Below are 61,117 nucleotides of genomic sequence, written 5' to 3'. Positions count from 1 at the left end.
TTCCATGGTATCATTTTTTTCCACTTGATTTCAGCATGGTGTCTTCATAGCCTTTCCTCAGTAGTGGGTAGTGCTAGAGAGGCTAAATCACCATTTTCTTAGCTCCTTTTCCCTTTGTTTCTCTTAAGTAGGAGTAGACAGTAGGTGCCAGTAATGGGGGCTAATCCTTTTCCTTAGTCTTGAGGGTTTGACGGTGTGTGCTATTCTTTTGCTTATCACAGTAGTGGAATTGGCAAGCACTAAATGTGATGTGGTGGCCAGATTAGTAAATATGTTTGTATCTCCACAGGAAGTCTTAATGTTGGAGGACATGTCGCTGATCCATATTGCAAGAACAGAGACTGCAGATTTTTAGGAAGCTAAAAGGGGAAAAAAAGCAAAACACATATTGTCACTATTCATCCAAATGATCTTGCTGCCGTTCTGTGTGACCAGAAGAGCTGAAATAGCAATAGTGGAATAAGAAATAAGGAAGCTCTGGTTTTTAACATTACAGCCACAACAGGCTACTCTTCCCACTCCATTTTGTATTCCCTACGGAAGTTCTTGATGAAGTAAATGGAGTTTGCAGTTGACATTCAGCACACCAGGTTAACAGCAGCACACCTTGCATGGTGTGCACACATCCTCACACATCAGTGCAGTAAATTTTATACTAGAAAATTATTAAAAACCTTTACAATTGATTCTAAGCCTGTATTTTAGGTTTGCATTTTCTAGGATATGTCTTTCATGAAATGTTAGCTTGAAATGCTTTGAACATGCTTTGCAAAATACAGTGCTCCTGGTTTGTACTGTGTTCAAAGATGCTTTTGTGATAAAAATTTCTCCTTGTATCTGGTGCAGTGAATGCTGGCAGAGAGGTTTCACAGCTGAAAGCTGGGAAAGGGAGCCGAGGGAATTACAGTGCCTGGTTGTAGCAGAATGTATTGCTTTCCCACTGACAACAACGGTGTTTCTGACTGGGCAGCTAGCATTCAGGGTGGAGGAACACAGAGTGGTGTGATCCAAATGTACATTATATAGGGCATTTATCATAGGAGGTAACGCCAGTTTCTTAAAATGCAAGTGGATCAAGAGTGAATCAAGAGATACGGGTGCTTTTACTGCTTAAAGGCTGTTAGACTGACCGCTGACTGCAGGATTTTTAGGCTTATCAGAACAGCTCTGTTTCAATGTATTTTAAGCATCAGGCCAGCCTCTTGTATTTTACAGCGCTCCTGTCTTACCCAGTTTGTCAGGGATCCTGGAATCCCGATGCTGTTAGGAACATACCATGTTGTAATTTATCACCATTCAATGGTGGTGCTTAGTAAACAGCCTGAGTCAATTTCCCAAACAATACAGCTAACAGAAGTTATGTGGCTTGTTTTGGGTTTTTTTCTTAACTTCCTCATAGGAAATTCTCGGATTCAGCCTTTTGATTTGTCACTGCAGCTGTAGTGCTGCTTCCCCTACTTTCAGCTGTGAAAAAATGTCTTTATTGTGCTGTTTCCTTGCGAGCGCTTTCTTAATACTCATCTCTCCCTAGAGAGCAAGGTTGTCCGAGCACTGCACCAAAGAGACACACAATGTGTGTTGCTGCAGCATGGTGTCGTAATGCTTCCTTGTCAGTGACTCAGTATGTAATTGCAAAGGACTGATCCTGCCATCAGAAGTTCAGAGTGAGAGAGGTCAAGCGAGTAGAATGCCAGGCAGTGCGGAGTGGTTGCCACAGGACCCCTAAAATACTACCCTCTCCAAATCCACCCACGGGAATACGTGTAGACGTTAAGGCAGCAGAACTTAATGCAAGCTAGAACATGATGGTTGAGCAAAGAAATCCCTTACGAGGGTCACAGTGGTTTTGCTTGGCTTGGCTCTCACGGGGGAGGATGGAGAGCAGAGGGTATACAGTGGAACAGCGGCTGTCCTTATGTCTGTGCTCAGCAGCTAGTATGATGGGTGTTGAATTTTAGATGCGGTCTCAAGACAAATAATTTATTTAAGAGTTACAGTGATTGTTTTGCTGTGCTCTATTTTCAAGCTTGTCTGTCCTCCCTTCCCTGCTCAAACAGTGCCTTCCCTCTGTCTGATTAGTCAGAACTTGTACTCACATACCCTGTGAACAGGAGCAGGTAGAGAAATAAAGAAGGTATTTTGAACTATCCACAGAATGTTTTCTGTGCTTTGGGAAAATAAACTTCATTGTCATTACATACATGCTTACAAGTATTCACAACAAAAAGGTTTCTAAGATCTGGAAAAAAATTAAAAAATTATTGAAAGGGAGCCATCTTCAGCCAGCAGGCTATCACGAGCAATGCATAAACCACATCCTCAGAAGCTGCAAACACCCTAAACTGGTGTTTTGTTTCTGTTATCGTAGCAACGGCAAGTACGAACAGCAGGATATGTGCTCATGATATGTGCTCGTTATTTCTCATGGTGACTCTGTAGCAAGCTGTTTGTTATATATAACCTTTCACCTCTTTCAAAATCTGATTGTTCTGATGAAACAAAAAAAAGCCAAGTACTCAAAAAAAAAGTAGATGCGTGTACAGATACGCACTTCACAGAACAGTTTCTTTTAATTATTTGCAGTCTTCATTATCATAATTTCAGTGTTTCCATAGCATTTAAAAATAGAAATTAAAACAAGTCTCCCTTGTCTCTTGCGTCCCTTCCCAGCCCATAGGATAAATAGCCTGAGTCATCTATAGGGTGTGTGCATGGCTGGGGGAGTGGCGCCTTTGTGAGAAAAGAAATTGCTGAGAACAAGAAGATGGAAAAACTGAGCAGGCAGCTGCCTGCGATAATTCAGAGTTGACTTTGCAGCTCACGTTCCTCTCAGGTACAACACGTACCAGCCCTTGGTGCAACAGCAGCAACTTCTGCATCTTCACAGCAAATCCTTACTGATATTCGCTCCATAAAACAGCAGAACGTAGTAACAGCTGAAAAGGTTTACGTTTCTTCCCCCTTTTAAAAAAAAATTAAAAATAAATGCAGAATTCCCCCTCTTCTAGGAAAAGGAACCCTTTTCCCTAGCTCTGCCATCTTTTGTTGAAGGTCTACACATCTTCTGCAGCCTCATTTCCTGCTTTGCTTCTCTTCGTGCTTGCAGGGGCTGTAGCTGAGACACATTGGCCCAGCTAAGGCTGCCTGCGCTCCGATTCTACAGCCTTGCATGTTTGCTGGAGGAAGAAAAATAGAAGCAATGTACATTAAATCCTGGGAGACAAACTGTCCGATCTCATAGAGAAGGATAGAAGGCTGAATGGAGAGGGAGCATTAGGAAGCTCGCACAGTGCAAAGTGGATGCTTTTTCACATACACCATTGTGGACACAGACCTGCAAGCCTTTGAAAGAAGTCCTGACTCGCCCATGCAAGTAACATCAATGGAGCAGGAGCTGTTACCTGCAGCAAAGATGGCATAGGTTTGTCTTAATCTTCTCAAATCTCTGGAGACAGACACATGAGCAGAGAAGGGAGAGAGAGCTGGAAGATTTACCAGTAGTTTAGGAAACATTTTAATCAGAACTATTCTGATTCATGAACATTTTTATTTTTCATTTTAAAAGGATTCTGGCACCTCCAGAAATAACTTGGATTTTTGGAACGAGCTGGAGCCAGGTCTTTGGTGTGTAAAGACTGCTGTGGAAAAAGAAGAGGGGTGGAGGAGACACAGGGCAGGGTTCCTCACCGGCAGAGCACAGGGAGAAGGCACAAGACACCATGTGGAAGGAGAAAGCGATAGACAGTTATTGGTACATCACAAGCCTGGCGATGGGAAACGTGAACTTAAAGCAGTGGAAGGGGGGGGCGCCTCAGGAGGATCAAAAGGCAGCAAGGGAGTATTATGATCATATTGGCTGCTGAAAAAGTGCCTTGGCAGAGACGCGTTTGTCTTTGCGGATTAGTAGGAACTGGAAAGGAGAAACAGCATGAGGAGCAACGTGGTGCCGGTTCTGAATCCTAACAATGGGGGGAGGAGGAGGAATCTTAGGGGGGATTACAAGGCTGAGATGATCTATATTAGCGTTTTTAAAAATGTGAATCTTCCAATTTCTTTTTCTTTGTATTTTGCTGCATTTAATGGGGGGAGTTGTGCACTCCTCAGTGGTTTGTTTTTTTTTCCTTTTTTTTTTTTTTTTGTTTATGATGCTGATTAGTAAGAGCAGCATTATTTCAGCTGAGTGAAATATCATGTACCTTTAAGAAGCAGTGAACTTGAGTGCACTTACAGGGACATGTGTAGTAATTAATCAAGGAATGACACAGTTGGTCAGATTTTTTTTTTTTTTTTTTTTTAAATATGGGAGTACGCTTCCAGGTCTCTACACTTTAGAAAGAAGTAATATGTAGAAAACGTATTTAATAATAAAAAAAATAATTATCTGTGAAGCTTTTCTGTGAAACTTCATCATGATCTGTAAATATTCTATGTAATGATTTAGAAGAGTTAAAGTTTTCCGGTATTAAAACACCCCTAAATTTCAAAATGATAGCAGGTTTTTTGGAATGGTTTTAGATAAGAAGAGAGGCTTCTTAACCTAGATGAAAATCTGCCAAACGTAAAAGGACACATAGTATTACTAAAAATTGAAGCTTAATTGTTATTGCCAGCTACCCGTCCATAAGCATTCATGTGGCTGAAAACCAGCATTCCTTAGAAAGAAAGTAGGTGCAAGCCACTTGCAGGAGCCAGCAAAACCAGGAAGATCCACAGAATGACAATGCACTATTTTCCACCTCTAATTGCATCACATATTTCTGTGCATAGATCAGCAGTAAAATGAAATTTGGTATCAAGGTCTGCCCAGGGTGCTTACACTTCTCGTTACGAGCCCCAGTATGTGATAAAACAAAGCTACCAGCGGCAAGGTATTTGTGAAGTTGGACACCAACAAGTAGGGATTAACAACCACATCGGAAATAATGAACCTTGACAGATCTAGGGTTAAATACTTTAAAATTAGATCCTGCTGAAAGCTGAATCTTGTCGCTTAGCAACAGCTGCATGGGATGCTGCTGTCACTCAGTGGATGCTACTCCGGGGAGTTAACGTTATTATGCTCACAGAAAATGGGTTATGATTGGGTCAAGGTGACATCATGCAGCATGGCAGCATCCATTTTTTAAGGTAGCATCCAACACGATCGCACTCCAGTTAATACCCAGATTTAAGGAAAAATCTTTTCTTTTGAAATGGCTCAGCTCTGCCTACACCTTACCTGCCCTGTGGATGGGCTCACGGAGTCTGCGCGGAACAGCAGGTCATTTCAGCCAGCACCCCGTCATCAAGCTCAACAGGTGGATTTTTAATCTTTTCCAATTACTCGGAGCCAAAAGAAAAGCAAAATGCTTGTAATTTGTGGTGGTCTGACTGTGTATTCAGAGCATGGAAACCTCCGCCGGCAGTTCGGAAAACATGCACAAAGCTTGTGAGAGAGAATAAAATGTACCTTTATGAAAATTTAGTTTGCTGAGCTAATTTTAGCATTTAAAACAACTGGGAACATGCTGGATCTTAGCAAGAAACCAAGATACCTACTTAATTAAATAAATAAAAAAAAAGCCTTTGAGGCACAAAATCTATTCTTAAAAGTGATGCTGTGTCAAGGTTGATGTAGGCACCTACAGAGATTTTTTCGAACACCTGCCTGCCACCTGCAAAGCCCATAAGCACATCAGCACTTCTGAGGCTGGCCTGATAGGGGTCAACCTGCATTTCCAGGCATGAAAATACCTCGAGTGCTTAACTGCTGCCACCAGCGCCTTTGAAATGGATACAGAAATTAGATACTCAGCCCAATCTCATATGCTGCCTCAAGTCAAGATGCTATGGAAACAAGAGATTATAGCAACCAGCATAAAAGCCACACTCGGATAGGCGTACCTGGTTTTGAGAGCTGGATGTCCTTCTCTCAACACTGAAAGAGCACAGGCAAGTACTTGGTTGAAGGCAGTCATTCCCATGACTCAAATGAAGCGTGACAGTGGCAAATGTAGCATCTCTTATTAAGGCATGAGGCAAAGACACCTTTGGTCTATCCCCACTGTTTTAAGACAACAACAAAAATCCCCAACCCTGTAGATAACTGCAAAATGAGCTGAACAGCTGATAAATCTTGTTCTTCTTCCTTTATTTGGACAGGCTGTGCCAAAAAGGAGTTCCTGGTGAGCAGGAAGGTTACCAGGAGAGATCACAAAGAGTCGGGATCAGGACAGATCTCATTAAATCAAGTTCCAGCTCACGAACTACCAACTTTTTCCACCAACTGGGGCCTCACTGCTTGGCAGTGATGGAGGACAACAAAGGCAGGGACACATCAGCTGACAGCGGGATTAGCCGACTGTATGTGACCGGGTGAAGGTCATGACAAGCCTAGGACATGCCAGGCAAGAGTGGTGCTGCAAAGTCAGGGAAATATTAAGGCCAGGTTACAAAAGGCACCAGCACCCTAGAAGAGTGTCTATAGCTCTTTTCTCATGAATTCAAAAGTGGAGAGAAGTGGTTAAGAGGAATGAAGATCATGTCCTCCCAACAGAAACTAAATAATCTTGGTTTGTTTAACAAGTCAAGAGCCTAAGGAGGGAAGTGATTGCTTTTGTACTGATGCAATAGGAAAATAAACACTCTGATGTTTAACGAAGAGCTGTTTAAACTAACACTGGCAGAGGGTAGTTAATAATCTTATGTTAGCTGTAAGAAGTTTATAACTGTAAGAGCAGGTAGCTTTCAGGAGAGCCTTCCGGAAGAAAAGGGAGCACAAGAAACCCTATTACAGCACTCTCCAGACTATCAAGCTGAAACAAGGTCTTCTGCCATCTCATACCAGCACACTCTTCATACAGTCCAAACTAACAATGCTTACAGGTAACTGGAAACTCAAGAGCTGTGAAAGTATAACCACATTCTGTGATAAATTTAGACAGCCATTTTTTCCAAATACATCTAATCTATTAGGTATTTCCTCAACAAATGTCCTTAAAATACAGCTGGTATAAGTGGGTAATTGCTTCAGTTAATGCTTTATTTCTAGAGTTGTGGCTCCGTACAGAGGGTAATTTCCAGCAAAGTCGTAACAGAGGAAAACACTCTTGGGAAATTTAACAATGAACTTAAGGCTCTCTTAGCATAATATAGTGAATAACAATTAGAAAGATATCATTAACATATGATACATAGCTGTGATTTTGTCCAAACTAATTAGAGCAGTTGTTCTCTTATCAGTATATTAAGACGAACACTAAATCAAAGATGTTAATAGCGCACATATATTCTGTAATTTGTGATTTAAATTTTATTTCACACGGTGACGGAGACAAGTCTTTGTTAAAAGTCTTCCACATCACTTCACTGCAAAAGGAAATTGCATTTCCATCGGATCCTACAGAGGAAGCTTCACTCAGTGATACTAGTAGGTTAAAAAAAAAAAAATCAAAATAGAATGTCTGCTTTTAAGAGAGATAAGCATCATGTCACATCTTGTTTCCTCCTCTAGTACTTCTGCCTCTTAGGCATCGGGAGTGCGCATGTGTGTGCGTGCACGGGAGGGGAAAGCTGGCCTGGGAGCCACAAGCCAAGGCAAGTGGAAAGTGGGATGGGGACTGTTTCATTCCTGCTAGTGAAGTTCCCACCTGTGTGCTTTCCGTAAGGCCCAACAGACACCATAAATCATATCTGAAGAAAGTAAACACTGAAACAACCACCAAACAAGACCCGTGCAGCTTTATCCAGGGACACATTTTTGTAAATTACCTGTCCCGTATCACGCCGTTGATCTTCGAGTATCATACAAGCAACTTGGCCGCCACAATATGGATACAGAACTGTAAATAATTACAGTTAATGAAATAATTTCATCAGAAAAAGATTAATTTCTGTTTAAACAAATGCTTTTGCACAGGAGGGCAAAAGGTACACAGTAGTACTTCAGCAATTTCCAAGATGTCAAAACATTCCCTGAGTTCCAGGTTAAAGGGTGAAATCTTGCCTTTGTTAGATGCCCTTCCAACATTATGGGCCAGCTATGGGTGAACCTGACTGCAAGCAAATCCTGCTGTGGGTTGGCAGGGTATTTTACACGACCTCCACATGCATGCAGCCACCTTACCCAGCCTACGGTGAATTACACATTTGGCTTTTTACCCTAGTCCAGTCTCATGGGAGAGCTTTAAATGGGAAGGTGGAGCACTCAGAGCATCACCTGAGACCAGAACCAGGGTCTGTAGATAAAGAGAGAACACAGCGCTTTCTGTTTGCAATGCTGTTTATTTTAGAAAAGCCCCTTTGATCATCTGAATGAAAAATGTGGGCAGAAAAGTCACAAATGTTATAAAACAAAGTTTATTCTGCAATATTTTGTCATAATGAATTGCATCTCTTTGGTAAAAATAAAATTTATAAACATTTTAATTAACAGAGATTAGCATACAAAAAACTAAACTTCTGTAAATAGTCTTTAAAACAGGTAAAGGACTAAACCGGAGGAAAACGGGTTAGAATTGGTCACCTACTGGCAAAATTATTCTAAACAAACCCAAGGACATTGCTTATGCTACATTAGAAACAAGCTAATGGGAACGGTTTTAAAACAACTCTGGTTCATTTGATCAGAAAGCATTCTTACAATTCATTTTTAAATAAATAATAGTTACAATGAATTGGCAATTATAAAATGTTTTATATCACTATATGGCAGTAACATAATACTTTTAATTATGCACTTTTTAGTTTGAAGAAATGTACACTTATAAAACAGACTTGATAATGGCACTGGCAGTTAGGTGTGAAGAATGTGCTTTAAGATATAATGGCAGGTGCAACATTTAAAATAGTCTACCTTTTCTTTTCAATAAATATTTTGACTACACCATTATTAACATGTACGAGTGTACTTTGCTTTAACCAAAGCTTGTACTTACTTTTCAGGCTGATGAAAATTTGCAAACCGTATAACTTCCACTTTACAGTCGGATTTTAAAACGTTTGATGTGACTTTCACAAAAGCAGTAATTTAGTATTGGAATCTGAAAGGCCAATACAGGTTTGTAGAGTGTTCACACCAGATTTATCCTGAACAGAGCAGCCTCCCTTATACACGACTCTCATACACTTCTTCACTGTATTTAAAGACTTGAATGTGGTTCATTAATACTTTTCTTGCCAAAATATATCCGAGTCAATCATTGGCATGAACATTTTACATATGTCACTAAAAAAACAAAACAAAACAAAAAAAAAACCCAACCAAACCAAAAAAACCCCAAACCCAACAATCAAAATAACTTTTAATTATACTCCATTTATACTATATACACCAGGGTCTCTAACTGAGGTGGCAAACCCAAACCCGATGCTAGATATGTAAGCGAAAGGAAGGGCAGCTCTTCTCCCACTACCAAGAGGGGTGCTCTGCAACTGAGATGAAGCCTTTGCCTGCCCAAACGTACGGGCAGAGGCATGGGACGACGTGCTAGAACAGGTCCAGGAGCACTGCTCGTCTGCCTTCTCCTTTGGAAGGAGAGAGAGAAGACGGCAAAGCATGAAGGTGCTCTGCGTCCTGGGGAAAGGCTGCCATTACTTCCCCCCTTCCACAATTCCAGTTCTCCCAGGCTAAAAGCTGTAAGGATGGATGCAGCTTTCACCACTAACTTCAGATTAGTATGGTTTTATTGCTTGTTGCATATGGTAATTAAATGCAGTGTTAGCATCCCAACCCCATCCCTTCCGAAATTCTGAAGTAGTCATCACCAACTTCAGGGTTAACAGCAGCACAGCCACACTCCTAGTAAGTATTAACCTTCTCAAATGTCATCTGAGGCAAAAAAATAATTCAGAACCAAACCAAACCAAACCATGGAGCACTTTCCAGACTACTTGGACCTCGATCCAGCTTTCACTGGAAGCTACAGAGAAGCTGCAGCCACCTTCAGCGGGAGCCCAATAGCACCCCTCTTCAACAGCATGCAAATGAAATCATGGCACCAAGCAAAATCCCAGGCTGCTAACACTATTTCTGTGTAGCCGAATCCTCGTTTTCACATTGACACAAACTCCACTCTTGGCAGTTTTCCATCAAGGTACAAAAGCAAACCCGTGAGCAAAAAGCAGTTCCACCAAGCATTCGTACCTCCACACTCCAAAATCCTAAGAACCACTGCGCTGGTACTTCATTTTCTTTGAAATCGCGAGTTTTACCCCTGCTATCCATCAGTAACACATCCGATAACAGTTTTAATTGGCTAATGCACCACTTGTGACATCCAGAAGACATACACGTCTGCACACATGCTGCCCTGTTATGGGTGTAGGCTAATGGGTGCTCACACAAAGCAGGGATGCAGCAGAGTATTCTTCTTCCCTTTCAAGAAATAAATAATTTTTTAAACTGAAGTAACTGGGGGAAAAAACCAACAACCAAGCAAAAAACCCCAACACAACACTTTTTCTCCTAGTGTTTGTGCTTTAAAAAAACCCCATAAGGTTGGCTTTAAATTCCCAAACACAAACCACCTCAAAATATTTCAGGCTTGATCCAACAGCCATCGAGCCAGCGGGAGCACCACCGTTGTCTTCAAGAGGCACTGGAAGAGGCCCTCAGAGCAACAGACCTTCGGCAGCACGGCTGTGTTGGTATTTGAAACAGACAGTTTATGGAAGTATTCATGAAGAGACTGACAAAGAAGAAAAAAAAACCAAGGAAAAAAAAAACCACAAGAAAAAAAAAACCCAACTCAAACCCCCACATTGATCTAAGAAAGGCCTCCACATAGCCAGAAAAATACCCTGTTAGGGAAAGGTGAACTTTTGGCTGGATCCAGCACTGTTTTCAATAACCAAAACAGTGGACATTGGTTTCCTAGGTGGCTCTGCTCCTAATTTTCGACCAGCTTGCCCGACGCCTGCTGGAAGCAATAGCTTCACGTGGTAGTGAGAACATTTATGGCACATCATGCTGCCTTTCAGAAACAGGAAAGATGACCTTTGATAGTTGTATCAATTCTGCAACATACTTAAGGCATCCTTATAACATACAGTACTGTTAAAACCCACTCCAACAGAACTGCTTACCCATTTTTGAACAGAAACTAAAAAAAGTGGCATCATCTACAGGAACATGTAAGCAATAACCACTGATTTTAAAAGGAAAAAAAAAATGGAGGAAAAAAGTTTCACCATACCACTAAAACATTTTTGGCTGAAGGATGTCTGGGAACTATAAAGAGGTTCTTTTATTGCAAAAATGAATTGTGAAGGAGTTTCTTCCCCGAACAGAGAGGTCCTCCCGAGCTACGCTGTACACTCAAAGGCTACGCGAGGTACCCCGCAGGCGGCAGGAGGCTGGCAGGGGTCACACGCACAAGGCACAGTCATCTGGGAAACAAAAGGTGTGGACAGCCCATGTGACAAAACCAGTGAGCACTGGGGGGAAGGGGCAAAAACCCCCAAAGCAATTCAGGGTTCACCGATCCAAAAGGAAGCTATTCTATTTGGGGATTCGGGGTAAGATGTGCCCTTTTCAGCAGCTTTTCACCACCTGAAGCCTCCACCTCCTCCAGGTGGTCACCACCATCAACTGTTGGGTTCTTTTTCCCCCTCCCCGCATCGGGATAGGGGGGCAGAAGGGTGGATGTGGCAGGATTACGCATTTAACAGTGGTGGTAACGTGAGGACAACATCAAACTTGGTGAGTGGCAGCTTTCACTGCCAGCTACACCCAAGGCATGCGTATGCATGCGGGCACCTGCACGGGAAGGACACACACATGCGCTCCCCCAAGAAAAAAGCCCCCAGAGAAGGATAAAAAAAACCCCACCTGTTTTCCTTCAGGAATCTGACCACACAACAGATTTGGGGGAAGGAGCAAAAAAAAAGAAACCTGCAGATGGTACCCACCTGAGCCACCCTTTGTCCCCACTCTTCCAGGGGGCACTGAGCATCTGGCTGGAAGCAGCTCCTGAGGCGCTACAGGTTTTCAGCTGCTGTGTCACACGGGCTGAAAACTGCAGCCACCTGGAGTTGCTTCACAAGCGTTTCCACTGGGACCTGTCTCAGAAGAGCCAACAGAGGACAAGCAGGAGAAGCCAACTGAGGCCAGGGCCTTTTTTTCCCCCTTTCTTTCTTTTTTCTCCTCCTTTTCAGTCTTTTACATGGAAGTCAGAGCCCTTAGACAGGGCAAGGTTCACCTCTACAGATGGAGCCAGCAGAGATGTAAATATGATCCACAATGTGCATCTGAACAGACATATCTCTGGGAGGAAAAAATAAAATTGACTATTAAAAAGAAAAAAAAATTAAAAGTGATCATTAAGAAGTATGCTTTCAGGTTTTCACAAGTCATGCATCTCTTCTAATTTGAGAAGATTAAATATTTTTTTTTCTTTTTAGGCAGTGATTTAAAAATAAATGGCTAAATTATAGTTAGCGCCAAAAATAAAAAAGCAATGAGTCCTCTTATGGCTTTGATCTCCCTTGTGAAGGGTAAAAGTAGAAGAGTATTGCCACAATTAAAAAAAATATATGTATATATTCAACACTGACAAACACACTATTTTTTCCTTTGCTTGTGACAGTGGGACTTTGCAGTACTTATTAAGGAACTCAAGCATGTTTGGATGCCAGCAAGGTGGAGCAGAGACCCTGCCGCTTCCTTCAGCTCCTCATCGATCTCTTGACATAACTCCTTGAGTGCTTTGTTGTTAGGCTGACTTTCCTCAGAGGTATCTCCGCAAGGTTGCGAGGCATAGCCACTGTCTCCAAGAGGATCATCTTCGTAGTCAACGTCTGTATCCACTTCGCTGTGAAACCCTTCGCTGCCATCGCTGCCGTCATGGCTGCTCTTGGAGATGAAGTCGTACACCTCGTCAAGGGAGGACAAGGAAGACACGCTGGACCGGGACGCACAGCGCTGGGAGCCCATGCTGCTGGCACTGTAGTTGTGATCCTCCTTCGGATCGATATTGGTGGCCGCGGAATCGTTTTCCTGCAGGTTCATGGAACTGGGAGGATTGAACGCACTGCCGTAACTCCTCTTCTTCGGTGTCTTCAGAGGCTGAGGTTTCTCACCTATTAAAAACAAGGATCGTCAGCAAATATTCCGAGAAGGTCCCCTGCAGAACGAGCGCACGGTGGCTGGCTGGCTGCAAATTTGGGAGCTGCAATACCGTGTGCACATTTACTGTCACCCACAGTGACAACGGTCTTCAGCTAATCAAAACTAGAGCTGGAGAAACAGAGAAGCAGCTAGGAAACTCTTCTTCCCATCCAGCACAAAGAGGGCAGGAGAAGAACTTTGCAGAAAAAACATAAACTTGGGGGGGCGGGGTGTGGGCGCACAGGGAGAAGGTGGTTCTGTCAAACTCTGTAATGTTTGCAGAAAGAATAATCGAATCAGAATCGCTTCTTGACTGCTCTTCTTGACTAGACCATACCCGTTTCTCGAAACTTTATAGGGAAAACATTTAGCTACTGGGCAGAGAAGAAAAAAAAAAAAAAGGCTCATGCTTACAGTCCAGCATCCCTTGTTGAATGGAAGTATTTAACAGCATCATTGCAGTAGCAGCATCAATATCGCATTCTGTGAAGCAGAAAGAGCAAAATGTTAGATCTCAGGTAAGCCTGAACAAAATGAGGTCCTAAGCACATATGAAGAACATATATCTGCATATACTGGCCTACAAAAAGAACAGGGTGGGGAAAAAAATAGCACGAATTCAGACAGAGTGTGACTCTGACACAGCGCGGTTATAGGGCAGTCTCATGACTTAACTATGACACTCAGATGCTGAATACTCACGCTGCACTTACCAAAGCTGAAGCCAAGAATCAGCGACATTAATTAGACATTCATACAATGATGCTGTTGCTACACTTATCAACAAGTGGCTTTGTTTGTACTGGTTGGGAGAGAAGGATTACGCATACGGCACGGCAAAGCATCTCAGCGGCTTTGTGCCCCGCTTATGCGAATGTGCAAGGCTGAGAGCGACCGTGCCCGTTCACACAGCACTGATTCAGCACACCTCTCTCCTCCAGCAATATTATTCATACTAACAGCAAGTCAAAAGGAAAAAATCGAGGAGATGAGGGGGGAAAGGGCACTGAACTGCTCGATCTAGAAAGCACAGGGATCTAAATAATAAATAGGCACTTAAGAAGATTTAGCTGAACCCAGGCGCTTCCAGCTACGGTGACAAGCGCTGCTATAGAACGGCATCTTCTGCCGCCCGGAGTGGTTTGCTTGCATCTCAGAAAGGGCACCCCGAGGATATCATGGCAGAGAGTGGCATTTGTAACCAGAATGAGGGGAAAAGCAAAAAAATACTAGCACACCCTTCCCACTCATTTCTGGACACGCACATGCATTTTAAAACAAGAGGAAATCCAAGGTCTTCCTTCGCTCACTTCAGAGATGGATGATGAATACTCCGTATACAGGACAGAAATATGTAAGAAAATATGTAAGAAAAATATAACGAGGCAAAAGAGGTGCAAAGAGAAGGTGAGCTCACACAAGAGCTTTGGTGCCTCAGAGCAAAAGCCCACACCCACAGCGTCCATATGTATGTCCGTATGTACATATGAGCAGTGAGTGGAGAAGCAGGGCTGGACAACAACGTACTGGTGGGTACCAGCACCGAGCTGAATGGGCCCCCGTCCTGTGGAACTGGTGCCGGCTGGGAACTGCTGATGTGAGACATCAGCAACATCATTTTTGATGGCGTTTGTTTCCTCCCCCCTCCCCCCCCCGCCGTTATATGCATTAACTGTATTACTGAATCTGAGAGGAGGGTTAGTTTTGGCAAGGGATCTGCCAAATTGTCAGTTTGGCTTCTTTACCTTACATGACTGTCCCTAACTCCTGGCCAAGGAGGAATTTGAAGAGTGTGACAACTTGGGAATGTTGTACCAACGTGAAAAGGGGACTGAGCTGCTGTTCCCAATGCAGGTCTATCCCATTGCACTCATGGATTATTTTTTTAATTCTGTTTCGTCTTTCTTTGGCAGCAATAGAGCCCCTGAATTTGCAAGTCACATGTATCCAGCTGACAAAAATAAATTAAAAATAAGCATGAAGAGTTCCTTTCCTCCACCACTGTAATCAGAAAGTGAAATATTCCCACTCTTGACTTACTATGACAGACATTTTATTTTAATATCTGATGTTGTATATGAGCACCACCTTGTAACAATGACAAGCAATTGGAGGCATTAATGCAACATAGAATTACTATCTGCAAGGAACATTTCTGTGTCTTAGTACCCCCAAAGCAAAAGGAGAGACGCTTCTGCAGTGACATCTTATCAGTACTCTGCATCACCACTGATGTGCTTTGGCTTCGTTTGTGATTGCTCTCCACGCTAGAGCAGCATTTCCCAAATTTGTGCTTCCCCAGCAGAATGGCTGAGGAAGCACATTATTACAAGGAATTCTTGCATCTGCACAACAGCCGCCCTGTGCGACCCCGGGAACATTCATGGCTTGCCTCTGATGCCAGGGAGATGCTGAACAGGTTCACTGAGATGCAGAAATTAAACGGCAGCAGACATATGTCATTATTTCGGCACCTCCGGTGTAGCAAACTGGAATAGCTACCATTGGACTGGCAATCTCCAAACCTGTCATAGGACACACCAGCGAAATCACTAAGAGGAGGGGGATTTCTTGTATTCTCTACCAAGCCCTGAGAATCCCAGATCTATCCAGCCAAGGATGCTTCCTTGCCACCTGGGTACCACCACAAAACCTCCACCTGGATGCGTGGTGATTATCACCTGTGGACCAGGCAGCTGTCTGGTCTCTAAAATACCTTGGCTGCCTAATCGATGTTTCTGCCTTATGGCTGAAAACTAAAAGCAACTTTCCCACCCCAAAGCCTACTGCGCCAGCAAAACCAGAGCACCGCGCTGCTCACCTCCTGCTTCGCTGGTGGCCCTTTTGAAAGAGTTTTAACACTCCTCTGCAACAAATCAACACATACTCACTTTTTCATGGAATTAGCCCTTTAAAAGTTGAGCACCATTTTTACCACTTAAAAAAAAAAAATTACTACTATTTTGTGACAAGGACAAGCCTTCAACGTATTAAGCTTTAGCAGTGAGGTGGAAGATGTGCTCAACAGGCTTCTGCAAAGGAAACGCTGTGACACCCAGCATGCTGCTTCACGCCCTCCTGGTGCCAAGGCCCACTAAAATGTTTTAAAATGAAGAAAACTTTTTAAAGAGTACATATGGGCAAATCAAGTAACCATCTTCTGTTCAACAGCTGTTGCTACTTCTATTTGCATTTGGACTGTCAACGAAAACCAGATTTCCATCTTAATTTTTTTTTTTTTTTTTTTAAATCTGAATCTGGCTGGGTTGTTTTCCTCATGGAAAGCAAAAGTAGAAATCCCTAGGACAGAACTGTGGCTAAGTCCTTGTTACTCTAACACTCATTAAAACCTGTAAGAGTAGGTAGATCCCAGCGGGCTAAGGAAGGGGACACCAGAAAGACAAGCAATGCTGCCCTTCAGCCGGGATTCCCAGAAAATAAAACAGCAAAAAACCAGCCCCCCAACCGAGTTCTTTCTCAGCAGCAGTACCGCCTCGGGTTTGCCTGTGCCACAAAAGCACCGGCGTAGCTATGCTGACGTCCCAGCTCTGTCCGCATGCTGCTGCCGGTGCCCAGCCCCCGCCCCGGGCAGGTGCCCTAACGCTGGTGCCAGCCACCGCAGGGACCACGGGAGGGACAGGCACCTTCTGAAACGTCACCAACGGGCAGCTGTTTCGCTTGCTCGACAGGGAAACGTGTCGTGCCGCTGAGCGCCTGCCATGGCAAGAAGAGTTCGGTCATCCACAGCAATACCCTGCGGCGTGACCCGGTCCCAGCCAACCTTTCTCCACCAAGTGTTGGTGACTATGGTTAAAATAACATTTATACAACATAAAAGCTTTTGGTTGCGGACAGGACTTGTTTTCTCCTGCACCTACTTCATTACTGGTGCAGGAAACACGGACATAAATTCGGTTGAGGAGCAGCACTGCAGCCTACAGCATCAAGACCTGTACTCAGAGTCCATATGTTAAACCCATCCTCTTCCCCTCTCCCAAGAGCTGCAATATTTAAGGTGATGCCTTAAACTAAACAGACATCATAAGGCTATTCTGTTAAGTGGGTTAATAGGCAGGAAAACCTCAGTTCTGGGTAACTACAGCGGCAGTAACACCAGCTTGTGCCCAACTTTTTGGCAAGCGAGTGAAAAGCACCACGCAGCCGCGAGGTACTCACTGAAGGATATTTGTTGTTCCATCTTGCTCCGCTGCAAATCCACCCACCTGTATCAAACAACCATCTTTAAGGGGCTTCTGTGGCCACATCCCTCAGGTTTTACCCATTAGAATTTGCTACCTTTTCTTCTCAGTTCTTGCTAACCAATAAAACTCGCGCAGACATACATAGCTTCCAGATTTGTTTTCCACTGAACTATTCATTCTTTAAGTAGGTCATATTTGGGAGTGATGTGTCTGCTAAATACTTTGCTGGCAGAACAAGACGGCCCCATTACATATTGAAATTCATCTTAAGAGATTTAAACTTAGTACGCAAGTGGCTAATATAATAAGCATGCGTTCTACTACATCAGGTTTTTTCATCATCTAGCAGAGCATTCACAGCAGGTCCATACCCATCATCAGCTGGGCTTCAGTAGGTGCTTGCGACTAAAACTAGGGGAGCAGCGCAAAAGAAAATTATTTAATTTAAAAAAATATTAAACTTAAAAGCTTACCTTTGAGAGATCGGCCGTGGTTCTGCTGAAGGACTGAAGTTAGGTAGTGAGGGGACGCTGACCTACTGAAAAGAAATTCAACAGGTCAAAGCCATGCCCTAATTAGCCAAATGATTTCTACAAAGCATAGTAGGCACAATGCTACGATCACAGAAAGGTGAAAACAAACACAACCCCATCACCACAGTTCAATGCACGAGCAATTTCTATTGTGATCAGTAGAAGGCTTGACCCAATGGTCGACGGTTTGTGTAAGCCATCATCAGCACTTGCAAAACACCTCCAAACATGCACACACTAAGCAAAAGTCTTGCTGGCAAGAGATACCGGCTTCTATAGATTTTATGTACCTGCCTAAAGGCTGGATTTTAAACAGAGATGTGTATTTTCTAGTAAGCCAAACCTACAAGTGAACAAAACATTAGCTTCTACAGGGATGCTTGAAGCCCATGAGCAAGAGAATGGGTAAGGACCAGTTGTGTCCCTCTGCTCTTTGAAATGGTGGTGGGAGATCAATAAAAACAAAAGGCAGTGTCGTGCAAAAAACTGGGGAAGAGCCAAAAACTAAAGCAAACCAAAATATCTGCTGATTTAAAAGTTATCTGAAGCTGGGCTGTCATGGTGATGCCGTCTGTTTATTTGCACCCAGCAAAGTCTTGCTTAATACCTTACAGTATAAAGGGCACGTTGAAGCTTTTATATGATTTTCTGCTACACACCCAGTCCTAATTATTCATTTCATTATAAATATACCAGCAAACAGTTGGGAATAGATAAAACAGAAATAGTACACAACTATTAAAATTGCATGAAACATGGCAATGTGCATCTTTTACAGTATCACTGGAAGAATTCACAGAGTGATGAGCAGAATTTTCAAGCCCAACCTGTAACAGCAACCTCATGGGATTAATGGGGTGATTTCTACGATTAAGGCATGTTTAATATTTATCACATCTAGGCAGCACTATTTTGCAAAATAAGGCACAGCCACAAATCCCTCCAAAATCACAAAGCTGCTAAGTGCTTAACTTTTTTCTTTTTTAATTACTTGTCTAGATCATTAATTAAAACCCAAACAATGACTCTGATTTTTAAAATACCTTCTTTAAACTAACATCTTCATTATGTTCAGTTTTGAAGAAAATGTTTTTCACTGCTCCCTGGCCAGTGCTGTGGCTGCACATATCCCAACAACCCTGAGTTCAGCTACTCTGCGCAGCTGTTAATGAGGGATGCTCGGTTCATACTCTTGCTGCTCCGACTTGCCATCATATTATCCAAACCCAGTTGGCCACTGGTAACAGCTCCAAAGGTTGGTATAGTGCAGGAGGGAAAAAATCAAAGCAAGGTGGCTTGAAATACATCATCGAGCTCTGTAAGGAGCTCTGGCAGCACTGCAGCCTGCCCGGCGCCGGTAGCCAAAGCTACTGAAAAGGGGAGTAATATTTAAGCATCTCCCAATGTGGTAACCAAAGGGAAAAAGATCCAGCGCAGCCGAGCACAAAAAGCTCACTGCCTGGTATGTTTTCTTGTAGGGGTGATGGAGTGCAAAGGGAGCAGATCCAAAAACAGGGGGGAGGGAAATTAAAAAAAAAAAAAAAAAAAAGAAAAAAAAAATTTATAAAAGTCCCAAGGGAAGCAATGGACCCATCCCAACGTGGCTGGCTCTGCAGATAAACCAGACACAGAGTTGCTGAACAACTTCATCCTTTTGCCTGAGCTCAGATCCTTCAAGAATCACACCCACATAGAGCTTTCCTAGAACCAATTAAGGCTTAGTATTGATTAAGACCAGCTATGCATCTGCATAATACACTTGCAAGATGAGGACCCTGGCCATCCCCAGAGCCCAGGGATCTAATACACGTAGTACCGGAAAGAGAAGGCAGCCGAGGGCCTCGCACTGCCTTGTTGAACAAGCTGTGCAGAAATAAAACGCACCGGTGACGCCAATCATCTGCGATAAAACAAATTTCAGTGTAACTAGACACAGATTACAGTTTGGAAAGCTTCTGCTCAACGTAACACCTTAAATTTCATTTTTAAATCCTGCTGAATGATAGGTATATTCCCCGCAAACAGGCTGTAACCCTCCCACAGACAAATTCAGAGGCTCTCACAGCACAATTCCAGCATCACCCTGGAGATGGATCTGGGCAGCCCTTCCAGCCTCTCTCCAGCTGCACCTCCGGGCACACACGGCAGCCCCTTGGGGGCCCTTCCCCAAAATTCAGCCAGAATTTCAATCTAATCCAAGATTTTTTAAACGTGAAAGGGAAAAAAAAAATTAAGTCTGTTTTTCAGCATATGACTGAAAGCCGTACAAACGGTTTTTTATTATTAAAGGAAAATAAACCGGCTTTCATTAGGGAGAATTTCAGCAGTGCTTTTATTTTGTTGTCCTTACAAATACCAGCACTGCACAACCCTTCACATATTGAAGTCAGTGGGAATTTTGCCATGTGGCTTCATTAGGATCAGGATTTCCTTCTAATTGTGATTGTTGGCAAGTGTGACTAGTTCTTCAGTGAAGGAAAAAAAGAGTTACCAAACCAAACAGCTTCAAATTAAAGCCCTGATCTTGCAAGTACTTCAGCGTTCAGATAAAACCTCTCATTCCCAACACCTAATTTCAGTACGTTGTATTTATACAACCTGGGCAAATCACACCTCAGTGCTTGTATCGTTGGACTAATCTTGAAGACCTTGGAGATATTAAAAGCTTAACTGGTCAAGGCTCTGAAGGACCTGCCCTAGGCTGAGGCTGTCGTGATCCTCTGCCCCTCTGGCTGGGTAGACAACATCTAGAGGTTTCTTCCCATCTGTATTACTCACTAAATTTTGAAGTTTGACAGTCATTAACACAGCTTTCAAGGACCAAACCTTCACTCAAGTTGTACCAGATAACAGAAGTCCATGCCCTTACGTAGAAACATTGAAGCCTGTAAAAGCACCAGCATCTACAGTCCCATGACAGTAGTTTTAATCATCTTTGACCCTGTAAAAGCCACTCATACGTTCCAATTTGACTATTTCTTAATACTTAAATGCTTCAGGGTTATTTCAGTAGTGCTCCCGTTCCAGAAGAGAGCTGGAAAACAGAACACTTCTGCCTAACTCATTGAAACCTAAGATGACCCTTCACAGCTCAAGACGTCTGGAAGGTCAGAGACCAGTTAGTTACACCTTCTGGGTTACTGGAAGGTCAGAGACCACTGTTGCATCTTGTGGGTTACAAGCCCAACTGGAAAAACTCATGCCACTCAAATCTTCACCACTGCCAGACGGCCGAGGCTTGCACGGGGGTGCCAGCTCCCAGGGTCAACGTCCCGTTGGACCCTTAGAAACATCTGCTCAACGTTATCAGTTCTACATCCTGCTCCGGTCATCCCAGTTCCTCCTGTTTATTAAGGAAACTCCTCGCAGTAAGGTTAAGGCACAGGGCAATGTGCAGACCGTAATTATCTCTTATCTCACCCAGCTTCTTTGCTGAACTAGACAAACCGGCCGCTGCCTACCTAAGAACTGAGCTCACCAACAGCAACGCGTTCCTCTCTGCTGTCTGTCCTCCTCCTCCTCCCCGTCCTGCCCCTGCAGGCTGACCCAGCTGCTGTTCCTCTACTGAGAGCACATGACGTTGACTTCAAATTCTCCAAAATCTGTTGCCTAATCTTAAAATGTGTCAGATGAGGAAGCCCTGATTTCAGAAGCCTTGCACGCTCCACCTCAGAGTGTGTTTATGGTAAAGGCTGTTCTTCCCATCGCTGCTGCAAAATGCTTTTTGAGAAAACACCTTTCTCTCAGACCAGCCTCTCTAAGCACTTCAGGTTGTAGAAAACTTGTTTTTGACAACCGCATAGAATATATACATTTTATATCCAGACAAGTGACTTACAGGAGAAGACACACACCTCCTCCCACGCTAGCAGCACTGGGCAACCTAGACCAGTCCCGGTGAACCGTGCTTGAAGCAGAATTTTGCTCCAGCTCCTGGGACCACCTGCCTTCCCCTCCAGAGAAATGGAGCTCACCAGTAAACACCCAGCACAGCCCTGACCACCTTCTTTTAAACACTCCCCCAGTTACAAAGATGACTCGGACATGAAGCCCAGATCTGCTGCCCGAGCCCATCGCATCTCCCCGCCTTGCCTAAGCCCCACTCTGGTTCCTCTCGCGGGTGGCAGCTGGTAACAACACATCAGTATCTGCGTGGACATCTCTGCTAGGTGAGCAATGAACCACACACCCTGCTCGGACGAGAACATTCACCTACCTTGGTGGTGACGCTGGTGGAGTATAAAATGCAAGCGCTGAGGGAAAAGGCTGCTTTTTCAGGGCTTGCACGAGGTTAGGCTTATATTCTGGGTCAACGCACCATAACGAACCCTTTCCATTCACCTGCAAGAAAGAAGGACTACAAATTAGAAAGCCCAGGGGCCAGGCTGTAAAGTCGTTTCTAATTTAATATTCCCAAGACGCAGCACAGTGCAATGATGTAGGCATCCCCCACTGTACAGCTGGTGTACATCAGCCTCGGGCAGCTCCATCACCTGTGGATGCTCCCGACCCGAGCGTACGGTCCCAACACCATGGTTACACGGTATGGAAGCACCCCTCTTGCAGCTTGGGATAGCATCTCCAAAGCTCCTCTTCTAAAACCTCTGTTTCCATTCATGTTTGTCCACTGAAAGCTGTAAAACTTATTTTAACGTGTGGTAAACACGGCTGTGAGTTTAAGGATCCATCCAGGCGACAGGGAACTGACAGGCAGCCTTTTCATTAACAGGCTTCTCAGCAAGAAAGCACCTTTCCCGTCACGTAGATGTGGCCACACGTGCGTTTAACTCGACATTGTCCTGCAAAAACATCTTGCCAGATGCCCAGCTACAAAATGGAATATTCCCACTTTTTCAAAATCTGAAAACCTAATTAATGTATTTTTGATGCACCTAACAATGCAAGCACCACCTTGCTAGTCATTCTTGATACTAAATTTTATAAGCCGAAAGTGAAGCTCCTCTCAAGGGTTTCTTCACGTATTTACTACATAAAGAAATCACCTGCTTTTTGAGCCTGCTAGCTCTTGCAACATAAGGAGGAAAATTAAATAGGAAAAGTTAAAACAATCCTATAATCACTGACCTAACAGATCAGCTAACAATCCTACAGGCAGTGGCACCAGGGTTTTTTGGGGGAAAACAGGTGTTACAGGAGTGGTCGTGGTCACAGCAGAAGGATGGGGCAGCTCTGCACCTGAACAGGAAGATCTTTCTAGGGGGTTTTAGGGGGAAAAGTCTCAGAGCAGAAACCCAAGCTTTGTGGATGTAGTGGGTTTGTGTGGCAAGGTTTTGGTAGTGGGGGGGGGGTGCAGGGGTGGCTTCTGTGAGAAGCTGCCAGAAGCTTCCCTGATGCCCGATGGAGCCAATGCCAGCGGGCTCCAAGATGGACCCGCCGCTGGCCAAGGTCGAGCCCATCGGTGATGGTGGCAGCACCTCTGGGATAACGTATTTCAGAAGCAGGGGGGCAGGGAACACTGTGTGACAGTTTGCAGTGGAAGAGAGGAGTGAGACTGTGAGAGCAGCAGCCCTGCAGCCCCCCAGCTGGGGCAGGAGGAGGCTGGGGGGCTCCAGGCACCGGAGCAGAGTCCCCGGCAGCCTGTGGGGAGCCCCCGGCGGGGCAGGCTGTGCCCCCAGCCCACGGGAGAGCAGACCCCCACCTGCAGCCCATGGGGGACCCCACGGCCCAGGGCAGGGGGATGCCCGCAGGGGGCTGTGACCTGTGGGGACCCCACACTGGGGCAGGGGGGTGCCCGCAGGGGGCTGTGACCCATGGACAGCCCTCGCTGGAGCAGGGGCAGAGTGTGAGGAGCCCTGTCCCTGCGGAGGAAGGAGCAGAGACACGTGATGACCTGACTGCAGCCCCCATTCCCTGTCCCCCTGTGCCGCTGGAGGGGAGGAGGGCGAGAAATCGGGAGTGAAGTTCAGCCCGGGAGGAAGGGAGGGTTGGGGGGAAGGTGTTTTTATCTGTATTCAACGATAACAAATTAAACTCATTTGCCCAAGTCAAGTCTGGTTTGCCAGTGATGCTAACTGCTGAGTGATCTCTCCCTGTCTGTGTCTCAACCCACGAGCCTTTCGCTCTATTTCCCCTCCTCCGTCCAGTCTGAGGACAGTGACAGAGTGGCTTTGGTGGGCACCCGGCATCCAGCCAGCATGAGACCACCGTGCTGGAGCCCCTCCCGCGAGCCCACAAGGCCAGCCAGCCTCCTCCTGCCAGCACCAAGGGGGTATTAACACCATGTTACGGACGGATACTCCGTGACTGACTTAAGCCTGAATAAGGACCCGCAAAGTGTTGAAGTCTGCGGTCCTGTTTAAGTCCCGGGGCTTTCCCTGAGAAGAGGAAATACTTCGCTCTCAATAGTGAAAAATCCAATCAGGGAGAGCTCCAGCTGAGCAGCAGAGATGCTGCTCTGCAATTTTAGTTGAAGCCACCGCCTTTCATAAAGATCTCCGAGCTGCAGCATCTCTGAGTTTATTTTTTTTAACTTGAATCTTTCTTATACTCTTTCCGTGCTCAAACTGAGCACAGCCTGTAGGACGCCCATCACAAAGCTCACCTTTAATTAAACAGCCGTGGTGGCTGGCAGCTGATTTAGCCAGCTAGGTACTAACACGGAGTATCCTCCCCACTGGCTTTATTCACCATTTCAATGACAGACTAACACCGTGATCCCTTTCCTGCACTTCTCCCAGACCCTTTTCTCCAGCATCCCAAGTCTGGCTCACTTTATCATATCCCCCCCACCCCCCCTTCAGTAGCTTTGAGGCTGTCGCCCTCAGGGAGCAGCAGGAACTCCCCTGACCAGCAACCCACTGCTCTACACTGGTTTATCTGCTACTTTAGGTGACCACTTCCATTTGATACCTAATCCAGTTCAGCTGGGGCCGGCAGCCAGGATGGGCTTAGTTTCCCTCTTTCATCTTCCCAGCCATGCTCTCCCACGGCTTGTGCCCTGACAACACAACACAAGGGTTTGGGTGGATATTGCAACAGCGAGCTGAACCAGGGCGCACCCTGAAGCCATGCAGACACCAATGCAAGAGGCAATAAACAGGGTGACTTCTTCTTTGGGTAGTTAGCTTGGGTTAGATGTGAGACCACGTTTCCACCCACCATTACCTGTACTAAAAGCAGGCATTGAGCCAAAGAGATGATGCCCGCAGGGCTGCTGGTGTGCACCGTTTCACTCCCGTCTGCTGCTTAGCAAAGACACCCCGTGGAAATCCAGCACAGGTCTGAAGTTAAGCGTCATGCTTTAGGGGCAAAGCCATGCACAGCTGGAGCTGGAAATCCCATCGAACACAGACACATCCCGCCTTAAAACAAACCAGCGGTCTAACCACTGGCTTCACGTCTTCAGGGGCACCAGGGCCACAGCAGGTACACTGGGAGCCAAGCAGGCGTCCCAGGGACTGGCTCCCGCATCCTCCCCTTGCTGTGCATCAGCTCCAGCTCCCAGCCACCACTACCAGAGAACCACTGGAGATCTCGTCTGGATGCTGCAGACAGGAGCTCAACTGCAACTCTGATAAGAAAGGGCATTCCAGCTCGTAAAACCTATCACCTGGGGTAGACCTTGACAAACCACTTAGATACAGCAGCACCACAGTACGTGCGTGCAGAAAGGCTGATGTATATTTTAGCAGAGATGTGACGTACATACATCCTGTTTCCATGGCATGAGAAGTTCCTTCTCTCAGCTGCAGTGCTGGCTCATACCTCCGGGCAGCTACTTTCCCTTCAGCTCATTAAAAAAACCCAACCCACCCCCAAACGCAAGGCACACTATTTTTCTAGCCATCCAAGCAAAGCCAGCCTCCCCCCAGTCTCCGCTGAACACTGTCCTAGAGCCCCGAACACCCCCAGCCCGCTGCGCCAGGCGGGGGGACGGTGGTGGGGTGGCTGATGTGAATACACACGCAAAGAGAACGACCACCCGTGGCCACGGCTGCGACACGCTGGGGAGCAGGGGGGTGCCAACAGCTCTGCAGAGCGAGGAAGCTGGTGCTGCGGGGTCACCCGCACGTGCCTCGGACGTTTTGCCGGGATCTGCTCCAGCAGGGTCTGGCGGATTAACATCCAGGAGCAACCAGCACGCATGCACCTGCAGCATCTCCTCCAGCTTCACCAGCGCCGTGAATCCAGTTCATGTGTCCCCAGACCGCCCTGCAGCGCCAGCTCATGTGGGAAAAATCAGGGGATTCACTTAGGACTGCACTCCCAGTCCAAACCCAAACATCAGCTCTATGGCCAACGTGAGGACGGACTCTTCCTACTTTTTCTGCCAGACCTCCAAGGGATGATTTCATAGCAGCCAGCCGGCAGCAGCAGGCAGGAGGTGTCAGAAAGCAGCCTGCCCCGGGATGGGGGGGCGCAGACCCTCCCCTGCCGGCAGACGGCTGCACCCTCCCCAGACGGCAGCCCAGAATCGTTTGAAAGGCTTTAAAACCCTTTTTACCCCGATGTTACTAAATAAACCGCGCTCCTCTGACGCAACGTTCCACGGCCTCTCCGCTTCCACGGAGGCAGAAGCAAGCTGGCTGCGCGCTCCCTCCAGGACACAATTAAATGCCGTTAACAAGGAAAGGGAAGAAAACACAAAATGATCTTGCCCTCACAGCGAAGCACCCAGAGGCATGGCTGGCGCTTGGTCACAGGCAACGTGATCAGTCAAACGAGCTTGTACCGTTGCCTGCTCCAAGCCACGCACCACAGATGTATCTTGCCGGAAGAATTTGGAGCGGTACCCTCATGACATCCTTTTCTAAGCAGGGCAGAGGGTAAAAATTTACCTACCGTTTGTTGGAAATGGGGAAGCTTCAGCAAAGTTTCAGGAGGGGCTTTTGGGGGGTGTTTTTTTAAGGTAAATACTGTTTCTTTTCTTAAGAATTAGACAGCTGTGCAGGCTCTGGAGCCCTGGGAAAATGCTGCCAGAGCACATCAGCATCACCTTACTGGTAGTGGTGGTAGCTATTCTGCATTTTGGTTTTCCGTTGTAGGAAAACATGTAGCAGCAAGCCACCCTTTGAGCCCGCCAGTGCTGGTGGAGGACTGGGCAGTCCCAAGCTCCTGCCACCCAGATGCCAAGACATGAGGTTTGACCGGTAACTCCTAAACCACGCAGCTCTCCAGGCGCAAAACAACCGAGCTTTACAAGGCCGATCCACAGACTCGTACACCAATTCAGATTTCCCCTCCCTGCCCTAATTCTTCTGCAACTCGTGTCTCCCTTCCCGGACAGAGCCCCCCAGTTCTCTAAGGGCACCTTGGCCACCTGCGGCAGCACGCGGTCGCTGCTCACATCCACGTCCTTCCCAAAGGCACAGCTTCCAGCATCTCAGTCTCTCCAGCAGAGCACCTGGAGTCACATTAAAAGCCCGTCCTAACTATGGGGCAGTTACCGGACCTACCACACAGCAGCAAAAAGTCATGGTTGTTGTTTTTTTTTGTTTCAAGGCAAAGCTGCTGCTGGGAAAAACACCGCCCTAACGATTTCCTGTAAAAGCAGGGATACTGAGAAGCGGTGATGATCAGCCATACCGGTACAAGGCAGTCCTCCCCGATGCACACCCAGCTCCAGGACCCCTATCTACAGCAAGAGGCTGTCAAGCACGCCAGGCATTGCATGCATGTCTGATAACAAGCCTGTTACCACTTAGGCTGACCTCCCAGCATACAGGTCCGGGCTTTGTTTGTTGACTTTTGGTATGTGGTTTGTTGGTTTATTTAAGTCAGAGCTGGCTCTTTGAGGAATGGGATGGGAAACGAGAAAGGGAGGAAGGAAGTCACCAGTAAAATCAAACGAGCCAGAAGCAGAAAGAATTTGTACAGAAAAGAGCATCCTTGACTTTAAGAAGCGAAGCTTGTGTCTGTGCCATGCAGAGACACACACTGTTATGTCAGAGGTTACAGCAGTACAGTACAGTAAATGCAAGAATTAAGATGGTTGTTGGGAAGCTGGAGCTGTGCTGAGTGTAAAAGAAGATCGCAAGTCAAAGAGTCGGTTTAATATGCCAGACAGCTTTTAGGCTGCGCAACGCTCAGCCACGGACATACAGCGTGCCTGCAAGCAAGGGTGCCTTGCAGAAGATCAGATCTGCCCCCAAACAGGCAATACCCTGCTCGCCAAGTGGGGAAGCTGCTCGGCATCCCACGGTCTCTTCTGCTTCCCTGTGCAATCCTAGCTGTGGCTGTGCTGGAAGAGCAAGGGAGGAGGAACACATCCCGAAATTTCAGTATTGGAACATAGAGCTACCACCAGTTTAAGAAGCTTCAGCAAAAAAGGCATCCGAAGGCAGATGTCTGTAATTTCAGGCTGGGTATTGCAGACTAACAAAATTATAAGTAAATGGAAACGGGGTCCTTCGCAATAGCACGTTAGCCAGCTTTGGAAAGGACACACCACAGCTAGCTCTGCCCAGGTCAGCACCACCTAACAACCCCGAGGGACTTGCATCCTGCGATTCGTCAGAAGCGGCGTTCCCAAACCATCTCCAGCTGCAAATCAAGTGTTAGAGGACACGGAGGGGGAAAAAACCCCACCCAAAGAGTCTTTGAGAACAGTTTTCTCCATTCCCCCTGGATTTCAAACGTGATCCCCCTCCCTCCCTCCAGGTCTCACCTTGCCATGGCTTCTTTCCACCTTTCGGAAACACTTGTTCAAGGAGAGGTTGTGTCGGACTGAGTTCTTCCAGCCAGTGGGTGCCGTGGCAAAGTAGGGGAAGCGCTCCAGGATCCAGCTGTAGATTTCTTTGACTGGCAAGCTCTTGTTGGGGGAATGCTCGATGGCCATGTAAATGAGCAGGCTGAAAGAGTAAGGGGGTTTGGAAGTGGAGGATTTTTTTTCAGGGTTCTGGTAGCAGGACGGCGAGAAGGATGGCACGCTGTCGCCCTCAATGTCGTACAAGGGGCTAACGATCGGAAGACCTTCACTTCCGAGGCTGAAGTTTGTTAGAAGGTTAGTACTTTCATGCAGCCAGTTCAAATTTGTGAGCTCGTCGTCCGCCGAATCTCTGTCCACCACGGTGGCCTTTGGCTTGCCAGCATCCCCTGCATCGGGCAAGCTTCCCATCCCGTGGCACTGCCGTAGTCCCGCGGCTTTTTCTGCTCCTGGTGTTTCAGCTTTCTTATCCGGAGTCATTCCAGTGACTGGACCCATTTAGCTTTATTGGTCTGCAACAAAGGAGACAGTCAGAAAGCAATGCAAACCTGCAGAGCCACGTTCAGTGGGAGCCCACCAAACCCAAAGGCAGGGCTGTACTGTCCCTGCGCTGCGCAAGAACACTGCGGCCACTGGTGAGAGGCAGGGTCCAGCACCAGCCCCTCCATCATCTCATGTGTTAACTCCCCTCGGTTTATAACCAGAACTCAAGGTAAGCACTTGGAAACTGCCGTACCTATCTTGAAATGCCAGTGTGGACACAGAAATAATAGCTGTTTTGATGCCAACACCTGATATCTGAAAAAGACCTTAACAGGTAGGATCTAATCTGCTCAGCTCTCACATTAACTCCTTAGTTATACTCATTATATTGTAAATTGTATATTGTAAATGTAGAAGCGTTTGCCTTTGGTGCCCAAAGAGTCAAAAATAAGTTGTGAAACTTAAATCAGCGTAAAGTGAATTTGTGGTCTCAGCAGAGATGAAGTCTTTACAACCCCCTGCAAGTCGCAATCATTCCCAAGTACTGCCACCCGTTTCTACCAGGGAAATATCTGGCCAACATATCAGTCCATCAGCTGGGTCCCGTGGAGCTGCCCAGGTCCAAAAGACCTTCTTTTTCCCCTCCTGCAAGGGCTTGCTGCCCTAACCTGGGTTCCGCTTCCTTTCAACAAGAAGGGACCATCCGCTGGGGTGGCAGCTCAGACCACTGTTGCAGAAATAACGTCTGACCACTTGGGGGTTTTTTCCCTAGGTGAGAAAAAAACCAAATCAATCATAAAATGATTATCTATAAAAAACTGCCACCCAGAATGCAGAGTCTCACAGGCTACCCATGCTCTAGAGGCATTACGCTAGCAAAAACCATGCTGCTTGTAGAGCTTTACCTAGGCTCATGTAGCGAACTATCTTATGGCAACAGCTGTTTTTTCCTGCTGATGTGACCACGTTCGAGCCTCGCTGTGCCCGCAGCTTGGGCTAACACAGCTGTGCCAGAAGTACAGACCAACAAAACCACTCTGCAGATGCGGTGTGGGTACATATATATACACACAACCCTATATACCGGGGCTACAACAGCCCGCTATAAATGTTTAAGCATTGCAACCATGGATGCAGTTCACCAACAAAGCTGATGTTCATATATACTACTAAAAAAAAAAAAAAAAAAAAAGGGTGGGGGGTAAAAAAGAGAAAAAACCCAACCTAGTTCCCTGTCCCAGTACACGCTACCATTCTGGTTTCACGCTCCAGCTCCTACCGCAAGAGCTGAATTGCAAGACCAGGGCAGTTTCCCTATCCCACCTCACCCGACAGCTCTATGCAGGTACTGCATGTTCTCTTACAACAGTTTTTACTAAACGCACGGCTTTGTGCATGTGCATCTCCTCCTACGAAGCGAGGGCAAGGAGCCGGCACAGCCTGGCTGGCCACCTACAGAAGCACAGCACCGGCTGGCTCCGGCCCCACCGCCTCACCGTGCCCGTGCCGCTGCACTGCCCGACCTGCCGGGTGATGCTTTTGCACAGCCTCCTTATTTTGGAGGAGGGACGCAGCGTGTGCGACGGAGGTATGGCGTGGCAAGGCAGAAAAGCAATGGGATACACCCAGTTTACACTCCCCAACAGGATCCAGAGCCCTGCCAGCCCCTGCCTGGTGCTGTGCAGGCATGGGGTGCAGAATTTGTGCCTCCCTCAGGAAATGCACCAAGTTTCCCATCAGCAATTTCTTCTTTCTTCATCTGCTCAGGGGCTTTTGTACCAGCTATTGCAAAGCCAGTTTGACAGTAACACCTGCACCTATGCTTACCAGTACTGGTGCTGGAAACCATCCCCAAATTTTCTATTTAAGTGCAGGGATGGGTGTGAGTAACTACCAGCTCAGTCATTAAAAAAAAAAAAAAATCAATTAAAGCAAAGCAGACTGCTCAAATAGCTGGTCAAAAATAGCTTTGCTCTCCCTACAATTTACTTCTCCCCCAAAGCATCAGAGCAGATTTATATTGGCAGTCAGTGATGGCTGGCTTTAAACACAGCAATATATACATATGCTTATGTCACTTTTGCAATCCTTTAAATTCAAAAACAAACAAAGAGCTAGGGATAAGATCCACACCGTGAGGCAAACCCCAATCCTACTGCAATGTGAGTTGCACCGCTTCCCTTGTAACGATTAGCTCTACCTCCTCGTTCAGCGCCTCTTTCGCCAGCTACGTACTAGCTTACACCTCTCAGCTGTGTACTAATAATTTTAGCACTCGGTTCATGTTGCACGACATAGCCCTTTGCAAACCTTCAGGCCGCACAGTAGATCAAGAACACACACACACACATGCAAGTTTCAGGTCACTATATTTATTCCTTTGAGTGAAATGGGGCAATAAAGTCTGTTTTACAACACAAATCTGGCCTGGGCACGCTCACAGTCTTCTCAAACACGTGGAGGGAAGAAAAACACATTTAACGCATTAAACTGGCACTTCAAATCAGGTAGGCTTTGTGGTGTCAATGCACTATTTGTTCGCACGCTATTATGTGTTAGCAGAGAATCATTAGAATAATAAATACCCTACTTCAAAAAAGAAATTATTTGCAAGCAATATACTTAGAGTAAGTAACATTGGCTAGTGCCACATTTCTCTTTGCAGATGCATCACAAAACCCCACGTCTGACATTACCTCCTTAGTGCCTAGTTCACCACCTGGCACATCTTCTACACGAACACATCAGCAGAAATTAAAATATTTTTTCTAGAAAGCTATAAAGGCCATTATTAGATTGTTCTCATCTAATAAATAAGGAAAAAAAATTAAAACCACAGCTCCATAGCTATTGCAGTTTTCAAAGGGTGTTCTCCAGTGGTCTCAACGGAATGGTGCATCAAGGATAACTCAAATGTAGAAACAGCAGAGTATGCAACAGCGAGAGTTATTTCCATGACGCAATACTTAACTGCATTGCGATGGCAGTGACGAGATCGGTAACGTCGAGGACCACCAACAGGTCATTCTGGCAGTGCCTTTCTGGAGACAGCCAGTGGTCCCCGACAGCATCACCTCGGCCCCAGCCATGGAATGTGCTTTACGCCACGCTAGCCTGCCCTCGCTTTGCTTGGTCTCAGGATCTTGTAACCTCTACGTCCAGTTTGCTCTGGAGTTAGTCTGAAGAAGAAACCAACATTGGCAGCACTCCTACCGCAAAGCCATCAGAGCTTACCCTGCCCCTGGACAAAGCTCAACCACCACAACTCCAAGGGGTACCCCCCAGCTGAGCTCATTAACAGGCAGATTAATGTTTGTCTCACCCCTCAAGCACCCAAGGGCCATGAGGACCACAGGACCTCCTCACCTCTCAAGGACCCACGGGCCACGTGGACCACCGGGACTCCGCACCTCTCAAGCACCCAAGGGCCATGTGGAGCACAGGACCTCCTCACCCCTCAAGCACCCGAGGACCCCGTGGAGCACAGGACCATCTAACAATTCAGCTGAGTGAGCACTGCTTTCTGCCTGTCGCAGCCTGGTAGCGAGCAGTGCCACTGGAGCGTGTCTGAAGGCACACCAATGGTCAGCTCACGTCATTCACACAGACCCTTAATGACATCCAAAATTCACAACTTGTTTTTCTCCATGTGTGCTCTGCTTGGCCATAAGCAGACCGGACCGTGAGCACACAGGCTCCGAGCTGTCGTTGTCAGGATTACCAGATCCAATATTTGAGGTTTAATATTTTATATAAGGGGTCAGGCGACTCACCAAAGCTGTCGTTGCTGTAAGCTCAGCAGGGTTTTGTGGGCAGGGATGACCCAGTGTGAAAGCCACAGTAAGAGCAAGGAGAGCAGGGTGAGAAGAGCACAGCAGCAGCTCTGCAGTGCAGATGTCGTGATAAAACTTTATACACTTGGACCCTCAATATTTTTTCCTGACGTTTCTCACTATTATGGGCTGGGGGGGCTGATGCAACAAGGCTAGAGGACCTGCTCTCCACGGTGCTCCCAGGCAAGCCATGTTAGCAGCACCGTTGTGAAACAGGGAGGGCGGGGAAAGGGAAACCTGCCGGGATGGCCGGGCAGAGAGCGCACGTGAGCGTTGCAAAGCCGCTTGACGACTTTGGACAGAGAGCGCTGAAGCTCACGTAGACAGTGTAGTCCTTGATCCCCAAAGACTTGCCAAAGTTCTGGCTCCCAGATCCCAGTGAATTGTAGGGACCTTTTCACCTGCACATTTTAAAAGTTTCCTAGAGGAAACATGTCTATCTCAAGGGCTTGAAACTCCATTACAATAAAATACATTACAAGAAAATAAAATAAAATTTATTTTCCACTCCTTTATTCCCTTACCACCAACTTCCCCACCACTTCAGCCCCTCCAAGGGCAGCAAAAGCCTTGGAAGTGGGTTTCTTGCAAAGGACAGCTGCTGAGACATGCTCCCCATCCCTGTCCTACGGCTCTCGCCAAGCCACATCGCACCAAGGAGGGTGGCAGACGCATTAACCCACCTCGCTAACCGCCCGGCACGCTGTAAGCCCGGAGACACGCTGCCGTTCCCACCGGGACAGCCCCAGCCCACCAGGATGGCAGGCCACCTCCAGCCAGGCAAAGGCAGGAATGAGGGGCTTTAAGCACACCTCTGAAAAATGTGCAACGGTTTACGCTCCGTCCCATGTGCTTTGCCGTACCAGTAAGTACACATAACGCAGCAGGCTGCTGTTAATTAGGATTAACGCTTGCCATGGCAAGTGGAGCGTCACGCACGCGAACCCTAAAGGGACCGGGGTATCCATCACCTGTAAGCGCCTTCAAAAGAAACGCCAACCAAAACACCTACTCCTCAAACGCAAAGTATCGCCGTGGAGGTGCATGCTATTTTGCATGTTAATTACAGAGAGAGGACCATGATTCTAGGGTAAGAAGATTAAAAGGCTGCGAAGTCAACCCAAGCTGCTCAAATAAAAAAGTTTGGGTGCATCAGGAAAGAGGTGAGAGAGACAACCTGCTTCCCAGCAGCCCTGTCATTTTTGGCATCAGCCAAGAGCATGCAGAAAACCAGGAGAGGACCTCCCCGCTACTGAACGCCAGTCCTGCACCCAGCGCCCCCCGAAGTCCTGCTGCCCTGGCCACTGGTGACCCACACGGCACAGCCCCGGCTCCGCGGGGCTGCATGAGGCTGCAGCTGTGTTCCCGCAGGATTCTCTGGAGGAGAATCAGCGGCACAAGACGATATTTTTTGCAATCTTCTTTCAAATTCAGTGAAGAGCTCGGTTCGGGCAAGGTTACGGGGACTGGAAGGTCCTCAGCCTAGCAGGGCACACCTGGGGTTAGACGCCCCGTATACATCCGCGGCTCTGACTTCATTCTGGTGGACAGCCCCGGGCACCGCCATGCTCTGCCACAGCGGCGAAGGCTTTGATGCGAGAGCATTTTTGGAAGACAAAGCTGCTTTAACATAGGCCAATCGTTCAACAAATCCGGAAGCCCGCTCGGGCACCCCGCAGGGAAGCACGCTTTTTTGGTGGCAGCCCTTCTCCAAGCAGCCTCAGCCCCAGCAGAGTCCAGGCGCACGGGGCAGAGCCGCAGCAGATCACTCTGTCCCACCACAGGTGACCTTCTCCAGACGCAGCAGCGGGGCAGGTAAAAGCACACAGATGCTGGTTTAGTACAAAGGCCACCCCACCTGGCCTCAGCACCCCAGCAAGAAAGAATTTAGCCTTTTTGTTAAAAGATGCCACAGCCTCGTCCATGCCAAGCTAGCGTGCGAGCGGAGCTGCTGTTGGACCCTTCGTTACTCTCCGGTGCCGTCGGATGAAAGGTGCCATGCGGCACCTGCACAGCGTTAGTTCCCTAGGTTAGGACAACCTTCTCCACCACTAAACGTGCCTGCTTATTTCTGTAGGACCAGCCGAGCAACTAGGTCACCTCTGCTAGCAGTGGGAAGACCCAGAACGTGCTAACAGCGCAGTAAAATTTCCCTCCAGCTTTAAAAAAAATATTTTTTTAAAAAAAAGTAAATAAAAGAAATTACATTAAAAATACCTTACCATGCATTGTCTAAGCCTGAGGAGCGAGAATAAATTTTAATCCCAGAGAAGAGGTTTTTAGCCATATCATGCTTACGTCAACGACAGCAGCCCTGCAGCCACCCTCTGCAGCAAGCTCAGGGTGCGCAGCCCTGGGTGCAGAGCCGGGGCATCCGCTGCTCCATACACAGCTCCTGTGCTAACACAAACAGGCTCTGGGAGAGTATTTAAAAAGACGAGTACGTGCTTTTGCATGCAAGCAGCTATACCAATAGTCAACTCTTCCATGGATTTTTTCATATTCTCTTGCATTTACGGGAAGCTATTGACACCGAGGCTTGTCCTGACTTAAATACACCAATGTATGCATTCTGCTCTTGAAACAACCCAAGAAATAAGACAAATACATGACTGTCACTGCTCACCTGCACAAGTTTGGGATAAACTTCGAAGCCAGCCAGCACACAGCACAGGACCAGCTACAAGTTTTTGCATGTTAGAGGGGAGAGCAATAAAAAATAGTATTTGGCACAACTTGTGTAAAACGCATCAATAAAAAGCACTGCATCTGCTCGACCGGGAGCATTAAGAGCACGACACCAGACCATTTTCCCCTGCAATAATTTAACCGTCTCCCCCAGCACTCCTCTCCTTTGTCTGGGGCTGCCCTGCTCCATCCCCTGCCCACCTCGCAGGAGCGCTCGGCGGGCAGGAGGTCAGCTGAAATCCCCACCCCCGGCCCTGCCAAAGGCCTATATTTGATTACAACACTATATGATGTCACGTATCCAAGACAACTAAAGGCATTACGGTCTCCCGAGGACAAAACCGCCTCTCGGCCATAGATTTCGGCAAGCCGGGACCTGTTGTCTGCAGAGGAGACACCGGCAGCTGCACCCCCACGACAAAAGGCACCCAGAGATGCTCCTGGAGGCACCACCCACGGCAGGAAGGGCACTTCCAGCTCCTCATGCCTTGCAAAGGGGGGGAAATTGTTTAAAAACCCATTAAAAAGGCGGTTATCAGCTTCTCAAAGCCAGCCTGAAAAAAAAATCTAATTTAAACAAATGAAAGAACCAAAGAAGAGGACACGCCATAAGCTCAGGGGTTTCGTCTTAACCTTGGCACGGGTGGGCTCAAAGGAGAAGAGGCTCTCCAGGTATCTGCTGAAACACTTCCAAGCCGCTCTCACTTTAATGCCCCTTTATTCTCCTGCATCCTGTGACACAATTAAAGGAGGGGGTGGGGGGGAGGGGGGGGGGAAACAACAAACAGTTAACAAAAATCAGTGAAAAGTTCCAATATTAGGAAAATTAAGAAAGGCTGCAAAATTTAAAAAGGGATGGGGTTAAACCCTCGCCATAGCCCAGGGAAGGGCAGGGAGTAAAAGAAAGAGATTTCACCTAACTTACATGAAAAAAAAAAATTCATTCTTTTAAGTACACATCTACACACAAGTGGGTTTGTGACTGAAATAAATATCTGCAATGAAAATGATATGTAAACCCAGCCATGCCCTGACCCCGCGCACAGCCCTGAGCCTCTGGGCCATTTATCCCAGCGCTGCCTGCAGGGACTTTGCGATGGTGAAGCCTTTCCAAAGGCTGCAGTCACTGCTGGACACGGTTCCCTGTGCCTCAGATTTAAAACATGCACATGAAAACAGTCTAACAGAGAAACTGGGAAGCAGGGGGGGGAAAAAAAAGAAAACAAATAAACAAGAAACAAACAGCAGTGAAATCTAAACTATTAAGAAAAGCCCTTGGTGTCCCAGAAAGGGGGGCGGGGGGAGAAGGGCTTCTACGAAAAATACTTTACTGCCAATAATAGCTTTTCAAAAGATGCCTTCGGGTCACGTTCCTTAAATTCAGTACACTGCCTATTAAATGGACTAAAATGCAAAAAAATGTAAGCCATTGATATATTCACAAGTGAGCCGTTTGAGCAAATGCCTTGCAAAATAATTCTGATGTGAATTCCCTTCCCAGGGTAACCCTTCCACGTGTCCTTCTACCATCCCCTCGAAACAGAGGTGAACAGAGATACCTTTCAGCTGGTGTCAGTACCAATTTACCAACACCAGAAAACATAATGCTATCTTTTCCATCCAGCTTTTCTGCCTTCTTCAGCCTCACAGTACCAGAACTCCCCATTTTCAGCTGAAAACCAACAATTTGAAGCTTCGCCCCAAGTCACCCACCACAAGCTGCCACCCACTGCTGTCTCCCAGCTCCCGAAGCACAAGTTCTCCTCCAGAGCCTCAGGCACGGCACAGCGATGCTCTTCACCGCGCTGACCGCCCTGGGCAACTTACTCTTAGTTTTACTCCACAACTGTTGAACTTGGCTTTCTGTTTCACAATCAGTTGGTATTAGAATTATCCCTCTGCTCGTAATGGTTGTGGCATCAGATTATCTTCTCTCCTCTATGGTGAGCCCATACTGGAGCAACTGGCCCAAGCAGGGCTCTTGTACAGAAAAACGGCCCCGTGGAGTCCCACAGGGCTGGATGCTGAGGTACACCTCCAGGTACCAGTGTCTCTAGATACAAGGCAGGCACCCACGCTGGCAAAACCAGACCGTCAGAGGAGACAACGCCATCCGATTCTTCTCACATGGCACGGTCAAAAGCCCAAAACCACACTAACTCCTACCTTTGACTACTCAGCATCCCTAAACCAAACCAACCTGGCTGATAACCGCTCTGGTGACGGTCCTCACAGACCGGCGGATGAGGGACGAGGGATGGCTGGTGCCCGGCAGCAAGCCTCCCAGCTCCCACTCACTCCGCTCTACTTTGTGTAAGTTTTCCAGCCACTGAGCTCTCTCCACACCCAGTAATTCGCTTTTAGGCAACCACATACTTGCCCCAAATCTAAGCACGATGCAATCCAGTGAGAGTGTTACAAAGGAAACGAGCAGGGGACCGCACGTGAACTGGGAAACTAAAAGCAGCTACAAACTGCAAGATAGGAAGGCGCTGAAACTAAACTGAGAGAAGAAACAAAGCCTGAGCACAGTATCAAGCCATCAGAAGGACTTTGGGAACACATCCAGTCACACATCGCGACATCCACAGTCACAACGCGATGGCAGTTTGTACGATGCGCACTGGTGGGACGCCCGGATGCGAAAGCAAAATAACACGAGAATCCAGCAGCGTCACCCAGGTACCGCCAGCGCTTCACAGGCTGAAAACACGGTCCCGCCGATGCAGTGCGAGGTACCCGCCGATGCCGGTCCAAGGCACATGGAGGCGTGTGGGGCTGAGGAGGTGTCGCAGAGAGCAGGTTTGTCGCTGGCCGGAGGGGACAGCCAACACCCGTCCCTACGTGCCATGGCTGGAGGATCTCAGCCCAGTGCTGCGTTTGAAGGAAATCCTGTAAGGATTTTCTGCCGGCAGGAACTGGGTGAAAACATTCCCAGTTTGTAATCTAATCCTTACAGAGGGTGCAGGAGAGCAGGGCTGGGGGTGGATTTCTGCAGCAGCCAGTTTAATGGAGCCCCTAAGATACCCTAGCCCTTGAGGGGAAAAGTAGGGAGCTCCGAGTCTCATTTGAACAGAACAGAAAAAACACTGGAACACGTTAGGGGAAAAAGAAAAAAAGTCAAAATCCACATTGTTGACTTTTGGTATGAGTCTTCTTATTTGCACAGATCCCAGGCTTCTCTGAAGATGGCCCTGGCACGCGAGGAGCCATGCGGTGACGGGGTATTCCCACCCCGGGCACGGCAGCTGGGTTGCCGGTTGCCCCCCAGGCAGACCTGCAGGCACTCGGCACTGAGGAGCCCTCAGCCGCGCTCTCCGAAGGCGAGTGCGACCAACCCTCATGCTGCCACAGCCGTAACGTTCTACAGGGAGGAGGCCGAGTACCTGGGGTCACAAAGACGCTGGCTGGCGTCAGGCAGGACTCCTTCCGTACGACACGATCTATTCCCGGAGCACGGGCGAGCTGTCTCCCGCCTGCTGACTTTGACTGTATTGTGCCAGTACCCCAGAGCATCACCGTGTGCTTTTACCCAGCATGGCGAGGATGGGATGGAGAGCTCATCGTCACGCAGCGTGCACGAAGTCAGAAGCCACATGGAACGTGACAGGGAAAGAATAAATACCAATCATACAAAGGTCCAGCCAGAAAAAAAGCAAAGCGGCATTTCAGGGTTTTCTTGTTTTACGTGTGTCTCCTCTGGGAGCCAAGGAAGCTGCTGGAGCCGGGAAGAGACACGCCATGTGCGCCCTCACCGACCCTCTCGGTGGCTGCGCCGGGATGCGGACAGGGCTCGCAGCCTGCAAGCGTGCACTTGCTGAGAGACGAAGCCGCGTGCTGATGTGAGTCACCGAACGCCGCTGACAGCAGCGCCGCGGTGCAGGAAGTTGCCCAACACCATTTCAGCTGCCGAGCGGCCAGGCACACGCGCCGGGATGAGCCGCTCGCCACCTCCATCTACTTCCCTCCAGAAAGTTACAATCAACGCAGTGGCACCGATATCTGAGCTTACACACCACACACCTCATTAACAGGAGGGGAGGGAACAGCAACAGCCACAACAAGAAAACTCGCGGAGCAAAAATGGAACAAACCAGACAGAATTTCCACCTGGGCTAAAAGGTATGCACCCGTACCGCTGACAGCCTCCACCTAACGAGGACTAAAAGCTGCTTGTTACCGATTTACAGCCAGCAGAGGAAAGCTGCGTTCCCCCCAGCTCATTCGGCACCGCAGTGGTGCCTTAAGGCCACCCCGTTGAAGGAAACATCGTAAGGGGTGCACAGCAGCAGTGGCTGCGGACACGCCACCCCCCCCTCCCAGCTCCCCTATGCTGTCACCCCGCCGGCTACAATCCTGCTGCCCGGTTTGTTCCGATGTGGTAACATGAACCTGCATTTGGAAAAAGTCTTCTGAGTGCCTGGGGTATTTCATAAATAGCAGCTGCTTTCAAGCACAGTGACGAGAAGCCAAGGAGCAATGATGGGGGAGGCAGGTGGGATTATAACCCCGGTGAAACCAGCATAAAAACATCCACTGTTCTTATGGGAACCAACATTTCCACCCAAGAGCTGCACCGCTTCCTCACCAGTTTCAACTCAATCCGTACACAGCATCCTCAGGCACCAAACCACCTCGTTCACCGAAAGAGCGTGCCTTTGCTCAACATGTCACCTTTTCACATCTACTGCACCGAGTGTGCAGCACCTGTGGTTAACAAAGACGGTAAAAATCAGCTTGGTGTGCCCCTAAGCCTCAGTCTTCTCTCCCAGGCACTACACTCGCTCGTCAGACAGGCCTTCTCCTCGTCCAACGGGACCATCACACATCCCTGCGTCTGCTCCGTTACTTACTGGACTGGCACGTCCCGACACTGAGATAGCTGCTGGCCATGCTGGTGCCTTCCATCCCGAGCTCCGCAGAGGACACGGGAAAGCTCCTCAAGCAGAAAACCTGTGGCGGTCGGAGCCGCTGAGGTGGCACGGTCCTTGCTTGGTGTCCCTTTTGGATAAAAAAAAATAATCTTACTTCTGGGCTGAGCAATCCCTGTGGAGCTCCTTCAGCACAGCCTCGACAGCAGCACCCAAAGTGGGTCACAACTCCATCCTCTGGTCACCACGCTGCCGACAAAGACATCCGCTGGGTTTTATTCCAGCTGGGAACGCACACCTGAAGCAATGACACGGGGTCGGTGCCTCCAGCTCCCCCGGGGCAGCGCAGCACCCCCAGCACGCTCAGCAAGCCGGAGCACCCTGCATGGTGGCACCGCTCGGTTTATGGGCACATTTAAAAATACATAAAAAAAGATTAAGCACAGAGAAATGCTCTACACATATTTTAGGCAACTCATACAAAGTGAGGATTACCTTCTCTTCCCTGTCTCTACAAAACCCAAGTTTTCTGCAGCTGGAGACGAGCCCCCCCCCCCAGATGCCGAACCACTGCAGCGGCACGCGGCTGAGCTCGGGAATAACATAGTCTGGCGCTAAGTTCATTAGCCCAATCTCTGTGCCGTGCTAATTGCCACTATATAGTTTTCAGTTCAGAGCTGATGTGTCCAACTACCTTCTGCAGAGCTTGGGAAACATGAGTTGGCACCTGCTAAGATAAAAAAAACACAAAAAAACCCAACAGAAAAAAAAACCCACGCAAACAACTGCAAACTAGTCCAAGTTTTCTGACATAAGGCAACACCGGCTTCACCGGCTTCATTTTTCTTGCACAGATGTAGCACGACACCAGCTTCTCGGAGCGGAAAAAAGACCCCAAACCAAGAAACAGAGGAGAAGTTAAACGATTCACACGGCAACATACTGCAACGCAACCGTTTCCAAAGCCCATCTAAACGCAAGTCCACCACTACCAACATTTGGAGAGTGTGCGCGTGTCTATATGTAGTATGTTACATACGAAATTGTCTTGATTTCACGGTTAGCCACACAGCTAACCTAGTTACCTCCGCAGCGTTCCAGTCCAGCCCAGTCCAGCAGTTCCCGCGTTACACCGTGCCCGCGGCCGGCGCCCAGGCGGGAAGGTGAGTCCCCTGGCCCCGCTCAAGGTTACTCCTCATGTTCTGCTTTTACTCTTTGTCCTCGCTCCTCTTTGTGCGGGCCTTGTCCCAATCCCAAATCTTGACGAACAAAAGCCAGTTGCCGCTCCCAGTGAAACTGGGAGAGCCAGGGTGGTTGCGTGCGGGCGCGGAAGCGGGGCGGCGGGGCAGGGGGCTGCTGCTGCCCCACCAGCCCCCCGCTCCCCTGCCCCACTCCACCAAAAAAAACCCGTAAAAGCCAAAAACCACACACAGGGCCACACGCAGACCCCCTCACCCCCCCCACCCCTGCTCGGGGGTGCTACCAGTGGTTCCCCAGAACATACGGGACCCCCACCAGGCGTCTGCCGCTCCCCTCTCACCTCTGCAGACCCGCACACCCGTGGGGGCTTCCCCCGGCTGGGGGCACTGGGGGCCCCGGGAATAAGGCCCGGGGGTGGTTACTGACTTAAATAAAGGGTTGGGGGGTCCGGCCGTGCCGCGCTGGGGAGCGCAGGCCTGCGCTGCCGCGGGAGGTCACCCGCGCAAATCCCGCGGAGCCGTCGGGGGAGGAGCTGGGGGGGGCACAGCTGCCGCGTGGGGGGGTCCCCCCGCACCCTGCGCGCCCACCGCCCCACGAGGGTCAGGAGGAAGCGCCGCGTTGTCCCCCGGAGAGGGGGGGGGGTCGCTTTTCTACCTCCACACGTGGGGGCAGCACCCCCGACGGGGGGGAACCCCCCCAGCCCCCTCCCAACACCAGCGGGACGCGCCGCCCCGCTCGCCGCGCTTTCCCCTTCCCTTCTCCAACCCTCCCGGCGCCTTAAAAACAAAAAGCCCCCACCCTCAAAGCGGCCGAAAAGGGCGAAAAGTAAAGGAAATAAAAAGGGGGGAGCAGTAAAAACAAGCGTGGGGATAAAAGGGGGGGCGGGGGGGGGGGGGAAGCGGCGGCTCCACTCACCGCGGTCATGAAGCCGTGCGGCCGGCAGCGCGGACACAATATGGCAGCGGGGGGATGTGTCAGGGAGCAGCTGCTCCCTGCGCAGCGGCGGCAGCACCGCCCTCCCCGCCTCCCCATGGCAACCGGGAACATCCCCATCCCCCCGCATCCCCACCCCCCCCCACGCTGCTACCGCCTTCCCGTACCGCCCCGGTGGCCCCGGGGGGGCGGCGGGGCCACCGGGGCGGTACGGGAAGGCGAGGGGCTTCCCACCCCCGCATCCCTCCCCGAGCATCCCCGCTGGCTAAAAAAAGTTTCCACCCCCCCCCTTTCATTTCAAGCATCACCCCTCCTTTTACTTTCGCTTCCCTTTCCCCCCTCCACACCCCCCCCCCCCCCGGCCTCTGCTTTTTTACCTCTTTACCCCCTTTTTGCCATTTGCCCCCAGTCATTAAACCTTTGATTATTTCCCCTCCGCCCCCCCCCTTAAAACTGAAGCCGCCGCCGTGTTTGCTCTGCCTGGTAGCACGTTGTGTTCCACTCGTGCCTTGAGCGTTCGGCTTTTCAAGGGCGAGAACTTCGCTGTTTGCTCAGCAGGGTTTTACACTTGGAGTTTTATAGCGTAATAAAGAAGTGGCTGGCAAAGAGAAATTTGGGGTCGAGGCCCATCTGGTGAAAAAAAAGTTTTTTTCCCCCTTCCGAGGGTTCCTCCGAAACAGCTTTTGCCTGCCTCCTGATGCATTGCAGCGATTGATCAGGGAGGATGGGACCGTCTTTCGAGGAAATTGCCCCGCTCCACATCAGCAGGAGCCAGTTATCAGGATATTTTTTTATTCGACATAATTTCAGAGAACGACCTCTTGGGTTTTTGTTAGTGTTTTGGGTTTTTTTCCCCCCAAGTGAGGATGCCCAGCGTCACAGTGAGCAGAACGTTCTCCCAAGATCAGAGGATTGAATCCTGCCGCAGCGGCCAGGCTCAGCTGCGCACGCAGGGGCTCCTGCCGGAGTGCACGACCCACTTCAGAAACAGGGTCTGACTGCAATTTTCACCAGAATACATTGCTCCCGACAACTTTCATTTTGCTCCTACCTAATTCCTGCTGATGGGATACGCTACGATTCGTTCAACCTTTGCTTTTTACAGCCTCATAAGTTAGCCAGGGCCTTCCCACCCTCCCAGTTGACAAGAAAAGCACGCTCGGATTAATTATGCATTACTAAAGCCATCTAATGCTGAAAGCACCCTCCATTCCTAAATCACTAAAAATAGACCTGCCTCTGCTGGGACCAGCGGCGCTTTGCCTGTAAGAGACTCTTTTCCCTAAATTCCCACCCCTCCGCCTCCCAGACAGCGTGCACTGCAGCTTGCCCGCCTGGCTACCACAGCTCGGCCGCCTGGGGGGAGCTGGGGGTGCCTGTGGGAATCGGGGGGAGTTGCTTTGCCTTTTGCCCGGCTGGGCAGTGACCTGGGAGAGAGATGTTTGAATCCAGGATCCCTTCGGCTTCAGCGTGTCGCATGAAAGGCTTGGTGCGGGCCACCGAGGGCAGTATCTATTCCCATCCCTTATTGCATTTACACCCTGGCCTTGGAAGTGGAGCTGCTCACAGGTTGTTTCTGCCTACCCCCCCCAAGCTCAGCCTGAGCTCAGGAGGAACCTACACCCTTTCAGTGGAAGAAAAACAAAGACACCCCCCCAAAAAAAAGCACTAAAAAGATAAAGCCTGAAAGTGCCCTGAAGTTGCCACCCCATCACGGAAATAAAAAACAATAATAAAACTTGGCCTTTGAACTGGCATTTTATTTAAACCAGGGTGTAGCGCAACACTTCAAATGAAATAAAATGTTTCTACACCTCCTGAAAAATGTTGTCGCGCCTCTATCTTCCTCTGTCCTCTCTACTCCTCAGCATGCCCACATTAGGATTTTTTTGGCTTTAAACCATACTACATTGTTTAAATCTAGCAACCCTGTATCAATAAAGGCAGTAACCAGGATCTGAGGTTTTCTGGAGCACCTTCTGCATCACTCCCTTTCTCCAGCGCCAGCCTCCATCACCTTCACTCGCGCTGCCTGAGAAGTCGCCGGTGGCTGCAGCAGTGCGTTTGGGGACAGGGGACTAAAGAAAGCCCAGCACAACCCCTAGAAAGGCTTCAGCTTTCCGCCTCATGCCATGCTTGTCTCGCTAACGCGCCACAGGCAGAGCTACATCTTCCAGGTGTGCGTGTACAGTCACAGCTCCGCAGCAGCTCCTCCGCGCAGTGTTGGAGGACCCAGAGCTGGCCCGGCTCGGTTGGGGTGCAGAGAATTTTAGATGGGCATCGCCAGGTCGGTACCAGGTACAGGGCAGGCATATGCCACAGGTACATGATTCAGCATCCTGAGCGTTACAGAGATGCTGGGGGCTTCGCTCTTCAAGGGTGGTCGCTTTCGCGCCAGCCCCCAGCAGCCCCACAAAAACCAGTGCCAATTTTCTTTGTAGGAGCTGGTGCAGCCCCGTGTTTTGGGTTTGGTGGGACGACAACGTCGACAGCACACCGATGGGTTTGGTTGTGGCAGGGTGATGGTTATGCCAAGCCAAGGACCTTTCGGTATCTCTGGCCCTGCCAGCGAGAGGGCTGGGGAGGGCACAAGTAGGGAGGGGACACGGCCAGGACAGCTGACCCGGACTGGCCACAGGTATATCCCATACCATACGGCATCATGCTCAGTATATAAGCTGGGGGAAGAAGGAAGGGGGGGATGTTTGGAGCGATGGCGTTTGCCTTCCCCAGCCCCATTAGGCGTGCTGGAGCCTGGCTGCCCTGGGGGTGGCTGAGCACTGCCGTGGGACCTGGTGAGCAAATCCCTTGTTTTGCTTTGCTCGTGTGCGCAGCTTTTGCTTTATCTATTAAACTGTCTTTACCTCGACCCACGAGTTTTCTCACTTTTACCCTTCCAATCCTCTCCACTGGGGAGGGAGCAAGCAAGTGGCCACGTGGGGCTCGGTTGCTGGCTGGGGTTAAACCACGACAGCATCCTTTGTGGACAGGCAGGGACAGCCCTCCACCGCAGGCCTTTTTAATCATAGACTCATAAAATCATTTAGGGTTTTTGGGTCATCATGGGAGCACTCACACCCCTCCTGATGTTTGCCTGCCGTGCCTGTCCCTGCCTGTGCTGACTCCTGACTAGGACCTCAGACAGCATCAGGATGCCTTCACTTAGCGCTCAGGCAGCTGCCAGATGATCGAGGAACCTGTGTTTGCCTCTGGTGGCCGCACCAAGTTTGATCCCTGCTTCCCTACCATGACCCACTTTGCTTGTTAAATCTTGCGAGCGCTCTGTGAGAGCAAGAGGGAGCAGGTGGTGGAGGCCTGGGAGCAATGGTGTCAGAGCCGAGGCCACTGGCGTCATCCTGCCGCACGTCTGCTCACCCCTGAGAAGCTGAAGAGCCACGGCGTGGAGGGTGCCCTGCCAGGCTGCTTTGTTCAAAACCCCTGAAAGCTGCTTGCTCCCAAATTCGGGATTGAAGGCATGAAACCATTCTTTCCTGCAATTTAACCTGTCCCACACTGGAGGCCTTGGTCTCCCTCTTGCTCCATCTCAGCTTCCTACCACACGCAGGACAAGCACCAGAGCTACTGAAGGAAACCCACAGCAAAGCGGCCACCGAGCGAAGCAGGCCTCATCTGATAACCGTGACAAGGACATGGAGCGATTTCCCAACACAGACCTTTACAATAGGTGGGGCAGACGTTAGTCACGGCGCTGCACTGCGGGTGTCCACACAGCACCCCAGGGTGTGCGCAGCACCTCCTGCAGCCCCCTAAGGCAGGGGGCGGGGGGAAGGTGGGCTACAGAGGTGCAGGCAGGTGCTGAGGAGGTGCATCCTCCACCCTGCCCTTGTCACCTGCTGCTTAGAACCAAGACAGACTCAGCAGAGGCCGCTGGTGCCTGCTGGCCCAGCTCCAGGGCTGTCCTTCCAGGGACTGCCCACTCAGGGACACGCCGTGCCCGCTCTGCCCGGGCAGCTCTCGGCACCGCAGCCCTCCGTCCCGGCTCCCGCACGGTTCCTGCTGCGGGCTGGCTGTCCCCTTCCCTGCGGGGCACGGCCACGGCTCCAGGAGGTTTGTGCTCGCCCCAGGTGGTGCAATGCAAGCAAATAAAGCGAAAGAGGAAGCGGTGTTGGTTTTTCTTTTCTACTCTGGACAGAAATTAGGCCTTTCTACCTCTCCCGTGTCAGGGTCAACATCCTTAGACCTCCTCTCTTACTTCAAAGCGCAGTGTTGATGGTGGGTGGCATCTATATGTGCATCCTGGGATAGGGCTTTCCCTGGGTGAGGATCATCTCGATGTGGCAGGGAGAGCTCATGTAGGGGTTGATCCTGAGCATTTTGGGAGCCTTGTTGACCTGGATGTGCTCAATGACAGGGGACAGTCACCCAAACCTGTTTGGAGGAGGGCAGACCCCCTGGGCAGGTGAAGCCTGCCTGCCAGCAGCTGCCATCTGCCCCTCCCGAGAGGCACAGTGGGGACGCTCCCAGGGCTGTACTGGCCAGACCAACCCGTGCCACCCAGCGCCTTGGCAGCACCTCTGCACCCAAGCTGTCATCTAAAGCACAAGGCACCATCAGTGCTCACAGGTGCAACCAAAGAGCGTGGAGAGCGGGTAAGGGCAAGAAGGGGCTGCTAAAAAGCAGAGGGGCAAGTGCCGGAGGTGTGGTGGCGCAGACGTGTGGTATGAGAGCCACGAGCCCCAGTTACTGCGGCAGGATTTCGGTGTGAAGGGTCAGCCAGGCCTCCTAGCGCCTCAGCGCTCTGCATCGTGAAACCACAGGCCCTTTGATCCTGTGACCTACAGCTGGTGTATCACCCTGCAGAAAGCCGGCATAAGAAGCGTTGGTCAGGTTAATCCACCCAGGCACAGTGCTGTCTCCTCCAGAAGAGCAAAACACGGTGCCGTTCACGGGCTCTGGCTAACCTCTGTTTCTGCTCAGGGATGCCACGAGAGAAGTGCTGGTCCAGCACTGGTTGGACACCTGCTCCTTCTAGGACTCCTTGTTGCAAGCGGCATCTCTGATTTGCATTGGCAGCTCATTTGAAGAATTAACTTCAAAGGGACTTCCTATTTCTCCAGGTTGGTGTGCCTGCCTACTCAGCTCCCACACCGTGGCTTTCTGCTTGTGGGTTTTGCCTGGGAGAGTCTCCCACTTTGCTCTCTCCTACCACCAGCCTACTCTGGCATTTGATCTCTTCCCTCGCCCCAGGCAAAGCCACGAGGGTTACCGTGCGCTGCGTGATTTGTAGCATTTCTTCTCCCACCATCCTGCCACCCGCCACGTTTGCTCTCTCTTTCATCTCTTGCTACATCCTAAATGGGATTCGGTGCTGAGGTTCTTGTTCTCCTCACAGCTGTGTACAGACAGGTCCAAAGCACCTTGGTTTAAGGGCTGAACACACTCCCTGCTGTTTTCTTTCCCTCTTCACAGCTCCTCCTAAGACTCCTGTCTCCTGAGACCCACTCTTCTGCACTGAATATCTCTGCAGTATAGATCCAGAGCTCAGACAAGCAGGTAACCACCAAGGAAGTCTTAGAGGCAATATCAGCTGGCAAATTAATAATTAGGTGCTTTCCCAACCATGCAACCACTGATTGGGAAGGTGTTTGGTGCTGATTGCAGCGTGCCTCCCACACCACGTATTGCATGTCTAAGAACTGAAACACATGTGTTGAATCAGCATCGAAACATTAAGACTCTACAATGGTGGATATCCAAAACGATTTGCAAAGCTAAGAAGTTCTCTTTATCAGAAAGAGTTTCAGATTATTCCTACTGTGGGAAACTCTTTGGGTGGGAATACTAATCATACTCGCCTCTGGTTGTGCGGTATAGCCGATGCTAGCTCGGTAAATGATGTAAGACCAAACCCGCCTGAGATGGTTCTGCCAAAACAAAATAGCGAATGCATTGCCAGTTCAGCTATGTCACTTGAGGGTGACTTTTTTTTCAGACTTCTCAATGATACAGCTGGAAAATACAAAAAGACCAGGCCGATGCAGCCTGGTTTGTAAGCTTATGCAGAAGTACCTACCCAAGAGCAGATGGATCAGCCATGGAGTAAAGCAAACATGGTCTTCCTTAGCCATGTGTCTGGATTATATATTTAGCGCCGTCATCTATTTACTCTTAAGCAGGAGGAAGTTTATCTGTAGCCTTGCTACCCTCAAGAATGGATGAGGAATAAACCCAGCATTTTTACTATTGGAAAGAATCTTGCGTTTTTAAGAGGTAACTTGCCTCCCTCCCTTCACGGGTAATGCAAATACGTTACAGAAAATAGTAGCAATTTCCTAAATAAGACCAAGTCAATTCTTTCTGTTGTGCACAAACAAAAAGATTCATGCCTTTTAGTAGATAGCCCACTATGTAATCTGCCAGGCTGAATTACCCAGAGATACTTTGTTTTGAAAGGAGTGCAGAAATCCTGCAGTTTTAATTGCCAATAAATCAGCATGACCTCCACTCCCTGACACTTTTTTTTTTACAATGATCTTTTCAAGCAGAAAATGAAGAGACTGATTTTTACAGTGTGTGCATACTGCCTTTGGAGAGATAAGAGCAATGACACACAGGCAGGTTCCTCCATTAAAAGCTATCCTAGATAATGAAGGACTCAATCAATGGTGTGTTCTGTTTGCTTTCTGCTTATTTTCACCTTGTGTTATGGTGCTCTCTTTTTGTTATGATTAGGAGACTACTTGCTTGTTTAACAATTGCCTTTTAACTTGTTGTGTCTCTGCGTTCCGCAGCACTTAAAATGATTTTACTTGTAGTTTATTTTCATACCGATGCTCAGAATTTCAAGGTAAATGGCAATAGTTCAAGTTCTGATCTGAGGTTAAATAGCTGACTTAGGACTTGGCAGTTGAAAGAGCGCTTGAGCATGTTTTAAAGAAACTGTTTTGATTTCAATGTAAAAACGGTGCTTCTCAATAACAAAGGTTTTGTGGCTTTGCACTGTTATTCCAAAGCAAAGGTATGATTTAAAGCCTAAGGAAAAACCTGAAAGCTACCCCCTCATCTTACTGCACATTATAAGCTTTACTTCTCATATCAGCTTTTACTTAGCCTACCTTTAATCCAGATATCTTCAAGCATTTATGAGTGTTCAGCTTCAAAACACTGGCTGAGGTGGCTGGTTATTATAATCTCCTCTAATAGATAGGTGGGATGATCCAGGGAGGGGCTGGGAGGGGAACAGCATCTCATCACTGCAGAGGTGGGCTGGGGTTCACCGTCTCAGAAATGATCCCCAGAGAGATTCGCTTCCGTCCTGCCATCATTGCTTTGGCTGAATTAGGAACAGCACAGAAGAGCTCCGGCTCTGCCGTTGGATGCCCTGGGACGCACCTTACAGGGGCCGGTGAGCCTGAGGCGATGCCACCCTGCTGGGCAGCCCGACAGCGAGAGGCACGCACGAGCTTCCCGAGGCTGTTGCTGGCAGGACAGCTTAACGGGATGCTCAGGAACATCCCCTTTTGCACAGGAGGTTTACAAATCCAAGCGCACCTAGGACAAGGATGGCACTGCTCAGCCCACCAGCTCCTCTAGCCTACCTGTGTGCTGCAAAGGCAAGCGAACAGACACTGCCCACCCCTGGGGGAAGAAAGGACCACAACACGCAGCTTACCTCTCGCAGCTTTTGGCACTGGATGAGTTGGTTTTTGGACCAGAGGCAACAGGAATGGCAGTGACAAGGGCTCTGATGGCAGCGAGGGCATAGCTCAGGCGTGCGTGCATAGCTCGCTGGCTCTCCTGCCTCTCCACCATTGCCCCTAACCCGTAATCCAAGGGATTCCGGACAGGACAGAAAATATTGTACATGGAACTGGCGCTTCATTCTTACTGAGTTCAAAGTGTTTGCAAAAATATATAAAGGAGAAAGAAAAGAAATCAAGGCAAGAAGTGGGTCTATGGAGAGGACAGGCAGAAGTCCTGATTTCTTATAGCTAGTTCTTATATATATTATACACGAGGCTCTTTGTGCAACGCTTGCATTTCAAGAGATTGCCATAGAGTTCTGCCATCACCGGTATCGAAGCGTTGACTCAGGCAGTTCAAGCTATCAGTTCCAGAGACTTCAGGATATGATAAGAGCCTGTCGGGAGAGCAGTGCCGAGCTCCCGATCCTCACTGTGTAGGGCCCATGTGGTTTGAGACTCCAGGTGCATTGATAACCATGGGTCTGCAGCCTGGTCCTGCAGGGTTCTGTGTCTGAGTCACTCTCCAACCCTGCATGAAGTTGCTCGGTAAGAGAAACCCAAGATAGGTGTTTTTTGTACGAGGCAAATAGCAACGGCTGCTTTTGTACCTGCGAACCGATTCGCAATGAACTTTTCAAGGAAGCTAAGAAATGTCGCTCTCACATGGATGATATCCCAGCACCAAGCTGGAAAACTCCCAGCCTGTTCCAGTCAAGGATTTCAGGCAGGCTCCCTGGCTGGAAATATTAGAAAGATAATGGTCAAAGACCTTGTGGCTGGTTTCTGTGCTGCCTCTGACCGCCAAGACCACGTTTTTGCTGAACTTTCTGTTTGAGCTAATGAACACTGAAATCCTTATCACCATGCATCTGGGGGCTGGCGTGGCTCCTGCCAGTTGTTTCAGAGTGGCTGATGTGTAGAAATGAAACGAAGGCATACCAAGCAGATAAAAGTATCAACCTGTCACCTTGCTATCGCTCAGTACAAAAGGCATGGGAGAGAAGGGTGATTGAAATGGTCTTTATTCTGCAGAGAAATAATACTCTTTCACCCTGTCATTGCCTGGGCAGGATGAGCTGGTCTGAAGGATCAACTGTGTTGAAACTCCCAGCTATGGCATAGAATGTTTCTCTGCAGTGCATTGACACTGAGTATAACCTCCTGGGTCAGAGCAGGAGATGGATGAGGCCTTGGAAAATACGCTGGACTCAGATGTCCTGTTGATTACGGTGTTATTTGGAGAGAAGAAAGCCTTTTCAACACCAGCTGGTGCATTTCTCTTTGGCATTCAGGAAGGTGCCTTCCAGCTGATTAAGACCGGCATAATGATCACGCAGCATTTTGTTTCGTTGATATATTCATGTAGTCATTGCGGCCAGCAAACCGTATGCCACTAATGGTCCTGGTTGAGTACAGGAAACCTTTTCTCTCGACGCCAGTCTTTTTAGGCACATTCACAATACCTATCGCTCATGGATTGTCAAGGTTTTAATCCACTTCACTATCAAAGCACCAACAGCTGGCTTGCCAACAGTAAACCTGTTGATCATGGATCTGCTGGGTATCTGAGGTAGTCGAGCTAATAATGACGTCCTTTGGGACTGGTGGTGTAGCCCTCTACACAGGCGAATATACCCTGCTGGGGAACACCCCTTGTGATGCTTGAGTGGCATCTCCAGCTCTTCAGCTGGGTAGTTGTGGCACCTGATGCAGCTCGGGCAGGGCTGGCGGGTCCCAGTGCAGCACAGCAGTGTGCAGCGTAGCACCTCTTAGACACATATCACCATGGCATCCAAGTGTGAGCGGCAGATGGAAGCTCCCCAGGGATGTTTCCAAATGTGAATGGGAATTTACAAACTGTAAAAAAGCAGCTAAAATAGTGGATGGGCTGAACGTGGAAAGGACACAAAGCAATTCTGTGCCGGGCCACGTGTGTCTGTGCACGTATGTCTAGAAAATGTCCTGATCCCCATCTAAGGCTGGTTCTAGTCAGAGACCAAAGAACAGGAGCAAAATAAAGTTACCGAACTTCACTCTGCACCTTTATTTCAACTGGAAACCCTGATAAAAGAAAGAGGCTTCAAAGTTCGACCACAGCAAAGTGACACTTGGAAAGAGAGGTTCTTTGGACCCCTGAATGTCAAAGCCAGGGTTGGCTTTGGCTCCAGCTGTGCCGTGCATGCTGCTGTTGTGCATCTCACTCCTCATCCCCCCTCCTGATGGTCCATCCTCCTCCATCTGCCCCTGCTGCTTCTGCATCTCCGATCTTTCATCCTCATCCATCTTCCCTCCTGCAGCTGCTTCTTCAGTCTTATTCCCCGTGCAGCCACACAGGGACAATTTCAGCCCATCTCACATAGTCCTCCTCCCTCTCCTTCCCCAGGTTATTATTGTTGGCTGCCTTTTGGGGCAGACAAAATGTTGGTGAGCAGTCAAAGACAGCCCTGAAACCCCTTGTTTTGTTTACTGAGCCCAGCCTGTGTTGAACATGCAATGGAGAGAATCAGCAGAAAAAGTTGTTAAGAGTTTCAGTTGTGAGCCTGGCGTTGCCCTAAGCTTCGGCTGGAGCTGTTCAGTGCAGGGATGAGACCACAGAGTTCATTAAAACATCAGGAATTAGCAATGTATATTCCTCGCATTCTGTTACTGACTTGTCATTTGTACTTTTGAAAAATGAAGTGTTTTGTCCTTGTATGAATCTGGCAGGGTGGGGAGGAGTGAATTAGAGCTCATTACTGCAAATACATCTGGTAACTGGGATATGGCCGGTGAGGGGCCTCCAAGCCCACATCCATTGTGAGAGAGGGGACAGGGTAGGAGGAGACGTGGACTCTCCTCCAGTGCATAGGCTGTAGGCAAAGCCAGTTTTTAAGAGGCTGGTTCGCACAGAGTTGGTGCTGAGGAGGAAGACCCCGCACCATGTCTCGCTGAGCTTGCTGTGCAGATCTGCCCCTTGCCAGAAGGCATTTCCTCCCGTCTGATCGTCAGTGTCTTCAGAAAAAATAGTTTCACGACAAATGTTGTATCTACAACCTTGGGAAAAAGCTGGGGGTTATGACCAGGATTTCATTTGCTTTATCTAGCGTAAGGCTAGAGTTCAGCCAGTGAAGCTGCCTGCCAGCTTGTGCAGAGCTGGTGGTGGGTCCTCCACGCCTGGGTCTGCCGGAGGGGTGTTTCTGCACTCTGGCTTTCACGGGCTCCAATAGCCTTGATGTCCTGATCTTTCTTTCACCCGTAAAAACCCAAATAATTCAGAATTGTCTAAAACATAAAGCTATGCAGGAAAGGAAGATTTTCTCTACCTCCCACTAGACCCAAGGTGTGAGATGATCCAAGGTGGAATTAACATTCCTTCAATCTCACTGCTGCCAAGTAGCAGACTTCCCTGAAATGACTGTAATCAAAACACTTGTCACCGAACATTACACTTAGCAAGCTATTTCCACATTTGCATGTAGCATTGGTTATCACTCAGTAGCAGTTTACAACTCCTTAATCACTGTGAGAAGTTTTCTCTATATGCCACCCAAAATATCAAAGCTGATGTCCCTGAGCTGGACTGTCCTACATATTCAGGGCTATCCTCACATAAGGCTTTCAGAAACACTACGAGTGACTGACTGCATTCCACCTCTAAACTTTTTTCGTTTTTTTGAAGTTTAGATTATTGTACGTGTGTATATATATATTTATTTATATACATGTACACACATGTATTTTATATGTGAATATATGTGCATATATTTGTACATATATACAATTTAACTGTAGGATTATGTCTAAATATTGAATATAAATCTACTTTGTTATAGGTGTGCATGGAGCCCAGCAAAAGAGGGGGCTGCATTCAGGTTAGAGCATCTGGAGGTACAACAAGGTAAAGAAGAGTAGTAAGAAATGGCTGTGCTCAATCCCAGTAATCCTCATTTGAGTAAATGTTCCAGGATTTCGCTGGGCATCTGCTTGGTTTAGGATGACGGAATTTGCCCCAGAGTAATTTCTTTCCTTTCTGGAGCCTGTGAGAATGTCTGCAGTTGGGTGCACAAAGTCAAAAGCGCCTTCTGTATACCTGCTCCCCATGTGTGACAGGGACTGCCTCTGCCAGCGCGACCGGGGGGCTTCTCTGCCCCTTTCAAGGAGGCAGAAGGGACCAGAGGGAAGTTCAAACTCCAGCACCTTTTCTCCCCATCAGCCTGAGCCTCAGCTCCCAGCATGGTTACTGGAGAACCTTTTAGAGGTCTTTTTCCCCTGTCACAGGAGCAGTTACTACAAAACCCATCATAACTCATCTGCAGAGAAGTGACCACCATCCCGCTCCCGCTCCGCAGAGCACCTGCACTAGCACCAGCAATCCTGATGGCAAACCTGCGGGCTCCGACTGTTCCGTGTGTTGCTTCCCATGTCCTTTCTCCTTCAGTCTTTTCAAAGTCATTCCAGATTTACAGCAGCGTAACTTAGATCAAGATCAGGCTCTGAGGCATGCACCTATTCACTTCCATAGATCACTACACTTTATCACCAGGACTCTTTTAGATTCATATTATTTGGAGAGTTAGCTAGAAATCAGTAGTTTGGTACTGCAGGCCACTGGAGGGGCTGTGCCCTGGGCAAGGAGAGGAGGACTTTCTCTGATGGTGCTTGTTGAGTTTCCCAAAAGATAAATGCTTCTGACAGGCACATCTGTGCAACAGCTGGCAGGGATCGCTGCCTGGACCTGATTCCAGCTGTCCAGGGGACTCATACTTTCTGGCATCTGCATGGGGATAGCCTCTGCCATAGCTGAGGATCCATCTTTCTCTATTTAATACATACATAAAGGATGTTGCATTAATAAAACTGTGTTGTTGGCCTTCCTCCAGGAAAGCCCGAGGCCTCCAGCCATCTCAGCTGCCTTGGCCAAAACCTGGGGGTGGAGGAAAACTTCCAGCCCACACGGAGAGCACACGCTCCTCCCGAGAGAGTCAGTGGGGAGACGGGAACCTGATGAGAAACAAAATAAAATGCAAATCATCGTTAATGTCTCACGTTACATTGATATACTTGACATCAGTTCTGGCTCTGACCACCTCGGTGCACAAGAGAGAGAAACCTCAGACAAACTCAGCTGACTGGCAGAAATGCAAGTTTTAATTGATTAATTATCATGATGAACAAAACCTGCATTTAATTCTCTCTGAACTGATGTCTTCCTCAGATCAGATTTGATCTGGAAGCGCAGAACAGGATCATCAAGCAGACCAAACGAAGGTTGTTCCGCCGGCACCGCTGAGGCGGGGTGACACCATGCTGTTGTTCTCCCTCTCTTTACCACAACTTGGGCTTGGGCGTTCCAATGGATCGGGATGAAGCATAGAAACTGCTACCCCTTACTTAAGGGTTCATTTGATTATTCTAGGAACCCATGAAAGGTAAGTTAGACAAACCAAGTTTATTTTGTGTAACTTCTAGCATAAAGAAACATTGCACATGAATAAAATGATAATGAAATGTAGGGTTAGGCGTTTCTGTAGATCTTTATTGTTAAGATCTATAAGTACCCCCACCACCAATAAGTAATTTTGCTCTGTTAACTTTGAAAGATCACTAAATAATTAAGATGACAAATTTACTTAGTGTTTAAGCAAAAAGTCAGTCAGATAAAGTTAAAAATTATTTTTGTTATTATTCACTTTTCCTATGCCCAAAGGTTTGAGCCACCAGTAAGGCAATCCATCCAAATCAGTCACCAGCAAACCACTTCATGTTGCCCAGGATCCACACGAGAAGGCGGAAGCACTGTTGGCCCAAACGCTGCTGTTTTGAAGACTCAATCATTACGCGCGGAAACGCATTAACTTGTCCTCTGCAGAGGCAGGACTTCAGCCAGGGGTAAGCTCTGCCTGTGAACCACCATTCAGAGGCTACGTCTTGCTCCTGAAAGCCACCGATGAGGTGCCAAGGTGGCCACACTCACTCCAACCAAGGATCGTTCTGTACCCAGGGCAGAGCAGGAGCAGCACAAGTGTGCATGGCCCTTCTGCCCCCTAATGTTCTCCCAGCCTCTGCTTAGGTTCAGCTCAGGGGCTTCCTGAGCCTGGTGCACTTTGTCTTGCGGTAATCAAAGGGTCTCTCCTCCAAGCACTTTCCCATCTTCCCTTTGAACCCATAAAAACATCTTACATCCAAACACCATCCTTTAAGAAAGACTTCCTAGGGTCCATCACTTTAACAGAGCACCACCTCCTTTTGTCCTGAACTTGGTTACTTTTCTACCTGTGTGTAATTCCGTAGCATTTGAGTAAAGGTCACCCTGTCCATTGTACGAAATTCCAGCATCATTTTTTTTAAAGATCATATCTATGTGACAAACGCTAGCCAGTTCCCCAGTTACACTGAAAACAAAGTACTCTGAATGATCTGAACCAAACTTTAGCTTTTTAACAAAGGGAAGCGAGGATGAATTGCCCAAGAGAAGGCGGCAGGTGGCCATGCCAGGAAGCAGCTTGGTGATGGGAGATGTGACCCCCCACTGTGGGTCCACGAGTAGATGGGGACATTCAACCAGCAAGTGAGGAGCAGCCAGGGACAGGAATGGGGCACACGGGGCCCCCGGGAACAAGGCAACGGGTGCACTCAGGGCCCTGGCAGCCAACAGCAAAGACCAGACACGCTGCTTAGGGGGTTTTGGCTCGTTTTCCAGTTCCAGGAGGAAGGAGGTTGTGGCAGGAAAGTAGGAATTAATCTTCTGGCTCGATCTCAAAGTCCAGTCTGTTCAGCAGTTCTGATGCAGACTAGTATTGGATGCTTCCCAGGGTGTAGAAAAATCTGCATTTCTCATCCCAACACCAGGAGTTAAACACTGGCTTCCAGGAGGCCATTCAAGAGCTTTTTCAACTTTATTCTCATTTGGTTTAGCAATAACAATAGTAACGCTGGATATTCTTGATCGCGCCTGCTCCCTTTTGAAAACCAGAGGCAATAGGAGAGCGGAACTGGAAATGATTCATGTGGCTAAAATCTGCAGAACAGAGGTAAACTGTTGGCTGAGCCAACACAGGCTTGTACAGATAACTTCAGAGTTTTTTGGGTAGGAAAACCTCTTCATCTGAGAAAGAGAAAGACCCTCCAAAAGGCATTGCCAACCCCTTTTTAACTTCCTGATCACATAGCTGTGTTTACACCACCCATGTTATTTATTGGCCGTGTGCTTGACAAGCGGTTACCATGAGGAATACTAATTCAAGGTGGCAGAAAATTTCAGGAAGAGAAGCATTACATTTTTCAATTAATACTATTTGCAGCCTTACCTGGACACAGTGGGTTGCTTCTATGGAGATCTGTACAGTAAACAATTTACTTTGCCTACACATCTGTTTAATTGTTTCAAAAACGCAAAAGAAATACTTCTGTTTCGTTTTCTACTAAATCCAAACAGTATTTTCGTAAGCTAATCAATAGCATCGCCCCTTTGTACACTTGTTTACTTTCTGATTTCTGTGTCAGCTTTATATGAGGTGGAAGGGGAATAATATCGCTTGCTCTGACCCCGCAGGCAGTTTCCAAAGAAATGTATAGATACCGCTCGGTGAGAATAAAGCCAATTAGCTATTAAGCTGGCCTCTACTGTTCTGCCAGGAACATTTTTATTACCATACCAAATATTTCTGATTCTCAAGTCAGTTGTAGCTGTATTCATTGATTTTCACAGCTTCCCAAAAGCGAGTGCCACAGCAGTCAGGGCTGAAAGCTGCTGGGAGCCAGTGGCTGCTTAAGGATGGCTCCAATTTGGGGAAGCAGGAGATAAATTTGCTGGTCAAATGGCCAGTGTTACAGAGATTTCGGAAGCTTGGATCAAAGCCCTGTCCACCCTGCATCACCCCCTCAAACTGGGATCATCACAGAATAGATTGATAAGGACACAGAAAAATTGATCCACAGTACGCCATAAAAACCTGTTGGCACGTGCGAGGACACGTGTGATGTGGTATTTCACAAAATTGCAGCTATGCACGACAGCAGACTCCTCTGCCTTATGTAATCATTGTATTGGCATTTGCTGCAACCTACTTGCAAGAGTGTATTTTGAATTTTCAAAGCATGGCTAAGTTAGCAGGCATTGTATGAGTCAACACTGAGCTGCCAAATTGCACGTGAGTGATGTTCTATCATACATGAATATTGGCACTACGCAACAACGTGAAAAAAATTTTCAAGGTTTAAATTAAATGCATTTTAATTAAAATTAATTATGGCAATGATCTCAAACTGGATGCAATTGCAGCTGATGTCTTTGTTTAAACAATTAGATGAAAGTTCAGAGAACAGCCCTGAGTTTTTAACCATTGGAGTTGCGCCTTTGACTGTTTTTACAATCAGATTTTCAGGTTCTCATGAAGTCCCTAATGTTATGTTGTTGCTGATTGTACAGAAATACTTATTTGTCTGTTTTTTTATTTATTTATTACTCCCTATAATAAAAAAGCAAAGCATCTGCTAAGAAGCGGGCAGATGAGCTGTAAGCATTTACACCTACCCAGGCTCTTGCTGGCCAGTTCCACGCCAGGTCTGTGCACACTAGCGTTGTAGCGCCTGGCTTTGGGACACATCACCTCCCAGCGTCACAAGCGCGCACCCCTGCCGTACGCAAGGGGACTGGGTCAGCGCCTCGCACTCTGCCACACCGAGCCACCCAGATGCCCAGGAAGAAACCCCGCAGCCAGCAAGGTGGCTGATGAGCATCGTTCCTCCTTGGCACTCAAGCTACCATCGGCTGGGCAGCTGAGCCCCCAGCCCTTCCCTGGGGCTAAGCACCTCCACTGTCCCTTTCTGAAAACACAGAAACTGTGTTTCTGGGAGCGAACAACAGCGCTCCGGCTGGGTACGGGTGAGCCAGCCTGCAGGTCTCAATTTCTGACTGGGCAAGAAAGGGAAATTTTTTCTGCTGATGTAACTAGTTCAGCTCCGCTGAGCTCATCAGGACTTGTGTTTGCACCAGCCACACATCTGTCTCCCAGCTTCCTTTGCTTACTCCTTCCACGGATGATAGAATTAAACAAAGAGTCCAGAATGTCACTCCAAGAGACTGTTTTGATGCGAGGATGGGCAGGGCAGAATCACTTGCATGTGACAAATCAGGCATAATGTCAACACCCTTGACGCGTACCAGGCCTGCTCCCAGCCCCCAGCGTGGTGGTGGATGACAGCATCGCTGTGCCAGCGCAGCCCCACCGACAGCAGCACTGCTGTAAGTGCGGTGGTGAAAGGACGGGCTGGTAAGCAAAGGAAAACAAGGTTGACCTTGCTGTGAGTTAGCTGGGCCCCCCATCCTCAGGGAATATCGCGCACGCAAATCCAGGGTGCTGAATTGGATGGCAAATGAAAACTTTGTGGCTGGACTCAGCAGAAACACAATTTAGTCATCGGTATAAATTAGCTTCATTTTGTTTATCCAGAAAACACCAGGCTGATGCAAGTCCCATGGTTTTGCCATGTGGATCTGCTTTCTGGTTACCATGGGGGGCACATCCTCCGTCACATTTCTTCTGAATTTTCCTGCTCTTTTCCTGTGTCTGGTACAACATCGTGCCAGCTGCCAGTGTTTAATGAGTTACAAGAAACCGAAAAGGGTAAGCTTTTCCCATGAGAATTAAACCAAAACAAAGCAGAGGATCATTTAGGAACTTTATGAAGTACAAGGGAGGCCAGCAGGACTCCTGAAACACCTCTGTAGCAGTGTTTCATTAAGTTTTATAACGAAAACAAGGCTTAATGTTTAATCGCATTTAAAGTAATGCTGCAGACTTCAGGCAGCCAAATTTTCCTGCCAGTTATGGGACCGTACAGCAGCTCCACCTAGCCATCTTCAGGCTGCGCAGGTGAAGGCTTCCAGCCATGCCCAAAGGCACACTTTGAAGCCACCTTCAGTGGAGCACGTGCACTGGACACCAGGGCTTGGTGGGAGCCTGCTTGGAGCAGCATCCCCCTGTTTTGAAGTTTCTTGGGATGACTAACGCAGCGAAGAGTTCAATGGGAACCTCAGCCTAATTAAAGGCTGAGAGCAAATCCTTGTCTTTGATCTGGAGCAGGTCCCAGGCAGATGTGAGCATGCAGCTGCCGTGAAACATGGGGGCTAGATGAGCACAGAGGCAGAAGGGCAGCGGGACCGCCTGCCTTGGTGGCAGACCGTGCCAGATTAAAGTGTGGGTGACACTGCAGACCGAGAGCTTGTCTTTCTCATTACTAGGCAGAACTTCAGGCTGAAAGGCTAAAACCTGCCCCAGCGATCACATTGAGAACAGATACCCCACGGTGTAACATGCCACTCAGTGCTCTCACCACGAGCACTTTGCTGTTTGCCCCAGAGCCTCTGCCCACTCCAAGCCACCCCCCGCTCAGGGTGACGGAGCAGATGCAGTGCCCGGCTCCTGCAATGAGCTACAAGTACAGGAAAATGCTCTCCCACTGGCGGAGCAGTGCTGGCAAAACAGCCTCTGACACATGCACAGCTCACCACAGCGGCAGAGTCTTTTTACTCTTTTAATTACATTGATTGGGGGATTTTAGCTCTCTAGGAAGAAGATTAGTCTTATCATTATAGGGCCTCTCTCTCTTGTGGTCTTCGTTGACAAAATCCCACCAACAAAAAATTCTATGCAGTAGCCTTTAGTCACTCCTGGGTCCCTGTCTTAAGATGTGGATGCAAATGTACTGTTTGTATTAACTGAAGGAAGTTGATCTTTCTGCTCCCGGCAGTATTAAACAGCTCCTCACACATCCTCTTACTCATATTAACTTCTCCCCAGCTTTAAATATGTTTTCCCAGTTGCTAATCCAAACCTTACTCTCATTTATGATAATACAGATGTAAAATCTGTATCAATCAACAGAAGCCAATTCAGATATTAATCTTGAAAGCAGGATTTAAGCCATGACCACA

At 48.3% G+C, this 61,117-nt stretch overlaps 1 protein-coding gene and 1 long non-coding RNA gene across 8 annotated transcripts; one reads left to right on the top strand and one right to left on the bottom strand.

The window, feature by feature from the left end:
• Positions 1-2,427: 2,427 nt before the first annotated feature.
• LOC129785312 (uncharacterized) lies at positions 2,428-8,824 on the top strand. Its single transcript, XR_008749208.1, has 2 exons — positions 2,428-3,421; positions 3,566-8,824. It is a non-coding gene; the product is annotated as an uncharacterized LOC129785312 (long non-coding RNA).
• FOXN2 (forkhead box N2) lies at positions 8,322-42,605 on the bottom strand. Of its 7 annotated transcripts, none has more exons than XR_008749206.1 (8): positions 42,479-42,581; positions 40,346-40,493; positions 28,450-29,000; positions 22,039-22,163; positions 17,763-17,827; positions 13,502-13,570; positions 11,890-13,059; positions 8,322-11,367 (listed from the first exon to the last, which is right to left on the bottom strand). XR_008749206.1 is itself a non-coding variant. In XM_055816268.1 (7 exons), exons 3-7 carry the CDS (start codon positions 28,984-28,986, stop codon positions 12,542-12,544), a joined length of 1,311 nt encoding a protein of 436 aa, XP_055672243.1. In that variant the 5' UTR covers positions 28,987-29,000; positions 40,346-40,493; positions 42,479-42,582; the 3' UTR covers positions 8,322-12,541. The 7 variants fall into 7 exon arrangements, 5 of the variants coding, with proteins under 5 accessions (XP_055672243.1, XP_055672239.1, XP_055672241.1 ...); XR_008749207.1 differs by having other exon boundaries at positions 8,322-10,618; XM_055816268.1 differs by having other exon boundaries at positions 8,322-13,059; positions 17,763-17,824; positions 42,479-42,582.
• Between the last annotated feature and the right edge of the window lie 18,512 nt (positions 42,606-61,117).

This window comes from Falco peregrinus, chromosome 11 (genome assembly GCF_023634155.1).
Source record: "Falco peregrinus isolate bFalPer1 chromosome 11, bFalPer1.pri, whole genome shotgun sequence".
NCBI lineage: Eukaryota > Metazoa > Chordata > Aves > Falconiformes > Falconidae > Falco > Falco peregrinus.
This window is presented reverse-complemented; position numbering and strand designations above follow the sequence as displayed.

Bases quoted from the DNA above. Each gene is read 5' to 3' on its own strand.
- FOXN2 (XM_055816265.1), bottom strand. From the start codon at position 28,986: ATGGGTCCAGTCACTGGAATGACTCCGGATAAGAAAGCTGAAACACCA. The intron at 13,571-17,762 runs GTAAGCTTTTAA...TCTGCTTCACAG, and splicing joins CCACGGCCGATCTCTCAAAG to AATGCGATATTGATGCTGCT. The intron at 13,060-13,501 runs GTAAGCATGAGC...TGTTTTTAATAG, and splicing joins TCAACAAGGGATGCTGGACT to GTGAGAAACCTCAGCCTCTG.